This window comes from Lactuca sativa, chromosome 3 (genome assembly GCF_002870075.4).
Source record: "Lactuca sativa cultivar Salinas chromosome 3, Lsat_Salinas_v11, whole genome shotgun sequence".
NCBI lineage: Eukaryota > Viridiplantae > Streptophyta > Magnoliopsida > Asterales > Asteraceae > Lactuca > Lactuca sativa.
In genome coordinates this window covers 45,133,318-45,188,090 of record NC_056625.2, presented here as the reverse complement: position 1 = coordinate 45,188,090, position 54,773 = coordinate 45,133,318, and the positions used below count along the sequence as shown (strand labels likewise).

Below are 54,773 nucleotides of genomic sequence, written 5' to 3'. Positions count from 1 at the left end.
AAATTGCTTCCTACTTTTTATGTCTACAAATGTTTCTACCCAATAAAATTATGACAAGTATCATCTTTCCATATTTTTTTTAACTAACTCATTAACGTTATATTAGGAATATATCAATTACAATTAAACTGAATGATGATTTGTCATAATTTTAGTGGGTAGGAATAATTGTAGTCATAAAAGGTAGGAGGTAATTTAATTTATAGAAAGGTTTGATCATAAAAGAAAAAAGGATTATATTTTGGAAAATGTTTTAAGCTTCCTACTAATGCATATTATGCTAGCCACCCCTTGTACGTCCTAGGCAGTCGCCACTAGTGTCTAGTTTGTGGATATGTGTGCAAAAGTTGACGGTTTCATCCGTCATGATCTCATCATATATGACCATCAATTGTGATTTGAACTCGTGACATGGGAAAAGGTGGGGGTGTAGTTGCATGCATTTACATACCTTCCAAATAAATTTATTATTTATCTTTGTCTTTTCATTGTTCCTTAGATAACAATTGTCTTGTTTACCTTGACAAGTTTAAAAAATAAATAAATTTGAAGGTTTGATTCAAGTAAGTTGGATTGAGATATTCTCACTCAAAACGAATCAAAATTGGGTAACTCACTAGGCAAATCCATTGTCTAACTATTTTGACGTGTGTTTAGATTGAATGATTCATGGAATTTGAGGTGCGGGACATTTTAGAAGACCCCTATTTTGTGGGGATCTTGAACCTTGTTATGATACCCATTCACACCTTGCATTTAAAAACAACAAAACCATTTTCAATTGTTTTGGGCCAATTTGTTTTTCCGCAATTATTTTCAACTCTAAAATTTTATGATTTAAAAAACTAAAGTATACTTTTAAATAACATTTTGAAACCATCCAGTGAAGAATGTTACAAGTAACATTTTTGAAATCTAGGTATCTTTTTGCTTCGCTTGCAAGGGATTCGAGAAATGAGTTCAGAAATACTCATTTGAGGTTTACATCATCTATTCCTAGTAGGCAATATAAACGTTGGGACATTGATCATAGTGTTTTTCAAAGTCTTTATTCTGCAAGGAACATTATTTCCTTTATAGGAATTCTCCCTTTGCTTGGATGGCATGTTCAATAGGATTACCAATAAACTCGTTTTGGATGATTAACATGAATTCTTTGGGAGAAATGCTTTGTTATAATGTTAGTTCGCGATCTTCGCTAAATCTAATATACCAATCTCTTTGGCTTTGTATTTAGATTTGGGTATATAGTATCCTAGAGTTTAAATTTTTAAACATTTTGGAAACTTTGTGTAACGCCTCGATTCTCATGTATTGATTTATGGTTATAAACTTTCATGATTTAATGGTTATAAACTTTGTAACCCGTTTTGAAATAATAAGAATGTATTATTTGAGTATTATGTGATTTATGCCTAATTGTTGTGACTTGATTGAATTAAGGATAATTTAAGCGTTAAAAATAAAATGTTTGATAAACCCGATATCTATGAAGGAAGTTATAGTGGTCGTGACGAGGTTTCCGAATATATATAGAATGTCGAAATCCGAGTTATAACGAATAAGTTATGACTTGTTGTAATTCCGCGACAGAACCGGTATGACACTGCATGATGTAAATAGTGAGTTTACGATAGAGCGATATTTAGCCTTAGTGATCTAAACGAAAGTCATAGAATAAGTTAAACCGAGAGCATACATAAAAAAACGTCTAAATCTGACTTCGTATGAGGAAGTTATAATTTTTCTAAGTTCCGACTTAGCGGTATACAACCCAAAGTTCGAATATGAGATTGAGTGATTTCTAGCCGAAACAATCTAAACGAGAATCGAAGATCTCGTCGATAGTAGTCCAACAGTGAAAAGACAGACGAAAACGGACGTTGGATGAAGAAGTTATGAATTTCTAACGGAGTTTTCATGTCCCGGCCTACTAAAAAATAATATAATAAAATTAAAGTCAAAATTAGCCAACGAAGTCTAAACAAAAGTTGTAGAGCATAATCTCACCTACACGTGGATATTAAGAACGTCAAAAACGGAGCTCGTATGCGAAAGTTATGAATTTTTGAAGTTTAGAAATACGAAGTACGCCCAACGTACTCATGTTCTTGGCCTCGGATGAGCCACGTCGCCCTTCACATTACACCCCGCGTCCGAAACCAAGTACGCCCAACGTACTTCGGCCTCGTGTGGTTCGAGAGAGAGTCGCGTAGCACCACCCGAAGTTCGCCACCTGGAAGCCTGATCCGAACTACACCCCGCGTAAAGCTTCGTACGCCCAACGTACGTGCAAGGTTCAACCCCTATAAAAAGCATGCGAGGGTTGCCAATCTTTTTTGCCAAATATCTTTTCTCTCTCGTTTTACCTCGTTTTGCGTGCAAGAAAATACCCCCGAAGCCCCGATATCATTCCCGACACCCGAAGCAAGCCCCGAAGATCCCGAGAAATAGAGTTGTCGAGTCAAAACTCTGCCCGCGAGAAAGCCCGGTTTTTTGAAGATATCTCGGTTTCACCGAAGAATACTACTTTTAGAGCCGAAGTGATGTTCGATAATCATCTTATCAAGTGAGTGTATATTCCTTTTCTTCTAACACATAGATACAAAGTATTCTCTACAAATTACGTGTTATGTGTTTGTATATTATTTGCTTATTTGAAATAATTATTGAATGAATGATTTGTACAGGTTTTAAGTTGTATATAAATGTATATATTTTTATCTAATAATATGGTGGGTATAACATGGGTAGGCAGTTGTTGTGTGATGAAATAAAATGATGAGAGGCCTCGATGTGATTGTGATCTAGTCGTCCAGCAGAATATGGATGACGACCACAGACTTTTTTAGACAGTTTAGTGGAACGCTGGTAGGCTCATAACCTGTAGGTGTAGTGAACTTGGGTGTTCATGTGTTGTATTTTATCCCCCTCATGGTTGCCTTAAGACATTCATTGATGAGGAAACTCCTTTGCAGTAGTGTTCGTCCCGATGAAAATCCTAGATTAGGTCCCTTGTAATAGTTGTTGTCATATGGACATAAAGTGAGGATAATGGGAATGGGTAATCGGGTTATTGTTGGTTGGTGGAAATTAAATATAATTATTTATTGTGGGTTGAAAACCCTATATGCTCACCAGGCTCCCTAGCTTGACCCACTCAGTTTCTTTGTATTACAGGTAGTGGCGCGAGATCATAAGTTAGAAAACTTGTGAAGATGTTTTTGTTTATAGACCAGTAGTTGTATATAATTGTGTAAGGTCTATGTTTCATTGTTTATGATTTTGTGTCTGTATCGGAACATGACATCCCGAGTTTTGATATATAATGAAAATACATTTCTTTAAGAAATGCTTTGATAAATCTTATTTTATCATGTAATGTTTTGGGGGCAAATTTCGCAACTCTTTTAAATCAATGGATTTACTCTAAAATTATTTTAAAAGCATAAATAAACCGGTTTTTTCTGGCCATGATTTTGGGGATGTCACGCTACTCGATGAGTTGGTTTCCATGACTCGTCGAGTAGCAACGGGTTGGTCCACATGTTTAAGTGACCTACTCGCCGAGTCCAAGAAGGGACTCGATGAGTAGGATTTGGAGGATGAAACCCTAATTTCCAAGGTTTTGCACCCTATTTAAGGGATCATTAGCCTCCTTTGTCTTCTTTACTGTCCCTTGAGAGCTCAACAAACCCTAATACGTGTGTGTGCACGCTCCATTTGTGTGTTTTAAGCTTTGGAATAGGATTCTTGGTGAGAAGAGCTTGGAAATCAAGTGACTAGAAGTAGGGAACTTGTGGGGATCTGATATCCACCTCAGTTAGCATCTATTGGAAGGTATTAAGTTGTTACCTTGACCTCTTTTCCTTTTAGATCTCATTTGGGTGAAGATCAGGGCTTTTCTAGCATAATAAGAAGCCATTATTGGGTATAAGCTAATATATGAAGTTGTAACTTCAGATATGGACTCTCTTTGGTATCTAGGTCCATAAAGTTTTCAGCTTTGGCAAGTATGAACATCTCCTCAAGTGTAAAACTCCATTACAAGCTTTGTTTTGTCATTATAAGACTTTAGAGCCTTGCATGCACGTAAAGTTTGCAGATTTACGTGATAAACATGCCTTGGGAAGTTGGATCTACAATATGGAACCTTAAGATGGCTTAATAAGCATCTGTATGGATTTGGACCGAAGGGACTCAGCGAGTTGCATGGTCAACTCAACGAGTCCGATGAAGATTGTCGTGGACTTGGCAAGTCAGTAGGGTGACTCGGCGAGTCAGCTATGGTTTTCCCGAATTTTTACACACAACGCACCAACAGTATTCATGGACCTGATGAATCAAGTATGCAGAACGTTGTTTGATCGCTCGGTCATAGTGTTTATTGATGATATCTTGGTATATTCCAAAACTCGAGAGCAGCACGAGGAGCACCTCAGGGAGTTATTGGGAGTTCTGAGACAGGAACGACTGTATGCCAAGTTCTCTAAATGTGAGTTTTGGTTACGAGAGGTCCGGTTCCTCGAGCATCTCGTTAATCAGGATGGGATTTTGGTCGACCCGGCCAAAATCGAGGCAGTCATGCGGTGGGAGGTGCCGAGGTCTCCCTCAAATATGATGAGTTTTTTCGGATTAGCAGGGTACTACTGCAGATTCATTCGGGATTTCTCCAAGATTAAAGTACCCCTCACTCGTCTGACGAGGAAGGGGGTGGATTTCTGGTGGGTCCCTGAGCAGCAGAGGGCATTTGAGACCCTCCGTCTTCTATGAGGCTCCAGTTTGGACCTTCCCTGAGGGAGTTGAGGATTTTGTGGTGTTCTGTGATGCATACATCATAAGTTTGGGGGCAGTCCTCATGTAGATAGGACGAGTGATATCCTATGCATCGCGACAACTGGAGCTGCATGAGTTGAGATACCCTACACACGATCTGGATTTGGGGGCAGTGGTATTCGCTCTCAAGATTTGGAGGCATTACCTATACGGGATCCGTTGTACCATACACACGAATCATAGAGCTTGATACACATCATGGATCAACCGAACCTGAACATGAGGCAGCACAGTGGTTGTATGTAGTCAAGGACTACGATTGCGAGATCCTTTACCACCCCGGTAAAGCGAATGTGGTGGAGAATGCTTTAAGCCGCAAGTCAACTTGGTCTTCCACCCCAACGATATGTATGAGGATAGCAGTGATTCTCCGATTGTGAGTTTGATCATAGATGCTCAGGTTGAGGGCATGCGACCGGAGAACTGGAAGTTGGAGGGTATCAAGGGAGAGAACACCTGGTTTGTGCAGGATATCCGAGGATTATTGACCCGATGCGGTCGGGTTTGGGTTCCGATGTCTGGTGAGGTCAGACAGACAGTCATGGAGGAGGCTCATAAGTCTCACTTCTCTATTCACCCAAGGGCCACAAAGATGTACCAAGACTCGAGTTTGAGTTATTGGTGGCCATGTATGAAGCGAGAAATCGCTTGGTATGTCGAGAGGTGCTTGACCTGTAGGATGGTCAAGCATCAAAGGTCGCATGGTTTGCTACAACCTCTAGAGATTCCCATGTGGAAATGGGAACAAATCACGATGGATTTCATTACCAAGTTGTCGCGGACGGCGAATGGGCTTGATTCTATATGGGTCATTGTGGATCGATTGATCAAGAGTGCCCATTTCTTGGCTATTCGGGAGAGTTCGTCGGTCGATAAGTTGGACGACGTGTATGTTCGCGAGATCATTGCTCGCCATGGGGTTCCGGTCTCCATTATTTCCGAACGGGATGTTATATTTACCTCCCGTTTCTGGCAGAAGTTGCACGAGGAACTGGGCATGCAGTTGCACTTTAGCACAACATTTCATCCGCAGACCGACGGTCAGAGTAAGCGGACCATTCAGACATTCGAGGATATGTCGAGGGTGTGCGTTATTGACTTCAGTGGGAGCTGGGATTCCCACCTGCCCCTTGCAGAGTTTGCCTACAACAACAACTATCATTCCAGCATTGACGCCCCACCTTTCGAGTTGTTGTATGGGAAGAGATGTCGCACCCCAATTTGTTGGGGTGATGTCGGACACAGGGTGATGGGACGGACGGAGGTAGTCTTGCAGACTATTGAGAAGATTCAGCAGATTAGGCAACGACTGTAGACCGCTCAGAGTCGGCATAATAGTTATGCCGACAGACGTTGATCTGAGTTAGAGTTCCAGGTCGGTTACATGATACTCCTGAAGGTCTCACCCTGGAATGGTGTGATCTGCTTCAGAAAGAGGGGAGAATTGGGTCCCTGATACATTGGGTCGTTTAGGATCGTTGCCAGGGTGGCAAGGTGGCATACAGGTTAGAGCTACCGGATGAGCTCAGTCGGATCCACAACACCTTTCACGTTTCGCAATTTCGGAAATGCATTCCGAATGAGGAGGGGGTAGTATCATTGGATGACATACAAGTCAATGAGCACCTGAATTATGTTGAAAGGCATGTGGCCATTCTGGAAAGGAATATGAAGGTTCTACAGAACAAATAGATACCTTTGGTAAGAGTCATGTGGGAGCACCGAAGGGGGTCCGAGTGGACGTGGGAGCTGGAGGCGGAAATGAGGGAGCACTATCCAGGGTTGTTCACCACAGCAGACTTTGAGGACGAAGCCTAGTTCAAGTGGGGGAGAATTGTAACGGCCAAATTCTCAGGTATTGATTTATGGTTATAAAATTTCATGATTTCAAGGTCTACTCGACGAGTTGGTTGCCCTGACTCGTTGAGTAGCAGCGGGTTGGTCCACGTGTTTAAGTGACCTACTCGTCGAGTCCATGAAGGGACTCGACGAGTAGGAGATGGAGGATGAAACCCTAATTTCTGAGGTTTTGCACCATATTTAAGGGATCATTAGCCTCCTTTGGCCTCCTTACTGTCCTTTGAGAGATCAACAAACCCTAATACATGTGTGTGTGCTCCATTTGTGTGTTTTAAGCTTTGGAAGAGGATTCTTGGTGAGAAGAGCTTGGAGATCAAGTAACTAGAAGCAAGGAACTTGTGGGGATCTGATATCCACCTTAGTTAACATCTATTAGAATGTATTAAGTCATTACCTTGACCTTTTTTCCTTTTAGATCTCATTTGGGTGAAGATTAGGGCTTTTATAGCATAATAAGAAGCCATTATTGGGTATAAGTTAAGATATGAAGTTGTAACTTTAGATATGGACTCTCTTTGGTCTCTAGTCCATGCAGTTTTCAACTTTGGCAAATATGAACCTCTCCTCAAGTGTAAAACTCCATTACAAGCTTGGTTTTGTCATTATAAGACTTTAGAGCCTTGCATGCATGTAAAGTTTGCAACTTTACGTGATAAACATGCCTTGGGAAGTTGGATATGCAATATGGAACCTTAAGATGGCTTAATAAGCATATGTATAGATTTGGACTGAAGGGAATCGACGAGTCAGAAGAGGCTTTTCACGACTACTCGAGATCTGGAAGGACTCGACGAGTCAGTGATTGCACTCGACGAGTCAAGTCAACATGGACCGTTGACTTTGACTTTGACCAATGGTTGACTATTTGACTTATGGGGCATTTTGGGAAATTGGAAATTTACAAGTATAGTTCTATAGTGAATATGGATGGTGGAGTTTGTGCTGGTGATCCGAGAGTTCGGGCCTATCTTTTGAGTCGACAGTTGCGAGGTGAGTTATCCTCACTATATCAATAGGGTCTAAGGCACCAAGGCCGACCCTTTATGGATTTGTATCCGGATTATGGCATGATATGTTATTGATCACATCCTTGTAGTTAGGATGGTGATATGCTATGTTAGCGACCGGTTAGGTCTGTATCCCGGTTTTTAGGATGTTGCTATGATTAGTGATATGTTAGATCGGTTTGACTGTTATATGATATGAGCTAGCGTATAATATTTATGTGCATATGTTTGTTTAGGTGGGGGTTGGGTTGAGGCGTTTCTCTTTGTGTTGTAGGCCAACATACCCGACGAGCTGTCCGGATTGGCTGTAGGCCCTGCAAGGCGGTCCAGTCATGTCGAAGGCTCGGGAGCGGTCCAGATAGGCTGTAGGCCCTGCGAGGCGGTTCAGTCAGGCTGAAGGCTCGTTATGCAAGCTGTTATGTATTTGTTGATATGATATGATTATGGTTATACCTGTATGGCGTTGGTATTTTGGGGGTAACTCGTTAAGCTTTTGGGGCTTATAATTTCAATTTATTGTTTCAGGTACATTAGGGGATCGCGGCAAGACAAAAGCGTGATCGTACAACTCCTCTTGTTTTGTTTATGTTTATGGGACAACTCTGATATGATACATTTTGAAAACAAACTTTGTAATGTTAAATGATTTTAAGTGTTTTGAAAAAGTTTAAATTTGGCATGATTTTTATGTGTGTTGCACTTTGATTGTTTTTAGTTAATTATGGAGGTTTGGTTTGAGTGGAAATGATTTCCATCATTACTTACTATAATAGGTCAACCATGAGTACTCTCACTAGGGTTTCAATGCCTAAACATACTTTCCCATGTACTCAAATTGAAGACATTAGAGAAGATGGTTAAAGATTGTAAGGACTTTTAGAAGACCACAACCTTGTAGTTGAATTAAGTTTTGGTATAAATTGTTCCTACCTTGCTGTTTTGGATTAATTACTTTGTGTTGGACCCTAGGTTGTATTTTCTGCATTTTGAACTTTGAAAATTGTTTAAATTAAAATCCACTATATGAAAACTACTATGGGAAAGGTGCTTCATTGAAGAACTAATATTGTAAGATCTTGATACAATTACTGTTCAAGAACGAAGATTAGTGGATCAGGGGAAGCAAAATCTATAACAAAAATCTCTAAAATGTGTACGGTGAACCAAATAGCAATTAGTTGCACATACTAATGGTTTTGTGCTAGAATAGAATTCATTGAATCCGTTATGTCTAAGACTAAGAGGTTGTTTCCTTTTCCTCATTAAGTCATTAAGTCATATGTTTAATGAATAATGTCGTGTGCCTAGATAAAGTGTTGTATGCATAAACCGTCTTAAACAGAACTAGATGATCATGTATCCTTACATTTCAAAAAACAAATGTCACAATATTCATCACAATTAATAATATTCAACAAATTTAACTTGAATGGATTTGGAAGAAAAAAAAATGCAAACAAATCAATGGTTAGTGTCTTAACACATTAAGCTAACTTTTTTTTTTCTTAAATAATTATTCACTTTGTCGAGATTAAGTTGACTTAAAACAATCATTAACTATGAAATGACATATATATATATATATATATATATATATATATATATATATATATATATATATATATATATATATATATATATATATATAATATCGATTAACCCCAAAAAATGAACATAGACTATAAAACAGACCACTTTGTAACGAGACTATTCACTCCAAAAATGATGCTTATCACCAAGGTATATACTAGTCTTGTTAATAATGTAAAATTTAAACTGCATATTACGAAATTGTTCGTATTTTGCAAAAATCATGATTTTTAACCAATAAACTTAATTTTTGTGTGTGTGTTTTTTTTGCTGTAGAGATTTTCAAATAACTATTTTCGTACGTATATGCAAACAACTAGCACACGAAGAGAAATAGATTTAACGGATGCAAGATCTTTTTCATGTAATAAACATTTAACTTCATCGTTTGTATAACACACGTCATTATCTATTATCTTTTCATAGATGATGTGTTTCTTGTATGAGTTAGTTTCCTCTAAAACTTAAGTTAATTTTGTTAGTAAAGTGTTGGTGGATAAGTGACCGAGGTTTAAGGATTTTTATTTTTTAGTTGGCTTAAATGGAATATTTTGTATTCTGTATTCAGTTTGCTATTTTAGGGAGAATTTCATATATGCCCTTCTTAAACATCAAAATATCATATTTACCCAACTTAATTTCTAAATATCATATTTACCCTTCATAAAATTTATAAATATCATATTTACCATTCATAAAATTTCAAAATATCATATATGTACTTTTTAAAAATCAAAATATCATATATGCCCTTCTTAAATATCCAAATATCGTATATGCACTTTTTAAACATCAAATATCAATGGTAATATCTAAAATATCCTTCATCTACAACAAAAAAACTAAATAATCAAAATATAGATTCCATAGAAAGGATTGAAGATGAATATTTTTGTTTGTCAAGAGGACGACATTCAACAATTTAGATGTTCACATTCCATTATCATAGACGTAAGGATAATATCGTTAAATTTTTTAATTATTATAGTAATTTTAAGTTTTAAAAAATGATTATAAAATATTAAAAACATTATAAAAAAGGATTTGGGCAAATATGATATTTTGAAGGTTTATGAAGGGTAAATATGATATTAAGAAATTAAACTGGGCAAATATGATATTTTGAGGTTTAAGAGGGGCATATATGAAATTCTCCCTTATTAAAATAAAAGCGTTATATATAAAACGAAACATAAATACGCAGTTATTTCACATATTTTATCATTTAGAATATTATTTCAGACAAATTTAACGGCTCGAATTCGCCCCTGTAATGGCCTAGGGTCCAATCACAACCTTTAAAATAATGTGACTAAGAGATGTTCTGTAAGTCAGGATAATAATCGTGCACCACGATGCATGTGATTTTTTCCTATTGTAAACAGGGACCGGTTTTGGCGGTAAAAAAAGTCTTGTGTGACGTGTAAAGCGTTTATTGGTGCTTTATGTATGTATGATAAGCATCACATGGCATCATGTCATGCTGTATTTGTTGTTTTTCCCGCGCTACCGTACCTCCGGATCCCCAAAAGCAGAGGGAAGAAAAGGAAAAAAGAAAACAAGAAAGAGGGCAAAACCCCGAATCGAGAGAGAAGCAGCTGCTACGAGTGTGTGTTCTGAAAGATAGGGTTTTTTTAATCGTTTTGATTTGTCAGATCTATTCAATAGTTGGGTTGTTAATTCAGCGCCGAATTCGCTTATTAGGGTTTCGGCGAATCGGAGATCTGGTTTGTTTCTTGTCAACGAGATTTGCGTAAATCGTTTGACAGGTTAACTTATGTCGACCATGGGAGACATCGGGCCTCTAAATCCTGACACTGTTACCTCTACACAAACCGTAACTACAATTGAAGCTCGATTTAGCGACTTTTGCAAGGTTTTCATCTTGATAAATATATTTTTTATTCTTTCTAGTTTTAAGTGTTATTTTCATCTATTCGTGCATCCGATTATTGGATTATTATTTGCTCATTAATTCGTGTGGTATACCTCAAATTCCAAGACTTGATATGCGGGTTTGTTTTTGGTTTATTTGACTTGTTCAGTTTGGTCTCTCGACAGGGTCGATTGACAATGGATGATAACGCTTCAGAAGAAGCGATGAAGCTGTTCAATCAAAGCAAACACCTTTTCTTGACAAATGCATCCAGTCTTGGAAGTGGAACGGTATGTCTTTTCATTTTCTTAAAGATTTATAGTTTCTGGATTCCAAATTCAAACACCTTTTTAATCCTATGATTTTTAATAATGATTCAACGATTCAGACTATACCCCTAGTGTCATGCTCCAAGTTGATAGCTATAAAATACTGCTAATTACGATCACATAACTTCATAGACCTAAATAGCAATGTTATTTATTTCCTGAGCATCTGTATCTAACTTTAATTGAGTGATCATAAATTTTTTGAAGTTGCTGAGATTTATGTTTGTATTTTTCAATCAGCCTGAGGAAGCCGAGCACTACTGGTTTGCATTTCTCTTGTTCTCCATGAAAAGATTAAGACAGAAGAATGATGCAGAAGATGCTGATAAAACTAATGGGAATGACTTTAAGCTTTACCAAATACTTAGAGTTGCAAAACTAAAGTATGTTTTCATGATTCAACTGACTAGGGTAGCTATATGGTCAACTGACTATTTGTTATATGTGATTAAATTGTTTTTTTGTTGTCTCAGTTTTGTAGATTTCTTCAAAGAACTACCTCAATATTTAGTCAAGATTGGTCCCATTTTAAGCAATCTATATGGTTCTGATTGGGAAACTCGTCTTCAAGCAAAAGAGTTGCAGGCAAATTTTGTGCATCTCAGCCTTTTAAGCAAGTGGGTACCTTTCTTTTAGTTTGAAACTTCATCAATTGTGTAGTAGAGTTCATCTGATAATCTATGAAACAATTTTTTTTCTTTAATTATTCAAGGTACTACAAACGTGCATTCAAGGCACTTTTTCTTGATAATGTTGATGCCCAATCAGCTGTTGCCAACTCAGCCGAATACATAGCCAACTGTCATCGTTTTGGATGGCTTCTATTTCTTGCTCTACGTGTCCATGCATTCAGTCGTTTCAAAGACCTAGTCACATGCACTAATGGATTGGTCTCTATTCTGGTTAGTGGCTAATCATAGTAGCCCAAATGATGTGTAAAAGTTTTGTTTTTTCTATTTATTTTACATCTATGAAACCTTTGTCAGGCAATTTTGATCATTCATATTCCAGCTCGCTTCAGAAGCTTCTCAATTAATGAGTCTTCTCGCTTCGGTAACCATTTCTTTCTCAATTTATTTATTTTTTTCTCTGGTTATTTGAAAATTGACTTCTTGCAAACATGGGTTAATTGCAGTTAAGAAGGAAGACAAAGGTGTGGATCTACTTGCATCACTTTGTAACATGTATGAAACATCAGAAGACGAATTGAGAAAAACAATGGTGAGAACAAACATTGTGGTGGAAGAAATCTTGATGAAAAATCCTTGCTCAGCATCAGAATGTCAGAATGGAAACTTAGACAATATTGACACAGATGACTTAACATATTTTCAAGATTTATTAGAAGAATCGTCTTTATCTTCTGATTTAAGCATTCTAGAAAAAGACTACAATGATGCAATGCTTTTAGAAGGCGAATTAGATGAAAGACTTTTCATTAATGATGAAGAAAGTCTCCTTGGGTCAAGCAGCTTGTCTGGTGGTGCCATTAACATGAATGGAACCAAGGTATAGCTAAAATCTAAATTTTCATTTTTTTCACCAAAAAAATAGACTAATGGTTTGACTTTTCTTGTTGTGTAGAGGAAAGTTGACTCGATGACATCACCAACAAAGACAATCGCAAGTCCACTTTCACCTTTCAGATCTCCCTCAAAGATGATATCTACTCCTGTTAGCACAGCAATGACAACTGCAAAATGGCTCAGAACCATTGTTTCTCCACTTTCTTCTTTTCCTTCTGTAGATCTAACTAGATTCTTGCAATCATGTGACAAGGATGTCACGAGTGATGTCATCAAAAGGGCACGCATAATTCTAGAAGCTATTTTCCCCAGTAGTGGTCTTGGTGATCGAAGTGTAATGTCAATGTCAAACATGCAAAGTAGCAATCTGATGGATAATATTTGGGCTGAACATCGTAGGCTTGAAGCATTGAAGTTATACTATAGAGTTTTACAAGCAATGTGTACAGCAGAAGCTCAAATCCTACATGGCAACAATCTAACATCATTGTTAACAAACGAAAGGTTTCACAGATGTATGCTCGCATGTTCAGCTGAGCTTGTTCTTGCTACTCACAAAACTGTTACAATGTTGTTTCCAGCTGTTTTGGAAAGAACCGGGATTACTGCTTTTGATCTTAGTAAGGTTATTGAAAGCTTCATCAGACATGAGGAATCTCTTCCTAGGGAATTGAGGCGACATTTGAATTCTCTTGAAGAAAGACTCCTGGAAAGCATGGTGTGGGAGAAAGGGTCTTCCATGTATAACTCTTTAACAGTTGCAAGGCCTTCACTTTCTTCTGAGATCAATCGTCTTGGGTTGTTGGCGGACCCCATGCCTTCTTTGGATGCAATTGCACTGCAATGTAATATGTCCTGTGGAGGGTTGCCACCTGTACCTTCGTTGCAGAAACGTGACACGTCACCAGGTAGGTAAACTGTTATTTGTCTATTTGAAGCCATTAACATAATAAAGCTAATGCATTTGAGTGTGTGTTTAGGGAAAAGTGGTGAACTGAGGTCACCAAAGAGGGTTTGCAATGAGTATCGAAGTGTTTTGGTTGAAAGGAATTCGTTCACTTCACCTGTTAAGGATCGTTTGTTGGGGATTAATAATCTTAAGTCAAAGATGCTGTCTCCTGCTTTGCAGTCTGCATTTGCCAGGTAGGACAATCAGTCAATAACCAATGGAAATGTTTTAAAAAGTTTTTTGAATTTAAAAATCTGTGATTGTTTGCAGTCCAACAAGGCCAAATCCAACAAGAGGAGAAACGTGTGCAGAAACGGCTGTTAATCTGTTCTTTAGCAAGGTGAGGTGCAATTCCAAAGCAGTTATGTTTTGATATGATGAGAATAGTGTTAATGGTTTTGTTTTGGTTGAGCAGATTGTGAAGTTAGCTGCTGTTAGAATCAATGGAATGGTTGAAAGGCTGCAGATTTCACAACAAATAAGAGAAAGGGTATACTGTCTTTTTCAACAGATTCTGAGTCAGAGAACAGCTCTGTTTTTTAATCGGCATATTGACCAAATCATCCTGTGTTGTTTCTATGGAGTTGCAAAGGTACATAACACATTTTTTTCATATCTTGATTTGCATCTCATGCTACAATGTGAATGTGATTAATTGCATGCAGATCACCCAATTGAGTTTAACTTTTAAAGAGATCATATTCAACTACAGAAAGCAAGCACATTGTAAACCTCAAGTGTTTCGTGCTGTGTTTGTTGATGACAGGTCATCTTCTCGGCGAAGTGGAGGGGTAAGTCATAAGTATATGATGCATGACACCTGCTTTGTAGGTGTTTTTTGTTTTACATTGATTATTTTTTGGAACAGAAAACAGGGCAGGATCATGTTGATATCATTATGTTTTACAATGAGATATTCATTCCAGCTGTGAAGCCATTGTTAGTGGAGCTTGCTCCTTCTGGAGTTGCTAAAAACCCTAACCAGGTATCAGAAGCCAACAAGGAAGATGAAGGTAGGTATTATTGAATATCGATTTGATTATTATTATTATTATTATTAAAAAAAAAGAAAATGAGCCCAAATGATGTTGGTTTTAGGTCCATGCCCTGGGTCACCAAAGGTGGTGTCATCATTCCCGAGTCTTCCAGATATGTCTCCAAAGAAGGTATCTGCAGTACACAATGTATACGTCTCTCCATTGCGCTCAACAAAGGTATTTGTTTTTGTTGTTGTTGTTGTTAAATGGCATCGACATTTGATAGATAATAATTGTTTTGAGATTTACTACATACAGATGGATGCTTTGATATCTCATGGGTCTAAAAGCTATTACGCGTGTGTTGGGGAGAGCACTCATGCCTACCAAAGCCCATCCAAGGACCTCACTGCCATCAACAATCGTCTGAATGGCCATGGGTAAGATTATAGAATAAATATAATTATTAATGTTTTATTTATTTATTTATTATGCTAATAAACATAAAGTGATGTATGTATTTGTATTTGTGTTCAGGACACGGAAGGTGAGAGGGACACTCAACTTTGATGAGGTGGATGTTGGATTGGTGAGTGACTCGTTGGTGGCAAACAGCTTATATCTTCAAAATGGGAAACCTCCATCTGCATCTGCAACTGCTCAACAGCAGCTCAAGACTGAATGACACAGACACTATACTATAATACTATACTTTACTAGAAGACTTAATAGGAGGTTAAGTTAAGTTAAGTTAAGTTAAGTAAGGTTGGTTGGTAGTTGGTAGTAGTTGAGGTGTGTATGTATATAGAGAATTTGATTTGGGATGGGGATGGGGATGGAATGAGCGGTGAAATTATTGTACAGTAGCCGCCACTAACCTCAATTAATGCTTTCTTGCTTGGTGAATGATGATGTTGGATTTGTAATAAATTTCTTTATCCATCCATCTCATTAGTGTTCTATGCTTTTGCTTCCCAAACTTTAATACAGATTTTACTTTATTTTCAAATACGGTGTTAAAACAACATGCTCTTGGATGTTGTTTTCTTTCGACTTAACAGGCTTAATGGGTACATAATTTACTTGATACAAACATAATGTCTTTCTTAATACGTTAAGTGAACTCTTTTACTTTACCCCCACCTCACTCACATAGTCACATATGAAAAACCCCTTTGTCAAATGTCAAGCCACCGTCATATCTTTAGGTTGAAAGTCAGATTTTATAATCTTGAAAGTGCTTTTAGAGGTTTTTCTTACAATTTACCACTAACTTTTTTATTTGTTTGTAAGTGTTCTCCATCATGCGTTTGACTGTTGGGAATGTTTCTATGCCAATTACCATCCTCATAACTCAGGAACCATAGCAAATCTGTATTGTTTAAAACATCTTACTACCATTTGAATAAAAGTGTTCTGAAGCATAAAGACTTCTTACTCCGAAATCATCATCCTCTATGCTAGCCATAATCTTTTTCCATTTTATCAAATTGAGTTCTTTCTCCTAACAAAGAAACAATTTCTTTAGGCTTCAAGACGATCAATTAATCTTCGGGTGCACGAAAGATGTTCATAAAATACATAGCAATACTTGTCAAGATGGATTTTATAGCCAACCACCTGACGAGAGTAAGTTTACCATCCAATTGGAAAGTTTAACCGAGAGTTTGTTAGCAACTTCTTTCCAACTTTCCAACAAATCTCCACTATATCTCTAGCATTTGATTTTGATTAATCTCCAAGAAAAATTGTTTCATCTGCACAAAAAAAAAAAAAAAAAAAAAAAAAAAAAGGAAATTTCTATACTGTAGGACGAAACCAAACACCACGATAAAGTTCATGATCAATGTCTCTTTAATCATAACATGCAATCTGTCCATAAGAAATGAGAAAACGGGTCACCTTCCCAAATACCACATTTAATTTGAAGCTCAAGTTGGAGAGTCAGTTTACTAGGACCGAAGCAATAGAGGAATTTAAGCATCCTATTTTTCACAAAAACTCATTTTCTTTAAATAAGATTGCATCGTAACTAAGTTCAAATAGTTTCTTGTTAAGTTACAATCAACTTTTATTCATTGAAATCATTTATTAAAAAATGGGTATGTTTATTCAGATAAAAACATCTTTCACTTAGGATACCTAGAAAAATAAATGTTAAGAGACAACATTTTTCCTTGGGTATTCATAAAATCAAAGACCGATGTTTAAATCAATTTTTTCACCAAATCATAAAAGTAAAACTCTTATAAAAATACATTAAAGCATAAAGTGATACAAGATATTGCTTGAAGTAATCTTTGTGGTCCATTTTCATATCCTTTGATTTCAACATCCCACATATTATTTGACGACATTTAAGTTCAAGTGTTATTTGGTTTAACTTTGTGAAATGTACACAATCCTTATTGTCATCCATTCTTGAATTAATTTCCAGTCGAAATCCTATGTCACTCCTTATTGGTCCGTTGCAACTTTGGTTGTGATGTTATTACTATGTCACTTTCAATAATTCTACACCCTTGATCATTATTTTTTGAGCTGCTAATCTAATGAACCCTATCTTGTATACATCTTTATCTATTAACATAGGGATATGTTATTCCTACTTGATATTATATACTTACCCTCATAATAACTATTTGTTAGGTGATATATTTTAATATTACTTGCTTTTAAGATTTTCAACCAATCAAATAATAGAAATGTTAATTTTACAAAAAGTTGTTAAAAGTGACTTTGAAAGTGATGAAATCTTTCAATTGTCTCACAGGTATCTACGAATTCATACCCATTTAACCATTTCCCTTTAATATTTAATATTTATAGTTATAGCCTTTTAATTTGATTTTACTACAGTTTATATCCCCTTCTCAGTTTCTAAAAAATACTTTTAGCCCCCTCTCTCTCCCCCTATATATATATATATATATATATATATATATATATATATATATATATATATATATATATATATATATATATATATATATATATATATATATATATATATATATATATATATATATATATATATATATATATATGATATGTACTAAAAGCTTAATAAATAAAAGGTATTAACCTTAACTTAATATAAATGTAAGGGGTGAATTTGAAAGTATTAAAGTTATTAAAGAAATAAAATTGATATTGTAGAAACCATTATTATATTAAAGAAAAAGAGGAAATCAATTATAAATATATATCAAGTGACGTGATAAACCATTACTACATTATTTAATGTATTTAAGCTTTAGTTCGTGTATTTAAATTACCTTATAAAAAACTTTATTTTTTTCCCTTAAATAGCTAAATATTTTATTAGAAGTTATGTCAAAATATTATTTTATTATCATTGTGTTGTATTTTTTTTAATAAAATAAAAATATTTCTATATTTTTTATTAAAAAAGTATTATTAAATTATCTATAAATAAACTAAATAATATTTTAGTAAATAAGTTTAATAATATTTTAGTAAATAAGTTTAATTATTAAAAGTATCAATGATTAGTAAAAAGTATATAATCATTAATCTAATTAGTTAAAGTAATAATTATATGGTAGGAATAAGTGGAAATGGGATAGGGATAAATAAAGCCATTACCATATTATATTCTAATCATTTTATTATTTTATTATTTAATTATTACATTATTATTATTATTATTAAATTACTTTAATACTATATTATTATAATCAAATAAAATTCCCTTACTCTATTATTATCTGAGTTTTTTTCAAACATTTTTCGATAAAATAAATACGATAATATAATTTATTTCATAAAAAAATAGTATAAATAGAATTATAAAAAAAAATGTATTTACAATAGTTAAACAAGTGGATGAACATTTGTTTGGCGATAAAATTTTTTTTTATTAAAAAAAACCATTTGGTTATTGAATCTGCTGCTCTATTCTTCATTTAAAATAAAAAAAAAAATCCTTGCATATTTGTCAACCCAATTCTCCATTAAAAAAAATAATAAAAATAAAAATAAAAAATAAAAAATAAAAAACTAGCAGTAACCTAACATTGTATTTTTCTCAGATTGTATTACTCTCTCATTTGTTATTTAATGCCCCCGCTGCAATCAGACGACCATCGTCGTCGGATCACCACAACCACCAAATCACATCGGACCACAACATCACTATTGCATGTGAATGGGAGAAGACGGAGAGCAGAAGCCGACAACGGCTGGCGGATAACGGAAGCCGGCAGAGGCGGCGTATGGCTGCCGGAATATAATTTTCAAGTTTTTTATTAGATTTTTTAAACTCTAAACTTAAGTTGAGAATGAGGAAGAACGTACAAATCCAGCTACAACCGATAGATGAAATAAGAATATGAGGACTCCGTCGGCGACACTGTTTTCCGGTTATCAATTTTGCTGGCAACAATATTTTTATAGAGGTTTATATGTTGTGAAGATTTTTTGAGAATAATCTAATATAGACGTTGAAAAAATAGAAAAAAATAAAATTGAGTTTAGAATTTAGAAAAAGTTTTTGTGTATTTGACTTGTTTATTGTTCGGATTTGGTTTAAAATCTAGACAAATATAGAAAAAAAATCTAGTTTTAGAAAAAGTTGAAAAGTAATATGAACTTCCAATGAAAAGGAGTCGAATTTACTTTCTCAAAAACAGTTGTCTAAAAAAAAGTAGTCTAAATGTAAGTAAGAATAAAGAGTGGAGTGTTTAGGCTATTCATTGCCACATAGACGTCACATTATTCTTTACCACAAAAGTGTGGTTTCATACTACACTTAGATATTTTTTTTATTTTTGTTTTAATAAATAAAAATGAACCAATCACATTGTTTGAAGAAATGCTCTCTTAAAATTTCACACTGCACCCCCTACCACACTTCTACTGCACCTAGAGGCGGTGTTCCTATTGATGTGGCACTCAAGTACAGCAAGGGCTGCAGTCCACTCCTTTTGATCTTAGAGACTGGAGTGCAATAATAATTTTTTTTTTAGAATTTAAAATTAAAATTTTATGTCACATCAACTACATCACATATAATCATTATGTTTTTTTGTGTGTTATTTATCAAAGCGTTTTTTGATCAATAGTGTTAAAAAATAAGTTTTTTAATTATTTTTTCTGTTTTAATATATTTTTTTTAACTTTTGAATATATTTTTATTTTAGGATATGCTTTTATGTATATAAGTGAGAAAATTATTTATATATAATCTATCCTAATCACTAAGAATGATTTTGCCACATGTCTTCTTCTCATTTATTTTGACACTTGTCATTTTCTAGATTTTTTGAATTATTTAATATTCACTTGTCATTTTTATAGATTTTTTCATTTTTAGTCAAATTTCACCTATTAAATGTCATCTCATATTAATTAATTTTATTAATATATTAATTAATGTACATAATAACTTTCTATTTATGAATTCATCATTCTATTAATATATTAATTAACTAGTTTATAACCCGCGGGAACCACGGTTATAAAATTAATTAAACTTTTATAGTAAAAACTCAAAATTGTTAATCAATTATTTTAAATAAATTATTAATTAAGAGCTAATTTTATTAGTTATGTGAAATTATAATCGTTGATTAATATGTAAAATTAATTTTTAATATATATTAGACATTTTTTATATGTGATTTAATGAAAACAATAATATAAAATTTAAGATAGAGAATAAATACATTAACAAATAACATCACATTAATGAGGATGTCTAATATATTTAAAATGAAGAACTAATAGATTGACAAGTGACAACATATTAATTAAGATGTCTAGTATTGTGACACATGACAAAACAACTACTCTTTTATTAATTAACTAGGTTACAACACGTGGGAACTACGGATAAAATATTTTATAAAACATTTAAATTATTTATAAGAATTTTTTTTAAACTTCCTTGGTTTACTTCACTCCACTTACACCAGTCGATTCAATTTTTTCATCTCATTTCTACTTTATTGCTAAATAAGTTACACCCAATATGAAACTAAGAATCGGTTAAACCTTAAACAAAAATTGTTTGGTGTTGAAACTTTATTGTTGTTTCAGATTTTTCAGAATAAACTTTGTTTAAGATTTTTATTATTATTAGATAATACATTGTTTCACATATTTAGTGTTAGAAAAATAATGTTGCTTTTTCCATTTCCATATTATATCTTGTTTCATATTATCAAAATTTTTAGCTCATGCCTTGTTATAAAAAATTTCAAATCATCAAATTGTTATTTGAACATCTAATAGTGGTGAAGTTATGGCGGTAGTAATATCAAATTGAAAGTAAACGTTATCACTTGTTTATAACATAATGTTTTTTAAAATAAATCAAAGTAGAATGCTATTATTTGTAAAAAAATCATCTCCATAATGTTTTTAAAAATATATCAAAGATAGTAATATCAAATTGAGAGTAAAATGTCATCTCTGTAATGTTGTTTAAAATAAATCAAAGTATTACAAATCATATTTTTTGTATTATCCCCTATTAGTTACAAATTTATATAAATGGTCAGTTAAAACTCTAAACTATAAGATTATAATGATATTAACAGAAATGGTCATTGATATCATCGGATATTATTTAACAAATTTCTATAATGAATTTCGAATTTTAAGCATTTTAAATGTGTTGATAGTATTGTTGATTTTGAATTGCATTTAAAACTTACCATATTCTAACCTTTCTAAACGTAAATTCAAATTAAAATTAAAAAAAGTAAAAATTGTGAAATTTAATTTAAGATAGTAGGATATGCAATTAAAGAATACCAAATTTAAAACAATAAAGGGTATTGAAGTAATTTAACAATAAATTGAAAATGAATTTTGAGAGTGACATGTCATCAAAAGGTTTCTTTTATTTAGATAGGAGATTTTATTTTATTTTGTTAGTATAGATTAATTAAGATTAAATTACATAAATGGTCCATGTGATTTATCAAATATCACAAACTCAGTTGTTACTTATTTTATTATGAACATGGTCTTTGTGGTTACCAAAACTTACATGAATGGTCTTTTTTTTTTCTTACACCTTTTACTTTTGGACCTTTTAATAAATCCGTGTAATACACAGATCACACACTTAGCATACAAATAAATTTCTTGAAAAATATTTTATATGTATATGATCTAAACGGAAGTATAAAAATGATTTTCTTCTCTTTACGTCAACCACTAAAAAAAGTGTTTTTTTATTCACTTAAATAAGAATACAAAAAATGCCTTATATACTTGAACGAAAACACACACAAACACAAAAAAAAAAAAAAAAAAAAAAAAAAAAAAAAAAAAAAAAAAAAAAAAAAAAAAAAAAAATGATACGTATATGCTCTATATGTACTTTTTGTCGCACAAACAAAAAGTTTTTTTTTTTTTTCTATTCAAAGTTATAAATAGAAAAATACAAATACTTGATAATTAAAATATGTGCAAAGTTATAATCAAGAGATTATAAAAAAGAAAAATATAAATAACCTAATTTTGCTTAGGGCCGAGCCTGTTTGTAGCCTCTTAATTTTGCTTCTTATTCAGTTATTCAGAGATACATCTAGGTCAGAATCTGGTTTCTTTCTTTCTTTATGATTTTTTTTTGTGGTTTTGGTTTGCTGAATCCCTGCCACCTCCTTACTTCACTTCAGCTAATATAATTAGCTATAGTGCTTGTACCTTAGTTCATAGAACTAATGTCAACTGATCATCTTATCAAATTTCAAGATTAATGATTAATGCTTAAAGGCATAAACACTTTTGAATTGTTATTTACAGGGGGGATACAATCTTGGTGTAAACTATGTTCTTTTATTATCGAACCTTTCAAATTGTTTCTAACTTTTAATGTTCTTTTCCTCGTCATGATAGATAAAAAAAAAAAAAGATATAGGATTAATCAATTTGAATGTTGATTCAACAAATTTGTAAATAAAATTTAATGTAATTTGACTCATTTTTGCAATTTAGCCAAAATAATGCTTACAAATATCATTAGATTTTAGAACATGTCAATTATACAAGGTTTTGAATAGAAATGTAAAACGTTCATTTCTAAAATTCAGCACATCGATACAAATGTCTAACCATTTTAGAGGGAAAAGAATTTAGAGGCTACATATGATTCATGCCTTTTCTGATTCAAATCTTGATCATGATCCTACCTAGTACCAAACAGCCTCTTACTAGAAAAACTATAACAAATGCTGCAGACCTAATCATAATCCAACTCGATACATTTGAATTTTTTCAAAAAAAGGTTTTGAACAGAAAAGTGAACTTGTAGACACAATCATACATCTTTTTTTATATATATATATATATAGACACACACACAACATACCAGTTAGGTATATACTCATTTATACTCCAAACTGATCATGCATAAACATTCTAATTAGGCATGTTTTACTAATATAGCCAAACAACAGGAATTAAACTAAAATTCAGCTCTGTTAACTTATGATATTAACCACAAACCTTAACTTACGACCAATGGTAAGAACAAATGAACAAAAGGCTCAATTGCAAGATGTGTCGATAACAATGAATTTACGCATATTTTAACTAGTTCAAACCAGGACATTAACATAGAAAGAGACCGAATGAAATGCCTTTCAGAAGGCTAAAACTTGGTTGGGAAGCATCAAAACAAAAACAGAAAGACACTATAGGAACAAATCATGCATTCATAGATAGGGTAGAGTATCCAAAATCCAAAAATCCAAAACCATTACGAAAATAATGTTAACAAACTAACATGTTTGGGGTCCAACAAGAAAAACTAGAATAAAAGACTCAACTTGTAACTTTTTAAGTAATAGCACCGAAGCAGCTTCTGATTAACCAGCCATAAAAGCAAGCAGCAATAGGATCAGTCTCCCTTCCTTCTAAAAGAACATCCTTCAGTGAGTCTTGCACGACCACCAGTCGGCTGGCACAACACCGTCTGACAGTTTCCGCACACCACCACCGTTTGAGAGTGGCTGAATACGGTTGTTCTGATCACAATTCACACATACAATAAAAATCAGTTCCAAGACGTTAATAATTAAGGGTGAATCAAGCAAATAGCCAAATAGGATATCAAAACTCACATGTTGAAACAACCCTGGCACTTCACATCCTGCAAAGAGAAAAATTAAACCAAATTATACCAAAGTTCCAAATCGAATAGGGTTTTGTTTTTATAGGAAAGCGAAAAACAAGAAACTGATGAAGCAAAACTACACTGAACGAAATGAAAGACAAGTATACCATGAAGAAAGAGTTGGGAGATTGAACAAGTCGTTTGAGCTTATGCTTCCTCTTCTCCAACTCAGCTGGGGGATTAAGCAGATCAACATCGTTTGGCAAAACCTGTATATTTTCAATACATCCAACGTATCATTCCATTAACAGTATCATAACCGACTATACATTTTGCATCCAACAACGAAATAAAAGGATATAATCATCAAACAAAAATCTTACCATCTTGTTTCGAGATGTATATGAATCAACAAGTCTTGGATGTCAAAGAATAGAGCTGCGCAGCAAAAACCTAAAGGGTTTCGATAACGAGGCGCAGTATGTATATATATACCTGGTTGATTTCAGCCCTTAGGGTAAAACCCAATCATGAGCTGGATTGGAGTTTGGGGAAGCCCAAATATTCAAATCCAAATCGGCCCATTAATACCTTTTTAGTGATCCAAAATTCGAAATATCGTTACACTATGGAAAGTTGTCAAATACAAAGATAACGGACCTTAATTAAAATATTGTTTAAAGATAGGATTTTTGAATTAAAATAAACTAGATTATGACCCGCGTTAAACGTGGGGAACACATAAATAAAATACAAATTTATATAGATATTACAAAATAATTATAAAAAAACAGGATTATTGGTATTATTGAAATGTGTAGAAATTACACTAAAATAGGTAAATATATAGCATTGAAGGACCTCTTTATAGACAATATTTTTGGTTTTATTAGTTCAATGACCTTGCTTGTCACATATAAGTATCTTCAAACATTTTTTACTTGTGACACGGAAAACAACTATATACAGCCAACCATGCGTGAAAATGGGTCTAAACAAGTATAATCCAACATTTGACAATGTACTTTCAAAATATATTGTTATGTTATAGCTATATTGCACTGTTTATTTCAAAAAATAGCAACTTATTTATGTTCCTTCAAAATGAACCACATAAAACCAGTGGCAAGTCTAAAACGTAAAACCACATGGTTTATATAACTTGTTATTAGAAAAAAAAAAGGTGGGTCAAGTGACCCACCGTATTAACATATAACCTCGCCACTGCATAAAACCCCCCACAAAGAAACTATGACAATTAAATCTGCAACGAAGCTAATCATTCCCTTCCACTTCATCTCTAATATCAGGTCTTTTTTTTCTTAATCTGAGTTGTTGTCACTATCATCGACAATGTTAAGATTCATTAATGACTTCTTTTTTATTTTAGAGATAACTATGACATAAATCATTTATCAGGTCTATTATTTATGTTTATATCTTCGTTTTTTTTTTGTTGATTTTGATATGGCGTCTTCGGTTTACCACCATTTTTTTTTAGACTCCTTTTTTATGAAATAACATTTTTTTTGTGAAATTCGTTCTACGGTTTTTAGTATGTGCAGGTACGTTGATTTTTTTGAAGTAAAGAAAGTAGGGTTTTTGTTCGATGTTGGTTCCTAGGTTTGGTTCTTATTTTTTTGTGATTTCTCATAATCCATTGCGTTTTATTTTCCATCTTTATCTACAATCTTTAAGTATAGAACATTTTATCCATATATTCATTCACTACAGAGTTTAATAAAGGAAAAATGAAACACCCCCTTAGTTTTATTTACTTTGCAGATCATCGAACCTCCATGCAAAACTTACAACATAATGAAAAAAACAAAAAACCTTTATGAGGTAAATGCCAATTACGATTCTACCCATTTTCCTCTTGTAACAATTGTCTAACTTTAATACTTCAAAACATTTGTTTTTGTGTTTAAACATATTATTGATAGCATGAAAGATCCAAGCATTGTTGCATTTTGGTTAATCACAATGCCTCAAATTATGGGAGGATTTAAATATGATGATGAGGTCAAACAAAAAATACGATGGTAATAGAAGGTTCTTCTTCTTCTTATTTATTTATTTACTTATTTTTTAATTCAACTTTATTACAAAATTAAATAGCTTTTTTTATTGATATTAGTGTTTCTTGTTTAGAAAAATATGCGATATGATCAACTTCTTGACGCTATAGCAATGAGAAAACTTGGATGAGCAGGAAGTGAGATAAATTTATAATTTATTAACTTTAATGAGTAATTAATTAATTACAATTTTGTTATTGAATTTGAAATACAACAGAGATTATATCAATGGATCATGAACGTGCAAGAAATGATCCAATGGTAGCAAAGAACATTCGTTACTATAAAGCAAAGATCAAATTAGAGGCAGAAGTGATGAAGCTCTATCCACCACCATGACCTCAAAACTGTGTGTGTGGGGGGGGGGGGGGGGGGGATCAATATAAACAAAAGTTTTTTCATTTATTTTTAGTAATTTACATATTTGGTCCCTTTGTTTAGTTGTCGGTTTTGGTCCCTAAAAGAATCAGGTTGTAGTTTTTGGACCTTGTTTCACTGTTTCATAAAACTTTTATGATTGCCTAAGTTAACAGCCTAACTGTTAGTTTTTTTTTTTTAAATGACCATTTTGCCTTTGAACCAAAACTAAAAACCATATAGCATAACAACAAAATTTATATATATATATATATATATATATATATATATATATATATATATATATATATATATATATATATATATATATATATTACTAAAGTTTAGAGTAAATTACATTTTTGGTCCTTGAGTATACCTGATTTTTTTTTCAGAAGATTATGAAGGGTGTTTTTGGTGTTTCAGGGTCAAATGCCGACTCTAGTTAAGTACACACTTCTATTATACCGTCCATTCTTACCTGCCCATGTATGGTACCGATTCTTTTTGAACAAAGAATACAGGAGCCTATTTTCATCATTCACAACATGCTTATATTTAACTTTAAAGCTCACATCAATTGTAGAGAAGGTATATTTCTTATTCTTATTCTGTTACTACCGGAGACATAAGAAAACTTTCTAATGAGGGCGTTCATGTCTTTTGTACAACCCGTCTGTTATATTATGTCATGTCATCTCTTGTCTTGTCTATTGATTTTTTACAAAGGTATACACACATGTAACATCATTATTTCATTATATATAACATCCAATTTTAACATTGAGTTTACTGTTTTCGAAAATAGGATCATAGTTACCGATTAAAAAGATGGAACCAAGAACCAAACACAACATCAAAAAAATTTCAAAAACAACATTATACATCCAAATTATAAGTATTCAACAAAGAACCATACGGATGAGTAAAAACATATAAATTCGTAAACAATATCAAACTTACAGATTAAAAGGATTAAAGTAAGAAGTACATACATTTATTCAACTAATCAGACTGATGGGAAGGTTGAAGTTTTTTTGCATTTGTTTTCTGCAGAGGAATTATGACATAATGTTTGTGTAAATCGATTATTAAAAAGGTTTGAAATATATATACAAGTCAATATGATGAAAATTAGCAGGTAATAAATTGAAATTCAATTTAAACTTAAAATAGAAGATTTCATGCTTCAAAGTGTATTGGTTTATAATAATATCCGAAACTTTTGAAATTTGAAATTAATAGTTTCTAAGATTTCAACATATAATATATTTGGAAAGCAATTTTGAATGGAAATAGAGCCTAAATTTAAGGTTTAGATTAATAGGGAACCAATTTTGTAGTTGTAAGTTTGGAAAGAATTCAAGTATCATTTTCATTCAATTCCTACATTTAATTTCCTAATATAACGGGTTGACTTTTTGTTTGATCAAGGTGACGTAAGCAAATTGATCTTAGGGTGTAAAACCTATAGAGAAAACACAATCAACGGTTCATATTGTTTTAGATGATGTCATAAGGTTTCTCTTTTAATAATATTTAGAGATTATAAAAAACTTAGACTTGAACATGATTATTTATAGGGAAAATGACTTATATGGGTAACTATGTTTCAACATCGTTCAAAAAATATCATTCAAGTTTAGTGTGTTCAAAAAACACCATCCAAGTAAAGCATTTGTACAAAAAACACCAACGAAGTACATTCTTTGTTCAAATTTGACATTTGGTAACCGGCAACTACCGGTAAAAAATAAGTAAAGGAAAAAAAACAATAGGAAATGACTCAAAGAGGTAACTATGTTTCAAAATCATTCAAAAAACACCATCCAAGTAAACTTTTTGTACAAAGAACACCAACAAACTATATGTTTTGTTCAAATATTATCCACCGGTAGTTGGTTCTTATAGGTTAAATGATAACTTGGCTTAACTATTATGACATGACATAATAATGATTGACAAAACAATAAATGATATATTCCTCTTTTAAAATCCGATTTAGGGTTTCTTCATGAACAAATAATTTCTTCTTCTCGTATGATTGCTCTTCTTCTTCTCAAGTGATGATCTTGAACTCAAGTCCAAAACCCTAACTCTTAACTTAAGGCAAAAATGGCTCCTTTACCCATGCCTCAATGGGTCTCCCTCCCCCCCTAAGGCCCAAATCCATAAAAAGCCTAAAAAGGCATCCAAGCCCAACTACAAGGCATCTAAGGCCTAATATGGCCCAAGAACCCCCAACATGGCCTTAAGCCCAAAAAATGATCTGCTATAATCAAGTGGGCCTGATGCCTAACTTAAACAAGTACATTCATACGCCCAACATATGTTGAAGCCTCTGCGATCTAGATTTTATGCAAGTACGCCCAACGTACTCCTACGTACACCTATCGTACTCGGATAGGCTCAAGAACCACCAATCTTCCGAAGGCCATAACTTCTTCATTTTAAGTCTAATTTCATTCTTTATATCCACGTGAAGTTTACGAGAAGCTCTACAATACTATCAACTATCCCTTGTCATAAAACTTTTCTAACATAAACCCAAACTTCATAAAGGCTCGAACTGATACTCACTGATATGCCAATGGGCTCAAACACAAACCGAACTCTCGGTCCCTACCCTCAGTTAGACCTTGGAATGACGAAATCTAATTTAGCATTAAGGTAACACTAAGAATTGCAATCTGAAGGCCATAACCCTCAGTATGGCCGTCTGATGCCTAAATTAGCTCCCGTAGATATAAAGAATGACGAAATCACACCTAGAATGAAGAATTTATGGCCTTCAGAAGATTGGCGGTTCTTGACCCTAGTCGAGTACGTTGGGCGTACGCTAGGAGTACGTCGGGCGTACTAGCTCGACATCCGGATCGCAGAGGCTTCAACATATGGTGGGACTATGCACATACTTGTTTAAGTTAGGCATCGGGTCCACCTGATTATAACAGGTCATTTTTTGGGCTTAAGGCCATGTTGGGGGTTCTTGGGCCATATTAGGCCTTAGATGCCTTTTTGGGCTTTTTATGGATTTGGGCCTTAGGGGAGGGAGGCCCGTTGAGGCAAGGGTAAAGGAGACCTTTTTGCCTTAAGTTAAGAGTTAGGGTTTTGGACTTGAGTTCGAGGTCATTACTTTAGAAGAAGAAGAGCAATCATAGTAGAAGAAGAAGTTATTCGTTCATGAAGAAACCCTAAATCGGTTTTTAAAGGAGGAATATATCATTTATTGTTTTGTCAGTCATTATTATGCCATGTCATAATAGTTAAGCCAAGTTATCATTTAACCCATAAGAACCAATTACCGGTGGGTAATATTTGAACAAAACATATAGTTTGTTGGTGTTTTTTGTACAAAAAGTTTACTTGGATGGTGTTTTTTGAACATACCAAACTTGGATGGTGTTTTTTGAACGATTTTGAAACATAGTTACCTCTTTGAGTCATTTCCTATTGTTTTTTTTCCTTTACTTATTTTTTACCGGTAATTGCCGGTTACCAAAGGTCAAATTTAAACAAATAATGTACTTCGTTGGTGTTTTTTGTACAAATGCTTCACTTGGATGATGTTTTTTGGACACATCAAACTTGGATGATATTTTTTGAATGATTTTGAAACATAGTTACCCATATAAGTCATTTTCCCTTATTTATACGACTATAAGTCTATGACGGTGTAATTAATGTTGAAATCGGATGATATCTCTAAATATTATTAAAATAGAACCTTTAATTCACCAATGAAGCAATCAAAACCCTTGATTGCATTTCAATCTAATGTTTTCTACCATTAGATTAGATTGTTGACATCATCTTTTTCAAATAAAATTCAAACACAAATACATTTAATTATATAATCTTTAATAATTATAGAATCTTTAAATTCAATAATTATATTATCAATTACATTATATCATTATATTTATATACGAGATATTAGTTTTCCTAACTAATATTGTTCCTAATTTAACTCTCTTATTTATAACTTCTAGCTTCAAATTCAAACCCGTTTAGTTTTTTTTTTTTTAGTTTTTTTTTTTTTTAAAAAAACTTGTTAAATAAGCATATCAATAATTTGGTTATTAACCTATAAAATCTAATCTAATACTATTAAATTAACAAAATATTTAAGAGTAAAAAATAAAGTCAATATTATTTATAATTTATCTCCCGGTATATCCCACATAAAATAAATCAATTTGAGGTAATAGTTTTGAATTTAAAACTCATTAATTAAGCAAGTCAATTAATTTGATATTTTGATTCAATATAAATGATATCATTTTTTTTCAGATGGATAATTGAAAATCTCCAAGATAATATTTTAGGATCCCATTTTTTTGGAAGATAATTATTTCCTTATTGAAAAACAACCTATATATACGATTACATTGAAGTTGTTCTTCTTACGATTTTGGATTGAGTCCTATGATTTACAATGTTCTTCTTCAGCGGTCTTATTCAATAATTCTTTTTTCTAGGTTCTTTGTTTACCCTGTTCTCCTTCTTTTTCTACAATTTCTTGTATTTACTTTGTTATTATTACTTGTTATTACTGTATTCATGTTGAAATATCATGAAAAAAATTAATCAATCTATTTTAAGTATATTAGTTTCATTTATTTAGTTATAGAAACAAAATTATATCATTTGTATTAGTTTTTTTTTAATATGTTGACCTATGTTTGTCAAGAGAAAGTCATAACAGTCGTTTTAACATATGATGGCAAAACTCGTGGAACGGACCAAAAACAAATTATGAAACTAATATTATATTTTTGTTCATAACATATTTGTTTTCTTGTAATAATTTCTTTGATCAAAAGATATGTATATGTGATTAGGTGTAGCCTGGAAAATCATATTTTAATTCTTATAAGGAAAAAATATTTTATAAATTTACCAAATTAAAATATATGAATTTGATGTTTATGGTTATGACAATACACTTAAACTGTAATGTTTATCGAATTTCTTTGCATAATTTAATGTTGCTGGTACATATAACAACTTATTGTTGCTTTTGGTTTTACAGGGCCAATATGAAAAGAGTCATGTGAGCCTCCATGGAGGTTGGTACACCGAACAAAGTCAATTCATAAAGCTACTACAAACATGTTTTAATCAAGAAGTCACATGATGTTGTGATAAAACAAAGATTACGTGAATCATTTATGTTAAAAATTAATATATTAAAAAACCAAATTGCTCTAATATAAATATTAAATATTTTTATTTAATAATTTTGGTTTAAAAAGTCTAAAAATGAATCTAACTAATATTTTTTTATTAAAATTTCACCTAAGACAATTTCACCTATTAATGTAATATGTATTTAATTTATGTTCCCCGCGTTTAACGCGGGTCATAATCTAGTTAAGATAATAGGTTAATTGGAAAATTATATATTATATTAAAACTTCCTAGATTTTACGTCCATACATTTCATATTTTGATACGTGATATACAAAGTATTTTATAGCGATATAACGAAAAAAACATATTTTATAACAACAAAAAACAGAATTTAAGATTGAAATATTCTAAACTGTGTGTGTGATTCAGGCAAATTTAGCCATATAAAGAAAAAAACATATTTTATAACAATAAAAAAACAAAATCTAAGATTGAAATATTCTAAATTGTGTGTGATTCAGGCAAATTTACATATTATGTAGATAAAAATAAAACAATATCAGTGAATATTCGAATTTATATCGATTATTACGTAATAAAATTATAATAAAAGTTTATACTAAATAACTCGAATTAATCATAAAGTACAATATTATTAAAAATTAATAATACTTACGGTACACATGATGCCAATTTTGTAATAATAGTAACTTGTTACTACGGTTTATAGCAATGTTTTAAAAACCGATTTTTTAGTTGAACCGGTATGGTGACTGGTTCCTGGTTCAACCGGTTTAACCGGTTCGACCGTCGGATGAACCGGTTTCTATATTTTCATGTTTTTTCTATTTTCCTACACATACATACATATAAAAATTATGAATTTAATGTTTACAAGTTCAAACATTAAAAATACACATAAAAATAAATTGTAGATAAATCCAAATACATTAAAATAACACTTAACCATAGATTTTAGTGTTTTACATCAATCCATATAAGTCAAAAAGAAAATAAAGTATAATACTGAAACGAAATATAGTTTTTGATGAATACAAACACATCAAATGAATCTATAACATTTATCATATGTTTTTATTTAGAGAAAACTAAATAGATTTGAAAAAAAATCACCAAAGTTTATAATGTAAATGGTTTTTTTTTTCGTGTGTTTTTATTCGGTTTAACCGGTTCAACCGGTTTATTTTGACCGGTTCAACTGGTTTTTTTCTAAAAACCGGCCGGTTCAATCCGGTTCAGAAATCAATGTAAACCCGGTGATAGTTGAACCGTTCCCTCTCCCGGTTCCCGGTTCAACCGGTTCAAACCGGTTTTTAAAACATTGGTTTATAGTACTCAACTACTCATGCTTCGTTCATGTAATTTTAATTTGTTTTAAAAATAAAAATAGTTTTTCCAATGTACCGGTATATGTTGAAGGAAGGTGGTCCTTTGATAATTAACGATAGGTACTTGGGCGAAAAAACAAAGATAAATGTCACGTTGTTTAAAATAGATTTCAAAAAAGCCTTTGACTCACTAAATTGGAAGTTTCTAGATTCGATGATGGCACAAATGGGGTTTGGAAATAAATGACGAGCTTGGATCATGGGTTGTTTAAAATCAACCCGATCATCTATTCTTGTAAATGGTTCTGCAACTACGAAATTTTAGATCCAAAGGGGTGTGAGACAAGGGGATCCCCTCTCTCCTTTTTTATTCATCCTTGCTATGTAAGGCTTACATATTGCAATTCGAGAAGCTAAACAATCACGCATCTTTGTTGGTATTAGACTCCCCCTCAATGGACCAAATATTTCTCAATTACTATACGCTAATGATGTTATGTTCATTGGTGATTGGTCGATTTCTAATGCTCTAAATCTATATCTCGTATTCTTCGTTGTTTTTACTTGGCATCGGGCTTGAAAGTCAGTTATAGCAAAAGTAAAGTTTTTGGACTCGGAGTCCCAAATAATGAGGTCTCCAATGTGGCCTTCCTCTTGAAATGCGAGGTTGCTTCACCTCCCTTCTCTTATCTTGGCCTTTCGGTTGGGGCTAACATGAATCTGATAAAATCTTGGAAACCGGTTGTGGAAAAAATTAAAAACAAACTCAATGCTTGGAAGGCTAGAAACCTCTCTTTTGATGGGAGGCTCACTTTGCTTAATTCTGTCCTAAGTAGTCTACCTCTTTACTATGTTTCCCTATATAAAGCCCCTTTGATGGTCATTGAAAATCTCGAAAAAATTCGAAGACAATGTCTTTGGATCGGAAAAGGAGATAGTAGGAAAATATGTTGGGTTTCATGGAACAAAGTCTTAACTCCAAAAAGTAGAGGCGGTCTCAATGTATCTTGCCTAAGAATCATGAATTTACCATTACTTGTCAAATGGTGGTGGTGTCTCAAAACAGATTCGGATGCCTTATGGTGCAATGTCGGTGGCTCCATTCACAAATACTCTTCAAAAATGGCAAGGTCGAGCTACTTTGGAAATTGGAAAGAAATCACGAAAATTGAGGTCGATTTTAAATCATTTAATATCGACTTGCATGCTCTATTTGGTAGAAGAATCAGAAGTAGAAGCAAGTGTCATTTTTGGCTCGATAAGTGGAGATGCAACCAACCGTTCAAGGAGTTATTTCCTAACATTTTTGCACTTGAAAATGCAAAATTTTGTGTTGTTAGTGACAGGTACCTATTGCCGGACAACGGAGTGACTTAGAGATGGGATTGGATTCGAGAACCAAGGACGCCGGTAGAAATGCAACAATTTTCTGCGATGCTTTCTTTATTGCGAATACTAGTTTAAGTGAAGCTGATGACTTGTGGGAGTGGAAATGAGAAAAATCGAACAATTTCGATGTGGAGTCCCTGCGAAATCTAGCATCTAGCATGTTCTCAAATCCGAAAGCTATGCATTTTCCATGGTTGAATTTGGTCCCGCTTAAAATCAACACTTTTTGTTGTAAGCTTTGGCAAGATAAAATACCCACAACAGTAAATCTTATCAAAAAGGGTATCACATCAATACAATCCACATGTTGTTTTTGTCATATAGGGGAAGATTCTTTTTGCACTTATTATTGGGATGCATCTTTGTAATTGAGGTTTGGAATAGAATTCCCAGCTGGTGTGGGTTCACTTGTTTGAATCCAAGGGATATCAGATCTTTATTTAGTGCTGATAATGTTATTGACAAAACCAAAAAGGCGACAAAACTCAACCATACGATTCTTGTAACACCGTAAAAATTTGAACAATTTTTCACTTTTGGAAACCATAAAATATCATTTGCAATCATAATTAAAACAGTGTGTCAACATTGTATCAGTACAAAACCCAAGATCAAAATACATAAACTCCGGTGTGTGTGTGTGTGTGTGTGTACGAATCATGCCGGAGCCTTCCCGCGATCATCGCTGGTACCTGAAACACATAACACATAACACTGTAAGCATAAATGATTAGTGAGTTCCCCAAAATACCACTCTAACACATAATAGCCACTCGAGGCTGTAACTCTGTTGACCCTCAGGTCTATGTGTCTTAGTGGGGCCCTCCAGCCCTAACTCACTATGGGCCCTCTGGCCCTAACTCTGTGGATCCGAAAGTCCTAACTCTGTGGACCCGAAGGTCCTAACTCTGTAACTCTGAATCATACATAACACATATCACAATAAATCATAGCACATAAATAACATGCAATTACACTGGCATATAACTCTAAAATACTCTATCACATAACTCTGTTACCACACTAGGTAAAGTATAGTGAGAAGACTCACCTCGGGTATCTCGGTAATCTCTGACTCGGTAACGCTGGTCTAACCTCCGCCTAATCAAAATAAATACCCTAATTATTACAACTCTCAAAGGCTAGACTATGTCCTCTTATGACACTCTCAGAAGGGTAAAAGACCATTTTACCCCTCTCATAACTCAAAAGCCCCACAATAGACCATACCCTAAAAGTCAACTTTCCGGGTTACGCTGCGCGTACCAGATGTGTACGCTGGGCGTACTCGGCTGCCTTTCAGGATCGGGGAACGCCACCCAGTACGCGGCGCGTACTGGGATTACGCCCAGCGTACTCCCAGCTTCAGCACCTTAACTCTTTAGGTCTTAAACAGTTAAGACTCATGTCGAATTTTTAGATCTGACCACATCTAAGCCTCTTAATCCATAAAGTTGATGACTTTATGCCTTTGCATGGCTGGATAAGTCACCAACTCTCTCAATGTTTCATCCTTTAACTCTAGAAGGCTTATACTCAAGCATGACCTCAAACTAATCACTAAAGATGGAAGCTTTATGGCTCTAAATCACTAATAGCACTGAATGGGGACAGATCTCGGACCATGGAGCACTTTACACTCATAAAGTCTCCACCTTTGGGGTTTTTATCCATAGCGAAAGCACATGCAACAACAATCAAAAGAAGAGGAAAGTTTTGAACTTTATACCTCTAAGTGTAGTCCCTTGCTCTGTAGATCTCAGATCCAAAATGGTACCTCAAGCTTTAGCTTCCAAGAACTCCTTTCCTTCTTCTTCATTAAGTCACCAAGGCACAAAAAGCTCAAATCAACACTCTCACATACTAAGGACGATGGGGGCTCTCTTTTAGGGTTTCACTCACAGATATGGAGGCTGAGAAATGAGCCTTAGCACCCTTTAAATAGTGCACAAAACGGAATTAGGGTTTTGCACCTGGGCCGGGTACGCCCGGCGTAACTCTTGGTACGCCCAACGTACCTTGGCAACAACGCGTCCATTTTAAGCGCTTGAGTATGCGCAGCGTACCCCTATGGTACGCCCAACGTACTCACTTGCTAAATAAAAATTCACTCAAGGACTAAACATGACCAATCACAAAGAACAAGGATGAAAGAAGTATACCTGAATCTCGGGGTGTTACAATTCTCCCCCACTCGAACCAGACTTCGCCCCCGAAGTCTCATTCCTCGAACAACCCTAGATGTTGCCCTCACATCTCCGACTCTGACTCCCAAGTCATCTCGGACCCCTTCCGATGTTGCCACTGAACCAAAACCAGAGGCACTTCCTTGTTCCTCAAAACCTTGATCTTCCGATCCCTGAGCTCCTCGAATGGTGTCCAACACCGGAGTCATCACTGTCAACCTCATACAAACGTCACGCATCGGAACACTCTCCGCCCTACGACTCAAGGCATCGGCCACCACGTTGGCTTTTCCCGGGTGGTACAGGATCTCGCAATCATAATCCTTTACCATATCCAGCCATCTCCTCTGTCGCATATTCAGGTTGGGCTGATCCATCAAGTACTTCAGGCTCTTGTGATCCGTGTATATGGTACACCGGACCCCATAACGATAGTGACGCCAAATCTTGAGGGCGAACATTACTGCCCCCAACTCTAAATCATGGGTAGGGTACCTCGCCTCATGAGGCTTCAGCTGCCTCGATGCATACGCTATCACATGGCCTCTCTGCATAAGTACTGCTCCCAACCCTGATATCGACGCGTCGCAATATACCACAAAATCCTCCATTCCCTCCGGAAGGGCTAACACCGGGGCTTCGCATAATCTCTGGCGAAGTGTCTGGAAGGAGGCCGGCTGCTCTGGACCCCAAGCAAAAACTACACCCTTCCGGGTTAACTTAATGAGTGGCACGACGATCTTGGAGAAAGCCCTGATGAATCTCCGATAATAGCCTGCTAGTCCTAGAAAACTCCTGATCTCCGTGGGTGACCTTGGCACCTCCCAACTCATCACCGCCTTAATTTTGGCCGGGTCGACCAATATCCCTTTCTGGTTAACGAGATGTCCCAGGAACTGGACCTCTCGTAACCAGAAATCACACTTGGAGAACTTGGCATAAAGCCTCTCCGATCTCAAGACCCCTAGGATCTCCCTCAAATGCTCCTCATGCTGCTCTCTAGATCTCGAATACACCAAAATGTCGTCGATGAATATGATCACCGAGCGATCCAACATCGGTCTACACACCCTGTTCATGAGATCCATGAACACCGCTGGTGCGTTAGTGAGCCCGAAAGGCATCACCACGAACTCGTAATGCCCGTAACGAGTCCTAAACGCAGTCTTCTGGATATCCTCGTCTCGCACCCTCACCTGATGATATCCAGACCTCAAGTCGATCTTGGAAAACCAAGATGCTCCCTGCAACTGATCGAACAAATCGTCAATCCTCGGCAACGGGTAACGGTTCTTGACCATCAATTTGTTCAACTCCCGGTAATCAATGCACATCCGGTGTGAACCATCCTTTTTCTTGACAAAAAGGATAGGAGCTCCCCACGACGAACTACTCGGCCGAATAAACCCCTTTCCCAGCAGCTCCTGAAGCTGCGAGTATAACTCCTGCATCTCTGGAGGCGCAAGGCGATAGGGCTCCTTGGCGATAGGCGCGGCCCCCGGAACCAAATCGATACTGAACTCCACCTGCCTCACAGGAGGTACGCCCGGCAACTCCTCCGGAAATACATCCGGGAACTCACACACTATCGGAACCTCTCCCACAAACCTCGGTCTCTCCGTCTCAACCCTCGCGTCCATCACATATGCTATGAATTCCTTACATCCCTGCTGAAGACTCTGCCTCGCCCTGGCAGCTGAGCAAAACGTTGAACCGGAACGTGTACCCTCACCGTACACCGTAAGAACTCCCCCACTAGGGTCTCTCATGGTCACCAGCTGTCGCTCGCAGTCGATGATCGCTCCAAATCTGCTCAACCAGTCCATGCCCATGATGACACAGACATCCCCCATCGCAATAGGGACCAAATCTATCGGAAACTCAACCCCGAAAATCTCGAGTACATAACCACGAATCACCTCGGTGGCATACACCTCTCTCTCATCCGCTATGGAAACTCTCAGAGGTCGACTCAACACCTCTCGACTAATACTGATGTGTCAGCTAAAGGCCAACGATACAAAAGATTGACTCGCACCCGAGTCAAATAACACTAGAGCAGGTACAAAATTCACAAGGAAGGTAGCTACGCATAACATAATATAAGCACAATATCACAGAATACAAAAGAATACATGAAAGAGTACATACCGGCCACGACATCGGGTGCTGCGCAGACCTCCTCCGCAGTCAACTGGAAGGCTCTCCTGCGTGCCTTCGGTGCCTCAACCTTCGCAGACTGAACATTCGCAGCTCTCATCGCAGCAGGGGCTGATCCTGGAAATGCTCCCTGTGTTGACCCCCGCAACTGTTGACACTCTGCCTTCCGGTGTCCAGTCTGGTTGCAATGAAAACAGACTGAAAAACCCTTGGGGCAATCCTTGTCCATGTGCCCCTCCTTGCCACACTTGTAGCAAGACCCTGCTCTGCATATCCCATCGTGGCTCTTGCCGCACTTGCCACAAGTGTGGCCCTTCTGGTTCCCAGATCTCGAATCAGCGGGTTTGGCCCGCTTGGCTGTTGGCTGAGACTGAGCCGGCCGCCGATCCTTTCCCTGAGACTCAGCCTCCTCCCTGGCTTGGGTCTCCAGCTCTATCTCCCTCTTCCGGGCATTTGCCTGAAGCTCGGCAAATGTCCAGTACGTCGAGTTTGCCACGAACTAACGTATATCCCTCCTCAAAATGCTCAAATATCGGCTCATACGTGCCTGCTCGGAGGACACGTGCTCTGGGCAGAACATCGCCCGCTCATGGAACATCCTCGTGATCACCGTAACAGACTCAGTACCCTGCTTGAGGGTCAGAAACTCCTGGGCCAAATGCTCCGTCTCCACCTGGGGAATGTACTCATCTCGGAACATAGCGGTGAACCTCTCCCAGGTCACCGCAGCAAGCTCAGCAGACGTAAAATGCACAGTCACAAACTTCCACCAGTCATTCGCTCCCAAGCGAAGCTGGTTCAGCACGAACCGGACTCTCAAATGCTCTGGAGATGAGCAAGTAAAGAAACACCCCTCTATGTCTGAAATCCATCTCATCGCCGCGATCGGGTCCTGGGTCCCGTCAAACTCTGGTGGTTTTGTGTTGCTGAACTCTCGGAACAGCAACGTATCACCACCCTGCGGCCTAGTCGCAGCTATAGCTGCAGTGGCCGCAACAACAGTAGCCTCAGAAAGAGCAACATATCTCTCATCAAATGTCTCCATCAGAGTGGTCTTGATAGACCCGAACATCTCTGGTATCTCTGCCTTGATGGCCGCAGCCACCTCCTCCTGGATGATCCTACGGATCTCCTCATCACTCGAACTGCTGGTCCCTGGTGTGTGGCGCGTCCCAACCATGATCTCCTTCTCTCTGAAATACAACACAAGAATAAATATCAGGGACTCACTCGAGTATACTCACACTCGATTACCCCACCCCACTTGTTCCTTAGTGCCCTAAGGATTCTTACTTGGACTGCGCACCAACCCGATATCTTCAGTAGTACGGGCCCAATACTACCGTCCATACCGCATTGGCATTCATCCCAAGTCCTCCTCCTTGAGCCCCAAATCCCAAGTACTCTACTCTCTATCATGTGCTACTCACTAGCAAATCTCTCATAAGCACCTCGCTGCTATCTAAATCACTCTTAAGCATCTCTAGCAGCAAAACCCCTAGACTAAGGCATCATATATCAGGCCACTCTAGTCCTAATAAGAATACCTAGTCTACTCTAGCATGCATATCGTAACTCATCATATAGCATACATAACATATCTGATAATTACTTATTATGAGGGTATTCTGGGAAATCACCGTTCGGGCGCTGGCTGATCGTACACACGGCTCTGCTCTGTTTGTCTCAAGACTCTTTTTACTCTTTTTCAAAAATATTATTTTTATTACTAAAGTTTTCTCAAATCCCCAGTTTGAGTTCAGATATGCCCGAAGATGCATCCGAATCCCTCAAACCAAGGCTCTGATACCAACTTGTAACACCGTAAAAATTTGAACAATTTTTCACTTTTGGAAACCATAAAATATCATTTGCAATCATAATTAAAACAGTGTGTCAACATTGTATCAGTACAAAACCCAAGATCAAAATACATAAACTCCGGTGTGTGTGTGTGTGTGTGTGTGTACGAATCATGCCGGAGCCTTCCCGCGATCATCGCTGGTACCTGAAACACATAACACATAACACTGTAAGCATAAATGCTTAGTGAGTTCCCCAAAATACCACTCTAACACATAATAGCCACTCGAGGCTGTAACTCTGTTGACCCTCAGGTCTATGTGTCTTAGTGGGGCCCTCCAGCCCTAACTCACTATGGGCCCTCTGGCCCTAACTCTGTGGATCCGAAAGTCCTAACTCTGTGGACCCGAAGGTCCTAACTCTGTAACTCTGAATCATACATAACACATATCACAATAAATCATAGCACATAAATAACATGCAATTACACTGGCATATAACTCTAAAATACTCTATCACATAACTCTGTTACCACACTAGGTAAAGTATAGTGAGAAGACTCACCTCGGGTATCTCGGTAATCTCTGACTCGGTAACGCTGGTCTAACCTCCGCCTAATCAAAATAAATACCCTAATTATTACAACTCTCAAAGGCTAGACTATGTCCTCTTATGACACTCTCAGAAGGGTAAAAGACCATTTTACCCCTCTCATAACTCAAAAGCCCCACAATAGACCATACCCTAAAAGTCAACTTTCCGGGTTACGCTGCGCGTACCAGATGTGTACGCTGGGCGTACTCGGCTGCCTTTCAGGATCGGGGAACGCCACCCAGTACGCGGCGCGTACTGGGATTACGCCCAGCGTACTCCCAGCTTCAGCACCTTAACTCTTTAGGTCTTAAACAGTTAAGACTCATGTCGAATTTTTAGATCTGACCACATCTAAGCCTCTTAATCCATAAAGTTGATGACTTTATGCCTTTGCATGGCTGGATAAGTCACCAACTCTCTCAATGTTTCATCCTTTAACTCTAGAAGGCTTATACTCAAGCATGACCTCAAACTAATCACTAAAGATGGAAGCTTTATGGCTCTAAATCACTAATAGCACTGAATGGGGACAGATCTCGGACCATGGAGCACTTTACACTCATAAAGTCTCCACCTTTGGGGTTTTTAGCCATAGCGAAAGCACATGCAACAACAATCAAAAGAAGAGGAAAGTTTTGAACTTTATACCTCTAAGTGTAGTCCCTTGCTCTGTAGATCTCAGATCCAAAATGGTACCTCAAGCTTTAGCTTCCAAGAACTCCTTTCCTTCTTCTTCATTAAGTCACCAAGGCACAAAAAGCTCAAATCAACACTCTCATATACTAAGGACGATGGGGGCTCTCTTTTAGGGTTTCACTCACAGATATGGAGGCTGAGAAATGAGCCTTAGCACCCTTTAAATAGTGCACAAAACGGAATTAGGGTTTTGCACCTGGGCCGGGTACGCCCAACGTACCTTGGCAACAACGCGTCCATTTTAAGCGCTTGAGTATGCGCAGCGTACCCCTATGGTACGCCCAACGTACTCACTTGCTAAATAAAAATTCACTCAAGGACTAAACATGACCAATCACAAAGAACAAGGATGAAAGAAGTATACCTGAATCTCGGGGTGTTACAATTCTCCCCCACTCGAACCAGACTTCGCCCCCGAAGTCTCATTCCTCGAACAACCCTGGATGTTGCCCTCACATCTCCGACTCTGACTCCCAAGTCATCTCAGACCCCTTCCGATGCCACTGAACCAAAACCAGAGGCACTTCCTTGTTCCTCAAAACCTTGATCTTCCGATTCCCGAGCTCCTCGAATGGTGTCCAACACCGGAGTCATCACTGTCAACCTCATACAAATGTCACGCATCGGAACACTCTCCGCCCTACGACTCAAGGCATCGACCACCACGTTGGCTTTTCCCGGGTGGTACAGGATCTCGCAATCATAATCCTTTACCATATCCAGCCATCTCCTCTGTCGCATATTCAAGTTGGGCTGATCCATCAAGTACTTCAGGCTCTTGTGATCCGTGTATATGGTACACCGGACCCCATAACGATAGTGACGCCAAATCTTGAGGGCGAACATTTCTAGGGATGAGCATACGACCAGTTGGACCGGACCAAACCGAAAAGAACGAGACTGGACCCGGACCGGACCGGATGTTCATATTAGTAGGCCAGTTTTGGGTTTTATTTTTACCCACTAACCGGGTTTTGAGTTTGGACCGGACCGACCTGGAATATGGATTTCAACTCGGACCGGACCGAAAACCATTTTCACCTTAATTTCGTTTATAGATATCAACATAAGTTTAAAATATATATATAATGATATTGAATTATTAATTAATGTTACGAAGCTTTTATTGAATTATTAATTAATTCTACAAAACAAAATGTTGAAATTGAATGATATGGCTCACCCAAAAATGTATAAATAAGATGATAAAGAAAGGCCGTTCAAACACCCCTTATTTAATTATTGTAACATGGTTTATGAATTGCTCCATATGAATTACTCAAAAGTTTTTTTTTTTTTTTTTTTTTTTTTTTTTTTTTTTTTAAATGAGGAATTGACTCATCCCTAGAAGGCTAGAATGACAATTAAAAAAAAAAAGCTTGTGTGATCAACAGCTTCCCCAGTACACATCAGAGTCGATTTATTTATTTATTTATTTGGGTTCGGCTTCTAATCTCCAAATCCTCATAGTATTCCACTGTTACAAAAAATAACTATTCTCTAACAGACAACGTACTTCCTTCTCCTCTTTAATGGTGAATAAAAATTGGATTGGTTCCATGGAAAACAATCAAGCTGAAGCAAGTCCAAATACGATAAGTATTGGATGAACTACGTTTTGGCGCTACAAGAAGAATTCGAGGTTATCAAGTATGACTCAAACGTTAGTGGTGGTTGGATAGGCTCAGATCGAGGATTCTGTTAAGGATCCCTTGAATGTTTTTGTTTGATTTTGGATTGGGATTTTTGAGGTATTATCCAAAAATTTAATGAAGTTTATCTATGTTTTCTGTGGCCCTATTTATGTTCTTGTTAGTGTAGTCTATCTTTGTGTAAGTGGGATGATGGCAAGAACGATGTTTTGATGTAAGCCTACTAACCTGAAATGGGATGTTGGTAAGAACGATGTTGTTATGTGAGTCCTCAGGCGCAAAAAGAGGATAACGTCATGATGGGATCGTGAGCATGTGTTGGTATGTATTATGCGGATGAGACCCGATCATTGTTAGGGAGACTATTGTTAGAGTACAAATGTCTGAGACTATTAGTAGGCTTGTCAAATCGGGCCGTCGTGTCGTGTTTTTGTCTGACACGACACGACACGACAATGTTTTTTGTAACACAAACACGACACGATACGATGTCGTGTTTTTTTTCACTAACACGAAAATGAACCAATTAAAAAACGACAACACGACTCGACACGACAAAGATAATATTACATAACTGTTATTTTATTTAATTCATATTTAATCATATATAACACGATAAAAACAACAAACACGAAAAACACGACAAACACATGCTCAATCGTGTCAATTTCGTGTGGATTTGTAAACACGACACGACACGACAGCGTGTTTTTTATACTTGACACGAACACGACACGAAAACGAATTCGAATTTTGATTTCATCCCAATTTCGTTTCGTGTCGTGTATTTTTGTCGTATCGTGTCATAAATTGACACCCCTAACTATTAGTATGTCAGATCAGTGCGAGGTCGTGAGCCTTTAGGTGCGGACGGAACAGTGTGAGACTATGTGTCTGGCGAAAAAATGTTAGATTGTGAGTCAGTGGGTTGTATGCTTTACTTGTATACAATAGTACTAAATTGTCAAAAAGTCAAGCGAGCACTTGAAGCCTTTTGAGCACGTTTCAGTAGGGGTGCTAACGAGCCAAGCTACTCGCGAGCTACTCGAAATCGGATCATTAAATGCTCGACTCGAAATTGATTTTAAACGAGCCCGAGCCGAGCTCGAGCTTAATATTAAGCTCGTTTATTAAACGAGCTCGAGCTCAAGCCTATGTCATTAAGCTTGATTAGGCTCGCGAGCCTAAACGAGCCTTTTTGTAATATAATATAATATTATTTAAATATATTAAAATAAAAACATATTAGGGGAATTATGGATTTAGGGTATTAGTAAACGAGCTTCTTAACGAGCTCGAGCCGAGTTTAAGCTTATTTAGACACGTCAGATAAAAAACGAGTCGAGCTCGAGCCCGAGCCGAGCTTGTATAATTCTTTACGAGCTCGAGCCGAGCTCGGTACAAGAAAGCTCGAATCGAGCCGAGCTCGAGCTCGAGCCTTATATAACTTAAACAACCCCGAGCCGAGCCTGGCCAGGCTCGGGCTCAGCTCGGCTCGTTTGCACCCCTACGTTTCAGGAATATTGTTACCATTTGAGTTATTATAGATGGATTACTCGTTTCTTAGTGGATCAGTAGTATTCGTATTCGAAGGGGTCGTGATATGTTTTATATAATCACTTTAAAAGCTTTAGATTTATATCCTAATTATTTAACTCAATTAAAACACAATAGGCAGTGTACCTAGTCGTGTAATAGTATTGTAAAGTAAGTAGGAGTCGAATGTAGGGAACGAAATCATTAATAATTAACCTAGGAAACAAACTTTAAAGAGGTTTTTATTTGATTTTACTAGTTCAGAAAGACTTAAATTAAAACGCTTAATTAATCACTCGGAAACAAAAGTAAACAACTAGAAAAAAATGATTTTTATCCAAGTATAAAAGATACTTCCGTTTAGCTTCGAATCCCTCCTTTTCCTATGGTTAATTTCAAGACAATGGATTAATTCAGTTAGTTACCAAATAAAAAATTATTAGTCATCATGGCAGACTAATCGGTATAAGTCAATTCATGAATTTTAACCCCAATGATCATGCAAGTTAAGGATACTAAATTGATTTTAAAAGTAATTTGGACTCTAAATGATAATATCTATATAATAATATTATATGGTCAAGTCAAGTAATCAAGCAAATATAATGGTCAAATATTGCTCTCTAACGCAATTAAGCAACTAACTTATTACCTATACTAGGAGATGATCATCTCTACCTCTAACAATTTAATGGTTATAAACAACTAGGTAAATCAAGTTCATGCAATAAACTGCAGTTTAACTACACAAAACTTGAGGCAATGCAATAAACATAAAAACTTTAACTTGATAGGTTAAGATTTATCAAACAAAATTTATAGCAAAAACTAAATTCATAGATCCATTAATCATGAAATCGATACATAGTATTAGGAATTCATTTAATCTAAATGAAAGTAAAGGGTTATTATGTGACACCCTCGATCTAAAACATCTAATCTATAAGAATTATCAATATTTTATTTATTAATGCGGAAAATATGCTCAAAATATAAAACTTTTATATCCCAGGTTAAATCAAATAACAATATAAATTTTAACTATTTATATAAAATGAAGAATACAACATAACGTCCTACAATCTAATTCTTGATTTTGTGCTCCTGTCTTCTCTTCTAGTATCACGACTGCTATTACTTTTACCTGCAAAAACACAGAAATCCCTACTACATCAGACCCTAGGTCTGGTGAGTTATTCTCATATCTTTTATTACTTTCTCTCTCATAATTATTATTTCTCGTCATAGTTACTCGTCCAACTCATCACATATTCTACACATATCTTGATTTTGTCTTTGACTTTATCTCCTCTCTATTCTATCTCTCATACTCTATTTAATTTCACATGTACTTAGAATAATGTACTTTATTATATCCTATTTCTGTTATGTCTCACTCACTCTATATATCCTTTCTTGAACTTATTTGCTTCATATATATGTATATATTTCATCTCATACTCCCTCTCACATACTCTATATATTTCATCTTTATTTAATCTTGTATTCTATGTTGTATGTCATTTCTGATTCGTTGCTAAAAGTTTTTATTACAGAAGAAAATGGTATTATATTTTCTCATGTCGTAACTCATCTGTCTCACGTCGTGAATACTGCAAATTCAACAACCTCCTTAATTTTCTGATTTACCCTCACTCATCTTATCCCACTCTCACTGCATTAAGTCCTTCCCATTAAAAACTTATTTATACTATAAGATTACATTAATCTTTTATCAATATCAAAAACTTTCATCGATTTGACCATTACACAAATTGACCAAAATACTCTCATTGGTGTAATCATTTATTTTGACATTTTTATATATCTTTAATACATATCCTTACATAAAAGCCAAATTTATTTATATAATTAAAGATTTCACTAATAACTTTGATATTATACTCATTTCTCAATTTTATCTCCGAAGGGAGTATATTCATATTTCAATATTGTTCCCGAAGGAAGCATACTCATATCTCATAATCTATCTCGAAGGGAAGATACTCATATCTCATCATCAATCCCAAAGGAAAGATACTCATATCTCATCATCAACCCCAAAGGAAATATACTCATATCTCATCATCAATACTGAAGGAAAAATACTCATATATTATCATCAATCTTGAAGGAAAGATACTCATATCTCGTCATCTATCCCGAATGAAAGATACTCATATCTCATCATCAACCCCGAAAGAAAAATACTCATATCTCGTCATCAATCCCAAAGAAAAAAAATACTCATATATCATCATAAATCTTGAAGGAAGTATGCTCACCACATGCTCTGCTACATGTTTATATGTATATCTCTTACATATATGCCAATCATATACATACATGCTCAAATATATAATATCTATTTATATTAATTCTCTATTATTAACTCATCATTTGATGGCATTCACTTAGTGCCTCGAATTCTCGTATATATAAATTTAAACATATAATAATTATAAGGAAAAGTGAGAGAAATAACTCACCTCAACTAGGGTTTATGAGGATGATACTCCAATAATTTCTCCTCTTGCCAAAGGTCCTTCCTTGATTTCCTGTTTGATCAAATTCCGAAATCATCAATTCTTAAACCATTTACATGGTTTAACCTATAATAATACTCATTAACTCTATCAATGTACTCAAACCAACATCTTTTTTCACACCCCCAAACCTAAATGGCGGAAACGTCCGGGGGTGGATGACTTCATGTTTAAGTATCATAACACATGCATCATAGTAATCAAAGTACAACAACCAATGCATTAAAGAAATAATAGTTTTACATGTGTGTTCAATCATTGAATATTGACACCAAAATAGATATAGCAAAAACCAAAAGACGCAACTCTATACTGCTCCGTCTTCTCAAAAGCTTGGGAATGTACCTGTCTACCTGTTCCCTGAGAATACAAGTATTTTGAAAAAGAGAGTATCAACATTTGTGACAACCCGAAACTTCTATCTTGTACAAGTGGTCAATTCTATCAATGTTAAAATCGATTCTATCATCTTTTAACTCCGTTTAAGGGTTTGTTAAAGCGTTCTAAGCCTAATACAATCAAAATTTGGGTTCTAGGTCGGGTTATTCCAAGTCATAGCACAACATTCGGGCCATACACCCTCTTGGGAGGAGTGTACGACCGTATACATGAGTGTGCGGCCGCACACCCACTCCATGACCGCACACTCGGGGTGGTGGGTCACCTACCTCTATATATATGCGGAGACCCCCTTTCTTTCACTCTTTTCTTCTTTTGGCTGCACACTACTACTTTCTCTCTCTTGAATCTTCAACCAAAAACACTCAAAAGGCTTCAAAAACATAAGTGATTCATCCCCTAGCTCGTTATACTTGAAGAACCTCTTGATTTTCATGTTTCAACACTTGTTCTTCATCCTTTGAAGGTGTACGGCCGCACACCTTCATAAGTGTGGCCGTACACACCTTAAAGGCTCTCCAAAGTGTGAGTTTGGCCCTTATCTTCAAGTTGGACATGACCTTAGCCTTGATGCACCTAAAAATCGACATTTTGGGCATGAAAATGAAGAGTGTACGGCCGCACACCCCTCTGTACGGCCGCACACCCCTCTGTACGGCCGCACACACACCCATAGGGTCGTACACCCACTTTAATGATCATTCCTAATCTGCCTGTAGCAAATGATATGGGTTGTGAGAGCTTGAAAGAGATCATGCTTGCTGAGTACTGCCCAAGGAGCGAGATACAGAAACTGGAGCGCGAGCTATGGAACTTGAAGATGAAGGGTTCCGACATTGCCTCCTATACAACTAGATTATGTGATCTGGCTCTCCTCTATCCGGGAAGTGTCACCCCGGAAAGCAAGAAAATAGAGAGGTACATATGGGGATTGACGCCCCCAACTCAAAGGAATGTCTTTGCTGCTAAGCCAACCACTTTTGATAGCGCCAAGTGGCTAGCATAGACTCTCATAGATCACGGAGTTGATCTCGATGCAGCAACCGCCGCTCCCGAACCAACCAAAGTGAGTGGTGGGAAAAGAAAGTTCTGGAAGCAGCATAAGGGTCAGTCTTCGCAGGAGCCCTCCAAGAAACAGCAAATGGTGGCAGTTCACGCTGCTACTACTCCTGCCGCTGCTCCTGCCACTCAATCACCTACCAGTGGATATGCTGGTACCCTTCCTCGGTGCGACAAGTGCAATTACCATCACAAACCTGGCCCATGCCATGAAATGCTCTGCAACAACTGTGGCAAGAAGGGTCACACATCCCGAGGGTTCAGGACATAAGTCCAACCCACTAACCAGGCCCTTGGAGCTGACATTGGTCAAGCCTGTTATGGCTGCGGAGAAGTCGGGCATTACAAGAGAAATTGCCCCAAGGCAACAACGGCTGGCAACACTGGGAGGGTTCTAGTAATGGGTCAGGAGGAAGCAGTTGCAGAACCCACCATCGTTTTGGGTACGTTCCCCCTCGACAACTCTTATGCATGCATCCTTTTTGATTCTGGTGTGGAGAGAAGTTTTGTTAGTCATGCATTCAAACATCTTCTCAAACATAAACCTCAACCTTTAACCGAAACATTTACCGTTGAGATGGCTAACGGTGAGAAAGAGAGCACTAACAATATATTCATTGGTTGTACCCTTACCCTAAATGATCATTCCTTTCCAATCGATCTCATGTCTGTTTCCATAAAGAGTTTCGATATCATCATCGTCATGGATTGGTTGATCCCCAATCATGCTGATATCCTTTGTTACAAAAAAGCGATATGTCTCAATCTTCTCTCTGGCGAAACCCTCATGATCTATAGTGATAAACTCAGCTCAAACCTCCGTATCATTTTGTGCATCAATGCCTAAAAATTTCTGCGAAAGGAGTGCCATGCATTCCTAGCCCATGTGGTTAACGAGAAACAGGAAGTTAAGGACCTCGAGAGCATCCCCGAAGTCTGCAATTTTCCTGATGTCTTTCCCGAAGAGCTTCTGGGAATTCCTCCCGAGCGCCAAGTTGAGTTCTGAATCGACTTAATCCCCGACTACCCCCATAGCTAAATCTCCATACCGCTTAGCGCCAGTAGAAATGCAAGAGTTATCCAACTAGCTCAATGAGCTCCTTAACAAAGGCTTCATCAGACCGACTTCGTCACCCTGGGGAGCCCCAATTTTATTTGTGAAAAAGAAGGATGGATCTTTTCGAATGTGTATTGATTACCGCGAATTAAACAAGCTCACCGTCAAAAATTGTTATCCCCTTCCTCGAATCGATAACCTCTTCGACCAACTTCAAGGAGCCAGTTACTTCTCAAAGATCGACTTAAGATCAAGGTACCATCAGTTGCGAGTCCACGAGAGTGATGTTCATAAGACAACATTTTAGACTCGATATGGTCACTACGAGTTCGTAGTAATGCCCTTCGGTCTAACCAACGCATCGGCGGTATTCATGGACCTGATAAATCGGGTGTGCCGATCTTTCCTGGACAAGTTCATAATCGTGTTCATCGACGATATACTTTTCTATTCCAGAAGTGAGGAAGATCACATACAACACTTGAGATTTGTGTTGGAAATGCTAAGGACGGAGAAGTTATACGTGAAATTCTTCAAGTGTGAATTCTGGATTCGTAAGGTAACCTTCCTTGGTCATGTGGTAAGAGAGGAAGGTATACACATGGACCCTTTCAAGATTAAAGTGATAGAGAATTGGTCAGCACCGAAGACGCCCACATAAATCCGTCAATTCTTGGGCCTTGCTGGCTATTATCGCATGTTTATCCAAAATTTCTCCAGAATTGCCAAACCCTTAACCACTCTGACTCATAAGGGTGTACCCTTTTGCTGGAGTGAAAAGCAAGACATTGTGTTCCAAACATTGAAGCAGGCCCTATACAGCGCACCCATCCTGTCTCTGCCCGAAGGGACGAAGGACTTCGTTGTCTACTGTGATGCATCCAATCAGGTCCTAGGCTGTGTGCTCATGCAACGGGGAAAGGTTATTGCTTATGCCTCAAGACAGTTGAAGGCACACAAAGTCAATTATACAACTCACAATCTAGAATTAGGAGCAGTGGTCTTCACATTGAAAATATGGAGACATTACCTCTACGGAACCAAGTGCACCGTCTTTACCAATCACAAGAGCCTACAACATATCTTCGATCAGAAAGAGTTGAACATGAGACAACGGAGATGGGTAGAGCTACTCTGTGATTACGAGTGCGAAATACGCTACGATCCCGGCAAGGCCAATGTGGTAGTGGATGCCCTCAGCCGGAAAGAGTACTCATGTAGTAGTGTGAAAGCACTAACCATGACCATCCATTCCCACTTATCCGCACAAACCAGAGAGGCTTAGCTGGAAGCCCTAAAAACAGAGAACTTGGCGGATGAAACCTTGAGAGGAATGGATAAGAACTTAAAGATCAAGGGAGACGGAGTCTATTATTTCATGAACCAAATCTGGACCCCAAAGTTCGATGGTTAAAGAGAGGTTGTCATGAACGAAGCTCACAAGACCAGATACTCCGTTCACCCAGGTTCGGACAAGATGTACCTTGATCTCAAGAAACTATATTGGTGGCCAAACATAAAAGCGGAGATCGCTACCTTCGTGGGCAAGTGTCTGACTTGCGCCAAGGTGAAGGTCGAATATCAGAAGCCCTCAGGTTTGCTTCAGCAGCCGAAGATACGTGAGTGGAAGTGGGAAAGGATTACTATGGATTTTATCACTAGATTACCCACATCTCCGAGTGGGTATGATACCATTTGGGTAATAGTAGACCGATTGACAAAATCCGCTCACTTCCTACCAATCAAAGAAACTTTCAAGATGGAAAAGCTCACACGAATCTACATCCAGGAAATAGTTCGACTGCACGGTGTGCCTGTGTCCATTATCTCCGATTGAGATAGCAGATTCACCTCGAGATTTTGGCAGTCACTGTAGAAAGCTCTTGGAACTAATCTGGATATGAGCACAACTTACCATCCTCAGACAGATGGGTAGAGTGAGAGAACCATCCAAACCTTGGAAGACATGTTGAGAGCATGTGTCATCGACTTCGGTAAGTCATGGGATGCCCATTTACCCTTGGTTGAGTTCTCCTACAACAATAGTTATCATACCAGTATCAAGGCTGCGCCGTTCAAAGCTCTTTGTGGCCGTAAGTGCAGATCTCCTCTGTGTTGGGCTGAGGTGGGTGACACGCAGCTAGCCAAGGGGAAAGTCCCTGATAGCACTCTCACCGACCCAAAAATCATCCATGAAACCACCGAAAAGATGTACAAATCCGAGAATGACTGAAAGCCTCACAAGACAGATAAAAGAGCTACGCCGATAAACGACGAAAACCCTTGGAGTTTCAGGTTGGAGACCGTGTTCTGCTGAATGTCTCACCCTGGAAAGGCATGATATGCTTTGGAAAGCATGGAAAGCTGAACCCGAGATATATAGGACCATTCGAGATCCTTGCTAGGATCGGTCTCGTAGCATACAAACTTCGTTTACCTCAAGAGCTTAGCAACATCCATCCCGTCTTCCACGTCTCGAATCTTAAGAAGTGTTTATCCGACGAGACCCTTATGATCCCTCTCGATGATATTGAAATCAATGAGAACCTCCACTCCGTGGAAGAACCAGTCAAAATCATGGATCGGGAGGTCAAACAAAACAAAATCGCATCCCGATAGTGAAGGTTCGCTGGAATGCCAAGCGGGGACCTGAATTCACTTGGGAGCGTGAGGATTCAATGAAACAGAAGTACCCCCATCTTTTTCCAAGTCCATGATTGGTATCTCTATTCTTGAATTTTGGGATGAAATTCCCTCTAATGGGGGGATGATGTGACAACCCGAAACTTCTATCTTGTACAATTGGTTAGTTCTATCAATGGTAAACTTGATCCTATCATCTTTTAACTCCGTTTAAGGCTTTGTTAAAACATTCTAAGCCTAATACAATCAAAGTTTGGGTTCTAGGTCGGGTTATTCCAAGTCATAGCACAACATTCAGGCCATACACCCTCTTAGGAGGAGTGTACGGCCGTACACATGGGTGTGCGGCCGCACACCCACCCTATGACCGCACACTCGGGGTGGTGGGTCATCCGCCTCTATATATATGAGGAGACCCCCTTTCTTTCACTCGTTTCTTCTTTTTGCTGCACACTACTACTTTCTCTCTCTAGAATCTTCAACCAAGAACAATCCAAAGGCTTCAAAAACGTAAGTGATTCATCCCCTAGCTCGTTATACTTGAAGAACCTCTTGATTTTCATGTTTCAACACTTGTTCTTCATCCTGTGAAGGTGTACGGCCGCACACCTTCATAAGTGTGGCCGTACACACCTTAAAGGCTCTCCAAAGTGTGAGTTTGGCCCCTATCTTCAAGTTGGACATGACCTTAGCATTGATGCACCTAAAAATCGACATTTTGGGCATGAAAATGAAGAGTGTACAGTCGCACACCCTCTGTACGGCCACACACCCCTTTGTACGGCCGCACACACACCCTTAGGGCCATACACCCACTTTGATGATTATTTTTGGCCTTAAACTTGCAATACCACTAAGCATGGGACCTAGAACACTTCTTGGATGCTAGTAAGGACCTTGGAAGCACCTCAAAAACACATCCCTTCATGAGTGTACGACTGTACACTCATGGGCCGTACACCCATGGTCGTACACACCCTTAGGGTGGTCATATACCTTCCTCATTTGACCACATATGGTTTCTACACTTAGTTCAAGTGTTTCCAAGTCTTTAGGGTGGTTTCCTGTCATGTTTAGTCTGGAAATACCCTGATCTAATACATATATGTGCTACTATATGTTAAATAGGACCTGATCGTGTTCGAGGCTTCAATTGACACTCATCATTCCTATCGACTTACATTCAAATTCCACATCAAACAGTGAGTTCATACCCCTATGCTTTTATGATTTTTAAACGTTTTCAAGGGGGGGGGGGGATACAAGCCAAACACAAAGGTTTTCAACAAGTCAAACTTATGAAAATTATACACATCAATAGTCTCTTAAAGCATTTAGATTCTTTATCCCTTTGTATTATGCGGAGCATAAGGGACGTTTACTAAACTTAATTGCATAAGTTTTCAGAACAATTTCACAAACATAACAGTCAAAATATAATATGTATAGTTTGGGGAAATTCATGACCGATTTCATAGATACGGACTACATACACGATTGAATACATAAACTATGACAAATTTAGTTTATAACATTACTACGAGAGTACAACAGTAAATAATTATTTTTATTCTACAAAACATACATCGGGTTTTCATACGAAAAGACAGAACACTTATATATTATTACTCGTAAAGTCGTCAACTTAATTGGGAGACACGTCCTTGGGCGCTTACAATATAACCTAAGTGGAGGACTACCCTTATGAATCAGAATTTCCTGGAGGGAAAGCATGGCTTTTGTGTATAGATCTATATGGGACTGACTATCCCGCACCTTGCTGCTAGCTACAGTCGAACTGACAGGTCTATGGGGACAAATGTCATAAAGGATATCGATGTCCATTTCCTATCGTATCAAGTTTAAGTATGGTCATAAAACTCACCAATCGTATGATTCTATTACGTAATAATATACCTCTCATAAACAATTGCTTTAATAACATAAGTGCAATACTTATGCCTCAGGATTTCAAAACCATTAAAGCAACAAACACACGCAAACCATGGAAAATAAGGGATTTTCCCAGACAAACAAAACACATTTTACATACTGGTGATAGCCAGGGTTTTCAAACGAATCACAA

General features: G+C 36.5%; 2 protein-coding genes across 2 annotated transcripts; one reads left to right on the top strand and one right to left on the bottom strand.

The window, feature by feature from the left end:
• Positions 1 to 10,784: 10,784 nt before the first annotated feature.
• Positions 10,785 to 15,896, top strand: LOC111912355 (retinoblastoma-related protein). The gene is made up of 16 exons (XM_023908087.3): positions 10,785 to 11,169; positions 11,355 to 11,459; positions 11,739 to 11,881; positions 11,972 to 12,115; positions 12,211 to 12,400; positions 12,485 to 12,551; positions 12,634 to 13,007; positions 13,083 to 13,932; positions 14,005 to 14,167; positions 14,244 to 14,313; positions 14,389 to 14,565; positions 14,639 to 14,764; positions 14,842 to 14,986; positions 15,072 to 15,187; positions 15,269 to 15,390; positions 15,488 to 15,896. Exons 1-16 carry the CDS (start codon positions 11,071 to 11,073, stop codon positions 15,633 to 15,635), a joined length of 3,039 nt encoding a protein of 1,012 aa, XP_023763855.1. The 5' UTR covers positions 10,785 to 11,070; the 3' UTR covers positions 15,636 to 15,896.
• Positions 15,897 to 23,623: 7,727 nt separating this feature from the next.
• On the bottom strand, positions 23,624 to 24,582 carry LOC111912354 (40S ribosomal protein S27-2). The gene is made up of 4 exons (XM_023908086.3): positions 24,428 to 24,582; positions 24,212 to 24,313; positions 24,052 to 24,080; positions 23,624 to 23,955 (listed from the first exon to the last, which is right to left on the bottom strand). Exons 1-4 carry the CDS (start codon positions 24,428 to 24,430, stop codon positions 23,829 to 23,831), a joined length of 261 nt encoding a protein of 86 aa, XP_023763854.1. The 5' UTR covers positions 24,431 to 24,582; the 3' UTR covers positions 23,624 to 23,828.
• Between the last annotated feature and the right edge of the window lie 30,191 nt (positions 24,583 to 54,773).

Excerpts from the sequence above, each read along its gene's own strand:
- LOC111912355 (XM_023908087.3), top strand. The coding sequence starts at position 11,071 with ATGTCGACCATGGGAGACATCGGGCCTCTAAATCCTGACACTGTTACC. Across the intron at positions 11,170-11,354 it reads GATTTAGCGACTTTTGCAAG|GGTCGATTGACAATGGATGA; the intron begins GTTTTCATCTTG and ends GTCTCTCGACAG. Across the intron at positions 14,566-14,638 it reads GTTTCTATGGAGTTGCAAAG|ATCACCCAATTGAGTTTAAC; the intron begins GTACATAACACA and ends AATTGCATGCAG.
- LOC111912354 (XM_023908086.3), bottom strand. Across the intron at positions 24,081-24,211 it reads CTCCCAACTCTTTCTTCATG|GATGTGAAGTGCCAGGGTTG; the intron begins GTATACTTGTCT and ends TTCTCTTTGCAG. Across the intron at positions 23,956-24,051 it reads TGCCAGGGTTGTTTCAACAT|AACAACCGTATTCAGCCACT; the intron begins GTGAGTTTTGAT and ends AATTGTGATCAG.